At 37.4% G+C, this 72,089-nt stretch overlaps 5 protein-coding genes, 1 non-coding gene and 1 pseudogene across 6 annotated transcripts; 4 read left to right on the top strand and 3 right to left on the bottom strand.

Moving 5' to 3' along the window:
• Positions 1-4,021: 4,021 nt before the first annotated feature.
• LOC103937207 (oxysterol-binding protein-related protein 3A-like) lies at positions 4,022-8,829 on the bottom strand. The gene is made up of 10 exons (XM_009347128.3): positions 8,648-8,829; positions 8,073-8,166; positions 7,049-7,165; positions 6,879-6,951; positions 6,633-6,751; positions 6,319-6,440; positions 5,917-6,093; positions 5,205-5,349; positions 4,651-4,829; positions 4,022-4,438 (listed from the first exon to the last, which is right to left on the bottom strand). Exons 1-10 carry the CDS (start codon positions 8,749-8,751, stop codon positions 4,192-4,194), a joined length of 1,377 nt encoding a protein of 458 aa, XP_009345403.2. The 5' UTR covers positions 8,752-8,829; the 3' UTR covers positions 4,022-4,191.
• A 5,411-nt stretch (positions 8,830-14,240) lies between these two features.
• LOC103933787 (RHOMBOID-like protein 1) lies at positions 14,241-17,543 on the top strand. Its single transcript, XM_048573831.1, has 6 exons — positions 14,241-14,592; positions 15,192-15,355; positions 15,529-15,692; positions 15,790-16,055; positions 16,612-16,738; positions 17,257-17,543. The coding sequence occupies exons 1-6, from the start codon at positions 14,261-14,263 to the stop codon at positions 17,377-17,379; spliced, it is 1,176 nt and encodes a 391-aa protein (XP_048429788.1). The 5' UTR covers positions 14,241-14,260; the 3' UTR covers positions 17,380-17,543.
• Positions 17,544-18,230: 687 nt separating this feature from the next.
• Positions 18,231-25,246, top strand: LOC103937209 (annotated as a pseudogene).
• An 18,604-nt stretch (positions 25,247-43,850) lies between these two features.
• EXP6 (expansin-A4) lies at positions 43,851-45,976 on the top strand. Its single transcript, XM_009343476.3, has 3 exons — positions 43,851-44,099; positions 44,287-44,605; positions 45,240-45,976. Exons 1-3 carry the CDS (start codon positions 43,952-43,954, stop codon positions 45,547-45,549), a joined length of 777 nt encoding a protein of 258 aa, XP_009341751.2. The 5' UTR covers positions 43,851-43,951; the 3' UTR covers positions 45,550-45,976.
• Positions 45,977-50,875: 4,899 nt separating this feature from the next.
• TRNAK-UUU lies at positions 50,876-50,948 on the bottom strand. Its single transcript has one exon. It is a non-coding gene; the product is annotated as a tRNA-Lys (tRNA).
• A 1,732-nt stretch (positions 50,949-52,680) lies between these two features.
• Positions 52,681-55,960, bottom strand: LOC103933790 (probable serine/threonine-protein kinase PBL11). Its single transcript, XM_048573820.1, has 6 exons — positions 55,393-55,960; positions 54,789-55,093; positions 54,331-54,466; positions 54,058-54,200; positions 53,832-53,955; positions 52,681-53,554 (listed from the first exon to the last, which is right to left on the bottom strand). Exons 1-6 carry the CDS (start codon positions 55,442-55,444, stop codon positions 53,130-53,132), a joined length of 1,185 nt encoding a protein of 394 aa, XP_048429777.1. The 5' UTR covers positions 55,445-55,960; the 3' UTR covers positions 52,681-53,129.
• A 13,891-nt stretch (positions 55,961-69,851) lies between these two features.
• On the top strand, positions 69,852-70,211 carry LOC125473553. The gene has a single exon (XM_048576522.1). It carries the CDS (start codon positions 69,852-69,854, stop codon positions 70,209-70,211), a length of 360 nt encoding a protein of 119 aa, XP_048432479.1.
• Positions 70,212-72,089: the final 1,878 nt, after the last annotated feature.

Here is a 72,089-nt window from a genome sequence, read left to right as displayed (position 1 = left end):
GCGGAGTGAAGTGAGGCATAGTGAACCCGCAAGTGGATTTGTCCGCTCGATCTCATCTGTGAATGGTGACCTGCTAATGTTGGTCATGTCTTGTCAAACCGCATTGTCAGTACCCTCTTTGCGTTGGAAATTACACAATCGTTCAATCAGAAGCTTCTCAACTTCTTCTTGAATTTGCCTCTGCTGGCAATGGAACTTTCAACTGCCCCTGGTCGTGACCTGTTGGTATAGACCGCTCTTCGCTATGCTCGACTCTTCTATGTTGCGGTTGCGGTGCATGTGCCACATTCATAGTAAGCGAGCGGGCTACTCGCAGGGTACCGGTTGAACTTGAGTCGGATTGAATGACTGCTTCTTTTTGTCCGCCATGCTGCCTACTCTGATGTGAAGTGGCAAATGCTTCTTGCAAGCTTAGTTGTGAATGAACACTTCGCCTTGAGGGTTGTCCATGTTGATAATCGAAGTGTGACCTCAACTGTGAATGTATGCTCGTCAGTGGGTTTGATCGAGAGTGCATGCTCCTCCGTGCTCTAAGACGAAAGTATATGTTATCCCGAGGACCCAGACGAGAGCATAAACTGCCAGAACGCTCGGATCGTGGCTAGTTGAGGGGTTGCTTGCAAGGACGCTGCTGAAGAGGTTTATTGTCTGTCCTTATCCTGCTTCGAGACATCTCCTCTGGGGCACACTACATCTCGGTACGCTACAAAAGCTGATTCACCAAGGTTGTTTGATGTGTGAAGGCGCTTGTCACCTCTATGACTTGTCGAGACAAGTGTTGTTCACCATACGGGATGGAATGGCTTGGATGGTAAGTTTCTCCATATGTGGCAAAAATGTATTGGACTCCGGGTGCAAAATTTAAGTCAGGATAAGTTAAATCTGCAGAAACTCAGGGGGAAAATGTCCTCGGTTCAATAGTCGATCCAAAAATTTGAAGTTGGGACGGTTGAACTAGTCATGGACTAATCGAGATCGCCAAATGGGCCATGGAAGCGGGTTGGGCTGCAGAAGTAGGTCGTGCCACGTGCGGGGCGCGTGGGCGCAGTGCAGCCCGGTAGCATATTGGATCTGGGCCAAAGGGATGGTCGGCGCAGCTTGGGCATGCGATGCTTGAGTAGCGGTTTAGGCTTGTTCGTGCTGGCTTGACTTGTTTGTTTACGGCGTAGGCTACACTCCTCGTGGCTACCATAGTGGTGGTGCTTCGTGGTGGCAAAGTTGCTCCTCTTGCTGCCGCGTTGAGCCTTGTGGATTGTCGTGGTAGGGCTACATCGCAATCTTTGAATGTAGGAAGTTTCGTTCATTGTGGTTTCCAAATTTCTCGCCATTGTATTTTTCTCCTACGTCTATTCAAAGAATTAAAAAATTCTACAAATGAGAACGTATGAAAAATTTACTAACGAGCGAGAAATGAGAAACTTTTAATGCAAGAGTCTTCTTCGAGCATGTGAATCAAACTCTCAATGAAAGCACCAATTTGTGGATGCAAATTTTCGTCGTCTTTTTCTTTGATAGAAATGCACCTGCAAAATAATAGCACCTAAGATTAAGGCCAAAAGCCCGAAGAATCTACGATGCCAAAGTTAGAATTTGAGAAAGAAAGTGTTTAGGAATTTTTAGGGAGATAATGGTTTTGCATTTTAGTGGGAAAACATGGCTATTTATAAGGGAGTGATTGGCCCAATTTGGAGAATAGGGGCCGGCCACATATAGTCAAATTGTGAGTGTAATTGCAAGATATTATGTGAAATAATATCTTACAATTAACTTGGCAATTAATCCCAAATTGAATAGGAAAATTGGGAGTTACCTTTTGAGTGATGATTTGATGAAGAGTGATGAGAGGGTTTTGAATAAATACTATTTTCATCACCTTTGACTCTTCTTTGATTGTGTCATTATTGTCCGTTGTATGCACGTAGGAATCCCGGTGTGCCTTGAAGATAATTATGTCCTTCTAACCTAAAAGTCCACATGTCACCTTCATAATTTTCTTAATTATTTTTTTCTCCACATTAATTCTATTCAACTTGATTGGAACCAAACAAACCCATTTGTGAGTCAATTTGGCATTATTGTAGGTTTTTTATAAGCCCCCACATTAAAATTTAATATTAATGACTTATTTATCCTACTATGCAATGACAATTTTGACCTTATTAGGTTTAAAATAATAAAAAATTTCTAAATATACCTCAAATCACTTTTAACATATTACTTATCTTCTTCAACTATCAAAACTCCTCCCACCCTCCATTGTTGAATAAAACTCTAACCAATGAAACTACAAACATGTTGATTGAGAAAAATTATTTTTGGCGACTGGAATACGAAATCAGTGTTTCGAAAGCTTTACATGAGGTAAGACTTCATATTTTTCACTGTTTTAGTGATTTCGACGACATCGATAATTATTTAATCTTGGTTTTACTGCGTTATTTAAGTTTTGATGTTTGTATTCATCTTTTAGCAATCACAGGGATTACGTGAAGACTTAAACACCTAAAATTACCACCTAATATTAAAAATAGACGACATGGGTTTTAATGGTGGAATTGAAAACAAACCCACATATGCTTAAATCTTAGGTGGCATCTTTTGTCAAAATTCCAGTCAGGCATTTTTTGTCCAAATAAGAAGCTTTATTGATTATTTGCATAAGACTAACAAAGCATAAGACTACGCCCCCTTTACCAATTAAAGTATTAGACTAATATTGATATTGAGTTGTATGATGATTCTTAGCAAATAATTGAGGTGTATTGATTATTTTCAAATCATTCAGCAAACTAACGTTTAGATGGTTTGAAATCATTTGACAAAATTAAAAATGAGTGTTATAAGATTTAACAAATATGGGGTGTATAAAAAATGTGATGTGTAGGTAGAAAATGTAAAGTGTATATTGAGAATGTGGGGTGTGAGGGTATTATGGGGAAGGAAGTGGAGTGTATTAAGATAATTTTTAATTGAAAAAGTAAATGTGAGGTGTATTAAGTATGTAAGGTTTATTCAACTATTTATGGAGTGTTAATATAATAAGTTTTTTCATAAAATAAAAAAAAATGTTTCTGAATTACTTTGAGAATAATTAGTTTTAAAACAGTTAAGCATTGGTAAATCATTTTATAAAAGTGTCGTGGGTATGAAAATAATGTCACAAAGCTTGCTAAATTGTGAAATAAAATTGTTGTAGTTGTGTATAATAACTAAAGTGATCATGATTTTGAAATGTATATGAATTAAACAGTCTGACAAAAAAAAGGGGTATTGGCATGATAAAAAACGGGTAGCGGGGGCGGTGGGTTGGGTGGGAACTTGACGGTGGTGAAAATGGGCGAAGATGGTGTTGGTGATTGTGGCAATGGCGCTAGTGACATTGGTGGTCGGGTGGAAATGAAGGGGGAGCTGGTGGAGGAGAGAAAGTGGTGGCGTTATGGTGGTTGCGGCAATAGTGGTGGGTGGTGATAGTGGTGTTAGTGGCAGCCTGGTAGGGTTGAGGTGGGGAGGGGGCAGTGAGTTTGTTCTCCCGGAGAGAGTATGTGTGCAAAATACGATAGTCAGGTAGACAATATTATTTTCAAAAACTAATTAGCGTTACGGGAATAAAAACAAATTCATCAAAAGCTCAACTCCGCTCCTAAAGAAAGCAGGGTATGCCTTTAAAAGTTACTTTGGTCAAACACTCACTTTATGTATCTAAAATGTTCACTTGTAGTCAACGACCAATAAAATACAAGCAGGGTAATTTAAGTGGGATCCCTAGTGATTAGTCTTTCTCTACAATCCACTTCATACGGAGTTCAAATTCTCCCTCTTCCGCTCGTCTTAACATAATTTAGTATAAAATATCACTTGTATTTGAGAGAGAAAGAAAGAACAAAAAAATAAAAATAAAAACTTGTTATCTCAGGAGACGCAAGGCAGCAATTTAATTAAGCGGCTAGAATGCACCTATGGTTAAGGTGGTGAACAAAAATGCTTCCCCCGGACTGCTACTTAATTTGTAGAATTTCAGGCAAACAAAAATGAGTCAGGCTTCCAATTTCCAAGAGTTAGACCACAACGCAACAATATCATAGTCGGAAAAGCCTAACCGTCTTAATGTTCCATCATCATAAATACCAACTCCTTAAATAAGCAAAAATAAGCAAAAATATTATACAGGCGAAAACAATCACACGATACACCTTAAGCAGTAGCCAAATCCTCGTATTGCCAGGGGTTGAACTCTATTGATTTGACGTCAATCGCTTCGACGCTGTCTGAGTTGTCTATTGCAGCCCGGTGTTCTGTGTACTTTCCATTGTAACGGTACACTTCCATGTCATCCCATGTTGTCTTGAAGACTTCATCTGTTTTGTCAAACCACCTTGGAGTAAACTCGTGTCCTTTTTCCAGTCGATTTTTCTTCTCAGCTCTCTGCCTCTCCTCCAAGCTGGTCAATGAGTAGGTAGATGTATTTAAGATATCAGTTTCTTCACTCGGGTTAGTGCTATTAATGGATGTCAAATTATACAATCAAAACAAAGCATTGAGCTTGTTGGTTTAAAGGCAAACCCCAATCCCTTCAAAAATATATCGTGTGTGTGTGTGTGTGTGTGTGTGTGTGAGAGAGAGAGAGAGAGAGAGTTAAAGATAGATCCAGACCTGCTCTTTTCAAAACCGGCTTTGGATAGGTCCCCCTGCTCCAGCGCGTATCTATCAGGACGCAGGCGAGAATCTGATGCCAATAATTTCTTAGGAGCAGTGTTGAAGCTGTTTATTTTGTGTGCAAAATGTGTATACTGGAATTTGTCATTTTCTGGAACATCAGCAACTCTCCAAACCTGTAACGAAGGATTAAAGTAATTTCTTATGAGCTTACTAGGATAATTTCCTCTATTGAAACGATAGATTATATTTCGCAAGTGTTCCTTTTGTCGTATCAGGAACGGGCAGAAACTTTATGAATAGTCAACCAATGTTCTATAAAATGGTGATAACCATTAGAGCACCTACTAACTCTAAAGATTCATTGGTTTCTACAACTTCATACGTCAACTGGACACCAGATATATAAAGGAAAAATATAGCTTTCAATTCCTTTAGGAGTCGGAGTCGGGGCATGCAATTCCTCTTTACAAGCACCGTACAGAAGTTCACTCCAGGTTTTCCTAGATAAGATTCAACAAGCTGCAAGGTGTATCTGGTACGAAACTAACCTCTTTCAGTTCAGTGCCAGGAAGTGGCTCCCCTTCTGAGTCACAGGGTTGATAACTCATTGACTCGTTCCATTTTCCAGTCATCAATATTTTAGGATCCTCGGCAGAATTATAAACATATCCATCTACTTCATAGCGACCAGATCTGCAAGCAAAAATTTACATCAGATAAAAGCGTAAAACCGACATACAGCATACATTAGTTGATAAATTACAATCCTTGAACCAAAACCAAGTCTTTATCCCAGAAGACTGGGCTTAGCTACATGTCTTTTTATATCAGTTTGGTCCTCAATCATTGGAATATTCCCCTGCGACTCAGTTTTGTCTAAAATCTTAGCAGTTCGCAGATTTTTGTTTCTTATCATCGCATCATGTGAATAGTGTGCCCTACCAATCATGCTCCTTAAGTAACCGTATGGTGCATGAATTTGAATAATACAATCATGACCAAAGGAAGAACGCAGCTATACATGGTGTTTAAAAGATATTATAGATAACTGTTCACATTTGAAGTAGGTAACTAACAAGACAACATCAAGGTAGGCTCACAATTTTAGAATAACTTCTTTTAATAGATGGCTCGAAGGTTATTCTTAGACCTGGAACTTCGACAGTATGGCCAAAATACCCTCCCGCAAGATGTTACCAGGCAAGTGTGCATATGATGCAAACAATGTTACATGTGATGAGCACTAGAAAGATGTCATACCCAAACCAGCCGCATGGTTGGAAATACAGCACAACTTTGTCCCCTGTGGTCAAATTGGTCAAAACCATATCTCCTGGTGAATCGACCCATGTTCGTCCAAAAATTAAGTTGTTAACTTTTGTTGGAGGGGGCGCCAATTCAAATTCTACACCATCTCTTTTAAGGGTCAAACGTGTTCTGCATTGAAAACATTTAAAGGTTACCTATGTTATTACTAAAGAAAAAAGATTATGCTGACAACGCAATTTAGCTCTCACTTAAAGACGAGTCATTAGATAAGTGAGATGCTTTTATTTACAAATCTCATGATATAAGCTTATAAAGAATATCAAAGGAGTTGAGAAGATATTAAATCACTTAGCCACAAGATTATAGCTGCGGAGAAAGATCATATAGGGTTACCTTCCGACTGGATAGATATCAAGTGAGTTCCCCAAAAATTTGGTTTTCACCTTCGACGTTATGTCATAAATAAAATGCTCATTTTCAGCATGACCAGCACTCATAGGAGGGTGATGACTGACCTGGAAGGAATACAAGAAGAATATAATATAATTAAGTACAAATGCATCAACAACTATAAGAGTACAGTAAGCCTTCCAGTAAAAGCCAAACAATTTGAGATTCATTTACAAATACATTCTTTTATTTCCATGCCGAAGCATCATAAATCTCAAGTAAAAATAGAATTCATAGTTTTGGTGCTTAGAACACACCTGTTCTGATAAAAACGTGACGCCCCCATGATTAACCATTTCATAAGTCTCGCCAAGTATTGGATTGAATGGCTTCCAGGTTCGTTGAAAGGCAAAGTAGACAGATATGAAGAAGGATGCTGCAACCAGCAATCGTAAGTTAGTCTCCAAACAGTGGATACACAAATAAAAGAAGGGAGGGAGAAGAGTGGAAAACAACCATGTCTACACGGGAGAGAGAGAGAGAGAGAGAGAGAGAATACTTACCAACATATACTGATCTCATGTATGGATCCTCACATTCATCTGCAAGATCTAACAGATGGGAGTATTCCGTAATCTGTGACATAATTGGACAACTGTGAGATTTTCTGGGCAGAACAGGATCGGATTGAACAAAGATTTTCTAGTACCATTTGAATATAGATAACACAAACCTCTGCCATTTTCTGCAGCATGGTCATTGGCTCAAAAATAAGTACTGGAAGGGTCACCATTGATGTGATGTCAGAGCCAATATACTTCTGCATTATCTTCCAGTAACCATCCCGATCCTGACAAAGAAAAGGGGAAGAACTTCTGTAATGAGTATGCATGAAAGCATTAGAAAGAATTATTTGTAGGTTTTTCCAACACCAATACGATCTCATTAAAAAAGTAATGTATGGGACACATGGAAGCTGCTATACAAGTAAATGACATCTTACGTGCTTTGCTGTTGCTCAGATCGAATAACTACACTTGGTAAGACTAAGTGGGAAACTTCTCAAGGCAATCAAAGGTGATTTCAGAAAAAGAATAGAGCAAAATTGGCTTTGATGCTGAAGTAAAAAAAGAATCTGAAACAGGCTAAGTATATCTATTGGCAATAGGTCCAGATGAGGGCAGCCATACAAATCCATTGAGATACTTTCCAGGTTAGCTAAGGTTGTGTCCTTTAGTTTATCTTAGCCAAAACAAAAACAATCTAGAGGGTGACAGGCTAATTAATATCTGTGATCATGCTCAGTTCTTGTCATGAGATAAAATATACTAAGCCTCCTGTAGTATTAAATTCAGTATATTTCTGCTTAATGTAAACCATTCCGTCACAAAATACAGCACAGGTGTAATATTGCTAATTTTCGGTCATTCATTTCTTCCTAGGAGGTTTCCTTTGAGTCACCTGATAATGAAGATGCTCCATCTTCTCCAATTAAAAAACAGAAATGTCATAATGCATGATTTTAGAGGTGTACTAAATCACCGATGTGGTTATTACTGTTTACAGTAAGGTCTTCTATGATAACGCTGCATTCAAAGGCCATGAAAAACAAGCTATGGAGGCAGACCTTCGTGCTCAAAATGCAAATATAATATTTCTGCAGCCCTAACATATATATAAGAAAAAATCCAAGACAGTAGCATTTTATCTACTATCAAGTATGCCAATGGTATTGCCATGGCAGAAACGTAGTGTACCTCCTGCTTCCATCTTCCTTTCCTTGCTTCGTCTTCGAGATCTTCCTGCCCTCCATCTGGATTGATAACCTCCAGCCCCTCATAACCCATTATGCTGCACATCGGAATAACACGGATTGTCACAATCTGATTCGTCATAACATACAAAACTAGTTTATCAACACACATCCAAAACTAGTTTCTAATCATCCATTTTGAATTTAGTAAAATGGGTATGAATTACCAATCTATTGCATCTGGAGCAACCACATAACATAAAACCTCTATTCGGCAAACATTAGATTCAAACTAGGCATTACCACAAGTAATTAAGCACCAAGTAAACCCCAAATCCAGCTAACTAGACCTCCAATTATCACAAATCATTTAAACTAATCTAAAAATTAATAGAAATCCCAAATTAGTAACAAATTGAATCCGATTTGAAGCTCATAGTAACAGTTAACACTACCAGAGCTAAATTTGAACACCAAGAAAGCGTAATTCAACGAAAAAATCCAAATCCCAATGCCCAAAAGCTCCAAAAGAATCCAATCAGCTCGAAAGATGAAATGAAAGAGGGATTTGAGTTATACCCGTTGACGGATTTGGTCATGGCACTACCGAGATTGGTCAAAGTGGAAGCCATGGAGGCGAAGAAACCTCCGCTTTGCTTCGGATCCTTGGGATTGGGAGCCATCGCCGATGTAAAACCCTAGATTCTGGCTCGCTCTCGCAACAGCTTCTGGAGAAGAAGAATACAAAGCGACCGAGACAAAGGTTAATTTCGGGAGGAAGACAGAGACAGTGGGGGGCGTGAGGTGTAAATGTTGGATTTTTAGGTTTTTTTTTTTTTTTTTTTTTTTTTTTGGAACAAAAGATTTTTAAGATTTTAAATTAAGTGAGGAAACAGAGAGGATTAGCAACGATTCTTGTTGGCGCTACTTCTGTTTGAAGTCAACAAGACCGGGAGGATATTTTCTCCTTTTGAATGTAATCTCAAACTCTTCAAAGAGGGAAAGGAATCCTTTTAATCCATCAAATTAGGGAATCAGACTGTTGAAATTTGACCTAAGTTTAAAGTTATTATAACTTTTAAAGTAGATTCTTATTTGTAGCCGTTGGATCAAATTTCAATATTCCGGATTTGCTGATTTGGTGGATTAGGAAAAAAAGATTCGGAGAGGATCCTTTTCCTTCAAACAGAATGCACATTTCCTTCCACTTGCGAAAATTCAATAATGTATCGGTATATTTAATGTTAGTTAGATTTAATAGCCTCATACTAGTGGTTAAATACCAGTTCATCTTACGAACTTGTGTACTGTAAAAAAATGGCTCTACTAATTGATTTAGGCTTGTTTAGAAGTGTTTTTAAAATAACTAAATGTGTTTTTAGTGAAAATATTTTTTAATTCAATATTTAGTAAAAGCACAAGTAATTATGGTTTCAGGTGCTTTTTTTTAAACCTAAAAACATTCTCTAAAAGCGTATTCAACAATTTTAAATGTATTTCCAAACGAGATGTTAGTTACATTCGGCCCTTACTTATCAAGTTCAACCAACACCAGTGCGAGAAAGATATACATTTATTATAAGTTTAATACTAAGTTGTGGTTCATTGTGACTTGTTATGGAATGATCGACAGCTCGTTGCGAAAGTATTTTTGTGACAATCAACATGTATTTCTCCTTTTTAATTTAATTTTAACTCTCGAAAAGTATACATGTTAATAATTACTCTAACCTCATTCAGTATGTCTTTAGTTAATTAAAGAATATCTCATGTTCAACTCACGTGAATGCAAAATAGTACCCATTTATAATCAGTTCATTATGAAAATCTGATTTACTGTGGCTAGTTGTGAATGAATTATTAGCGGCAGTTACAAAAGTATCTTTATAAGTGAAAATGAAATTGTGGAGGCGATGCGTTTGGGCAAACGAGCGTGGGAAGTGGGAAGAATCCATAAATAAAGGGGGCGAAGGCGGAAGCATCGAATCCAACACCAAAACTGGAAATCCGGCAGCGCAAGCAAAAGCAAAGAGACAGATGCGTATTGGACACGTACGACGCGTGGGTGGCAATTAAAAATTTAGAAGAATCGGGTGGGCTGGCTCGGCCTCGTTGTCCATTATCATTGAACGTGTTACTAGGCCATGTGAGCGCCCACTACTACCACACTTTGTACACCCACTTATGTTTCCACATGTCGATTGTTGACAATATTCCAAATTCAAAATCTTTTTAATGTTGAAAAATGTTTCAAATTCAAATTACAATTGTCATTTAGTAATACGATTTAGTGCTATTTTTCTTTATTTGTAAGTATAAAGTCTTAAGTTTGATTCTCGTCTTGTGAAGCTTAGCTTAAATCCCTCTCCCCCTTAATATAGATAATTTTGTTTGTTCTAAACAAAAAAAGAAAGAAAAAAAAAATATTCCAATCACAATTGCTCGTTGATAAAAAATGCATTTAGATATGAAGAAAGTTGACTAGCTGACAATATGTAGAGCGGTTCAACTCCTTCTAAGACAAACAAGCTTAGAAAAACTTTTGATGTGGAATACTTCTTCATAACCTTGCATTTCCTTACGTGTGGCGAATTTTTAGACCTACAGTAAAAACATAAATTGGATGCAGAACACATGTGGCCAGTAAACTTTAGGCATGGGGTAACTTGACTCTGATGTCATGAAGAAAATGGAAGTTCAACTATACCGATTAGCAATATAAGGACTAAAACTCCTTAATATTTGATAAACTTTCGATATGAAATATTTCGATACGTCCTGAGAAGATAAACCTTACAACTCAAGTAAACATGAGTTTAAATTCACTTCCCTCAACTCTTGGTACAAAAGATGTAACTAAGTAAACTAGGTTTTGTATGGTTTGTCGAATTATTTTGGGATCACCATGCTTGTCAGTACTACTTTGCTATCACGCAATTGGATCGCCATGCTTTGTTCTCACCGGCTGGGAATCGAGGTAGTAAAATGGGTTGGGTTTTTGGACTAAAAGGCTGGGCTAAACTGGTTTTAGAAGACAAAAACGTTGGGCCGGACCATAGCCCGTTCAATCGACTACTAAGGCCCATTTCTCATCGGTATGCTTTTTTGTTGACTTTTTAATACAAGGCCGAACTCTTCGTCGAAAAGGGCAAAGATAGGTGTGAAAATTTATCTTAAAATGTTTCGATACAGTTAGAATGGCTTCTTGGTGGAGGAGAAGATTAAGTGCTCGTTTATGAGTGTTTTTGATATGATTGAAAATACTTCTAGGAAAAAAATGATTTTGGGTCATAAAGATAAAGTACTTAAAATGCTTTTCAGGATTTACTTGTATTTTTACTAAGAATTGATTTCAAAAATATTTTCTTCGAAAGCACTTTTAGTTATTTTAAAAGTACTTTCAAATGAGATCTAAACTTTTGAGTCAACACTTTCAGACTTTCTCATGTCGATAGGCAGGAGTCCAATGAGTTGTGCATGAACTGGCACTTTGTTATTTGAAACAGAGTGTTCAAACTTTGATGAAAGAGGAGTTCGGTTATTTCAAAAGTACTTCCAAACAAACTCTAAAATTTTAAGTAGACACTTTTGTCTTTCTCATGTCGATGGCCGGGAGTCCTATGAGTTGTGCGTGAACTAGCACAAATTTTGTTATTCGAAACAGATTGTTCAAACTTGGATAGAGAAGGAGCAAATTTCTTTTCTCTATGATACGATTAATGTGATATATTTCAACATTTGATTGAAAGAACAACCGTTCATGTACAATTCATATGAATCCGTATAAAATCATTGAAATTGAATAGAGTTGAATGCTAAAGAAGAAAGATTTTTGTGAAATGAGTCCACCGCACTTGATGTTTCAAAGTAGTTCCAGCGTGGGAATCTTTTCCTCAGGCAATGCACTATGTCATCCACTATGTAAACAGTAACTGTCATCATTTGTCATCATCTGTCATTATATAAAGCGATATGTGAATTCATAATTTGAGAACATATACTGACTTCATCCGTCACCAATGAATGAGACAGTTGTCGGACTGGTTTGGTTTGGTGACCTATAAAACATGGTTACTTCATTTGTCCTATTCTTCCCTTTTATTTTTATCAAATATTATCTTCCAAATGGTTGGTGATAAGTAATTGTGGTTCGTCGGCGTATTTTATATGTTATACAAGTTTTGTCCAATATATATGCTTATAAAAGCAATGTTGTAAAAAACTCCCGTAGCGCTGTTTAGGTCCCATCTAATTGTTAAATGGTTGGTTAAGCCATAATAATTTCTAGGGACTTAAAAAATAAGAAAGAGCGTTTATACATGTTTAGCCGCATGTTCAGGTACCCGTCTAAATCGTGATGTTCAGGTACCCGTTTAAATCGTGATTCTCACTTAAAAAAATAAATTACTTCCGTTTTTGCATTTTATTTTTTCTATAAATTGTAACAAACTTGTTGGATGCACATTCATTATATGTTTGTTCTCCACATTTTAAATATGTTCTAGTATTTTAGATTTATATATCATTCTATTTTATAATTTATGTATCGTCAATACAATTATATATTTATTTTAAGTATAAGTAGACATTTATTATGTGTTATAAAATAAATTTAATTACAATAAAAAAGATCACCCAAGCCTCTCTGGGCGCTATGTTGCCACCTTACTAGTGCGTAGCGCCTTTTAAAATCTTGTTAGAAAGTGCCTTTTTTATTTGGTAAGTGTTAGTTTCATATTGCTGTACTTTTTAAAAAACTGTTTGTGTTTTGCTGTGAAAACAAACAAATGTAAAATAAAAATGTTTGAGTGTTCGGTAAACTTTTATATAAAAATATATTAAATAACTAAAAATGGTATGGGATTTAATGTGAATAATTGCCAAGTAGAATAATGGAGGAGCAAAGGTTATAGTTTTGTAAAATATGCAGGTATATTTGCCATTTGAAATTTTCATTAAATAGACCCTATTCACTATGCTTTGATAAATAAATAAAACACTTTTTGCTTCTGTTATTCTACTGTCATTAACAACAGTTAATTTTTTTTTTAATTTGTTTTATCTTCCAAATATTTTTAATAACCTTTAAAAAAAAAAAAACACACTACAACTTCAAACTAGCCCTAAAAATTGCTAAGTTATGAGATAAAGTTTAGCAAGTATTATAGAACATCTAAAAAAAAATTATAATGAGGAATATACCGTATCCGATGAAAAATTCGTTAACCAACAAATTCAGTTATGGAGAATCGAATATTTTACAATTTCGAGTTTTGGAGAAAATAAACAAGTTGAATTTGAAAATGAAACTTTCAAAGCCTATCCGCCCATTGTCATCCTATCCTAGCTTAACAATATAGAATTGTATTAAGATCATGCTTGATGCTTACAAAATCCATAAATTAGTACTCAATCGTTTACTTTTGCATGGAATTATTCAATCACTTGATTATTCACTATTATTTAATCCTCAGTGGGATACCGCGAGTCACACAATACATTTTTGACCTGAACAGCGGCAATCCTTCGACAACACTTTTCATATCATCTTTCTGCTCGCATGAAATATGTAATTACAAGAAACAATTTTGACATTCAAAATTTCATGGTGCAAACTTTTTTTTATTGGATTTTAGTTTTTTTGGTCTTTAAAATTTAAAATCGATAGAAGCGTTATTCGATATTTTCATTATTTTTTCTTTATTTAACGGATATTTTAACTGAAAGACAAAATAATTGACGATAGACAAACTTAAGGACCAATTTTATAGATTTTAAGTATCAGAGATGAAAGTAAAGAATTATATCATCTTATTATGTAACGATGAAAAATAAAGATGAGTCTAAGGAGTTAAAAGTTTCGACAAACAAGAGATTTTTCAATATGATCGAAACACAAAATGGTACATCACGTGTCACTATACAAATAATGAGATATTTATGTTAAAAAATTAATAACTAAACTCGTATTCTAGTCATAATAAAAAATTTCTTTCAACAAACAATGTCTTGAAGGTAAAGAATTGGTAGGCGAAGACACGTATGGATGGCACTGTCGGCAAAGAAGCAGTTCAGATTTAGGCCAGCAGCTTAACGTTGACTTTCTCTAAAACCTCCATTCTTTCTCTCTCATCATCTCCCTCTTCACATTCAACAACCTTCATCTCCCAAACCAATCATTCGATTCTTACAATGGCGGGGGAGCCACCGTCGTTGGGGGCCCAAATGAAAGTGAACTCACGGCGGCACCACAACGTAGTCCACCCAGTAGACATCGAGACGCCGCCTGTAGCCTCCCCAGCTCCGGCCGCGTCTCCGCCCGTGTACAGAGAGATCAAGCATTTTAAGAAATGGGTTGTCTGGCTGATTCCTGTATTTATTGCTGCCAATGTTGTTATGTTCATCATCACCATGTATGTCAACAACTGTCCCAAGAACTCCGTCTCTTGCATTGCCACGTTCTTGGGGAGGTTCTCCTTCCAGCCTTTTAAGGAGAACCCGCTTCTAGGACCCTCGTCATCGACGTGAGTTCTTAATTAATGTTCGCTTCGATTTTGCTTTTTAAGCTTTCATATTTTGTAGAAACATGTTTATCCAAGTTTAGAACTTTATGTGGAATCGTGGTGTTTGGAGCTTTGGAATTAGATTTCCAATTGGTGTTGTCTCAACTTTTAATCTCATTTGTGGCTGACCCTTTTTTAGCTGTTTATGTTAGGAAAATTGTTAACTGAATTTTTTGACAAACAATAGGATAATTACACTAAATACATCTAAACTACGGGAGAGGGATTCGAACTTGCAGAGAGTGGAGCACACTGCTCTAGCCAACTTGGCCAAACCATGTTCTCGAAAATTTTTTAATTTGATACATTTTGTTTGTTCTCGTTCCAATTTGCGTTTTAAGCTGACTGCTGGTTTTCATTGTTTCCGTTGCTCTATTTCCGTAAAAACATGTTTTACAAGTTTGGGGATTGATCTGAAATCATTTGGTGGGTGTTTGTAATCAGTGTTTTCGATCGGGGTGGACACTTTAGCATTTATTTTTTTTTTGTTGCTGTAAAGGTGGTTAATTGAAAGATATTGTAAGTTGAACTGGTTTTGTGTTGGATTTTGGTTGGTTTAGGTTGCAGAAGATGGGGGCTTTGGATGTAAAGAAGGTGGTTGACAGACACCAGGGGTGGCTTCTAATCACTTGCAATTGGTTACATGCGGGCGTCTTCCATTTATTGGCTAATATGCTGAGCCTTTTAGTCATTGGATATCGGCTAGAGCAAGAGTTCGGCTTCGGTATGTATTCCAAATCAGTTTTGTTTATTTAATTTTGTGATTATAAGCATTTTCATTGTTCAAGGACTGATGGTTCTTCTTTTACAATGCAACAAGTTAGGCTTTCGGTTTAGTTAACTTCTTGTCAGTATACAAAGCTGTAGTTCATGCCCTTTAAAATGTTTTCGTTGCAGTCCGAATTGGGTTGCTATATGTCATCTCTGGACTTGGTGGGAGTTTGTTGTCTTCGCTTTTCATCCAAACAAACATTTCAGTTGGTGCTTCTGGTGCACTTTTCGGGTTGCTGGGAGCCATGCTTTCTGAACTTATCACTAATTGGACATTATATGCTAGTAAGGTAATTGTTGAACTACTTTAAAGGAGCTTCATACTTCAGAAAACAAAAAATTTGGTGACATTCAGGATCCCGTATCTAAGTCATTATTCTTGTTCAGTTTGGAGCACTTTTCACCCTCCTGATCATCATAGCAATCAATTTGGCAGTGGGAATACTCCCACATGTTGACAACTTTGCTCATATTGGAGGATTCCTCTCGGGATTTTTTCTTGGGTTTGTGTTTCTTATCCGCCCCCAGTTCGGATGGGTTAACCAAAGATATGCTGCTCCTGGTCCAGGATATGCCTCATCTCAAACAAAATCGAAGTTCAAGACCTATCAGTGCATTCTGTGGGTCCTCTCTGTGATAGTTTTAATTGTTGGGTAAGCCAATTTGTTTCTGTGCTTCTATACACTTCTTGTTTCCATTTTAGGCTGCCGTAGTACTTGTAGTAAAAGTATATATCAAAGACTACAACAACAACAAAGCCTTATCCCACCAAGTGGGGTATATGAATCCTACAACACCATTGCGCTCGGTTTTGCGTCATGTCTTCCATTAGCTCCAAGTACTCCATGTCTTTTTATAGTCTCTTTCTAAGTCTTGCTACCCCTTTTGCTCTGACTCTATCTCATAATTGCATCTTCTAACTGGGAGCATCTGTAGGTCTTCGGTTTACATGTCCAAACCTACCGTAATTGATTTTCTCTCATCGTATCTTCAATTGCGGCCACTTATTTTTGTTCTTGCTTTTCTTCTTTGTTGTATGTTCTCCTTCTATTACGTCATGTCAAAATTGGTACGAAAGGGATATCATATATAGTAAACTTAGGTAGTTTGGATTTACGCCTGGCTAGGAAATTTTTGTAATTTGGAAATTTAGTAGTCAATTACGTAACACAAATTTATAATCTAAACAGATTTTTGCTGATATGACAGGTTTACAGTTGGCCTGGTTATGCTTCTTCGGGGAGTTGATGCCAATAAACATTGTTCTTGGTGTCATTATTTATCTTGTGTCCCTACTTCAAGATGGAGCTGCAACACGGAGTCTGCATACTGCACGGTACTTAACACTCTACGCCCGCTCCACCTTCTGCATATTATATAAACACGGCAATCAATTTTTACAATTCAAACCATTTTTCTAAAATTGGATCAACTTTTTGCCTGGGTAAAAAGGTCTTGACTATCAATGTACTGAAAATATTGTCATCTGAGTTTACTTAAACAAGGTTGTGTAAATTTTTAGAAAAAAAAAGAGTAAAGGAATTGAGGAAAGATGGTAGCAGTTGATAGTCTCGAATCTCGATACCCATGAAGACATGCCATGAAAACAGAAGATTACCTTCAATTGATAACGCATCTTTGTAAAGTTATTAATAGACGCTAATTGTCCAAGTCCGTGCATGTCAGACGAAATTGGTCATTAGAAAGAGTCAGTTTATATATAGTCTTGTCCTCTATGCAATAATGTTTTGAGGCAATGTACGTATGGCACTAGTGAGCAAAAAGGGTCTTTCCAGTACTGATCTGGTGATAACCGCATCGATCTGACTCCTGTGTGCTATGATCTCATTGCAGTCAAACCAGATGGGTGATCAAATCTATTTAACATGCTCGAGCAATGGTAAGAACGGCACGTATGCGATTCCAAATGCAAGCAGTTCTCAGATCCAGGGGCTATGTTCTCAGCTTTGCAGTTGATTTTTGCAGCCGAGAGGTTCCATGAGTTGCTCAGATGTATAAATTTACTGTCACGGATTTCTGTTTTTTCGTTCTGATACGTTTGTTTTTATATGTATTCATATCATTGTGTAACCTTGACTCTTGATCTTTAACATCAATACGATTGATTTGTTCTTTTTTTTTTATACAACATGGATCTAGCAGCAAGTGAATGCATGCGAAAATATGTATTCAGCCACTGTTTTTTAATTGCAAGTTTACCAACCGACCATGTTTACACAAAAATTTACTGAAGTGGTAAATTACATTTCATCCCTCTGAAGTTTTTGTGCAATTGCAAACTCCTACCTCATATTCTTAACATTTTAATGCTATTTACAAACTTACGATTTCAATCAGTCATTGTATTTGACTGTTAAATAATAACATGACAATGATTAACCCCGGATTTATGTTGACGTGGAAAAGAATGTTAATGATGAATAATATATAAAAACATAAAACTTGAAAGTGAAAACAACTCAAAGCATTTTTAACTTGTATTAGCACTTCAGTCTTGTCGTATCTTTTTACACTTGTGAGTAAAAATCTGTGGTTAGACTCTCATAAATTGCGAGTTCAATTTAAGTTTTTTTACTTTTCATTGTGCGTTTTATTTCAATAATTACAATTCATTGTATTACTTATCTAACTCCGCACCATAATACCGTTATATAAAATAAAAAATATATTCAACTTTCTTGCATGCATTTTCTCTAACTGTACCACAAAACTAAAAACCGAAATAGTTATTAAATGAGCATACTTTTATATAATATTGAGTGTGAGAACTTATATTATTTGGGTGTGACAAAACTCAAACAAAAGGGCGGGTGTAAGAACAAACATTTCGCTGTCGCAAAGTGGTATCCCATTTTATCAACAACAGAAGCAGAAACCAAAAACTCGCTCGCATTTCCCCAAACCTTTCATCCGCCATGGCGGTTCGAGCCGTCGGAAGCTCCACGGTCTTCCGCTCCGCCTCCTCTTCGGCTTCCTCCCCCACTCTCCTTTCCTTCCGCTGCTGCCCTTGCCATTTCACTACTCTCCAATTCCGCCGATTCTCCTAATTAGGCATTCGCTTCCCGATATTTCGGTCCGGTAAGCTAGCTCCAGGCCATGGCGGCGTTCAAAGCACCTCCGTTCACAGCCTCGTCAATAGCGTCATGGAAGAGCTGGGCGCCCTGCGCAGACGGAGACTAGTTCGCGCTGCCGCCAAGTAACTTCTCCCTCTCTTCCTCACAAAATTATCACATTTCTTTTAATTTTCTTTTCATTATCCTTGATTATGAACTTAGAGGACTTAGACCTCGTTTGGTATAGAGAACTGGATTGGATTGGATATGTGAAAGGAATAAATGTGGCGAAATTCGAGGTAGGAGATGGATTAATGGAGAAGAAAACTTATTCGTTGTAGGATAAGAAGGGAGAACATTCATGTCTAATCGCAGTCTAATCCCCTCGAAATGACCTCCGGTAAACCTTTTCCAGTTATCCATTCCAGTCCAATCCAATCCCATCCAATCCTAGAGCCAAACGAAACTTAATGTAATTATGTGGTGTTTGGTTAAATAGAAAGAAAAAGGCTGAACTTTAATGCAAATATGATATTTACTATTGTGTGGGGTGGAGCTGACAAGTAGTGGAGGGATTGTAGAAGATAAGCTTGTGAGCCGGACACTGCAGCAAGGTCTGCTACTGGAGTTCAAGAAGGATGCAGAGAGAGTGTTGCTGGCCGTTGCGCAGAAACCCGATGGCAAGAAGAACTGGATGGTGTCCGATCAGGTTCTACTAGAAACACAAAATAACTAATGCGGCATATTAATAGGTTGCTAGGTGTTGGAAAACTCTTTGTTCTTAGCCTTAATAAACGCAAAGATTGTAGCTTGTTTGTTTTGCTGGTATTCTGAAATTTGTGTTTTGATTGTTGTACTTATGTCAGAATGGTGTTGCATCGTCAATTAAACCATGACAAATTACGTATATTGTTCCCGGTGTTGAGAACTTTGATCACACAGAGATATCAGACTTTATTCAGAAAGCTCAAGATAACTCGGTTGGTGAATCGGTTCTTGCCCAAAAGTAGTTGTGGATAAGAATGTTTACGTTTTCTTGTCTGCTGGTTTGTGTTTTTGGTCAAGGATATTTGTTGGTCTGGTGCAGGATCCAGCACTGCTTGAATTCGCTTGGGTTGAGCTCCTTGAAAAGAATAAGCGGTTGACGGCAGAAGAATTAGCCGAGGTACTGTACATTCAAGTTAAAGTTTTATGTACTACTGCTCCTTCAATGACACTAGCTCATCCACACAGATGATATTTGGTAGCGTGGAACCTCTTGAATGCTACTGTGCTCATTTGTTGCTTTCAGAAGATGAAGTATACTTCACTGTGCTGGAGACAAAGGGTTCTCGCTCTATATATGGTCCTCGACCTGCTGTGCAGGTACAGTTATACTTTGGTTCAACATCTTTGTCCAAGAAAATGGTTCATGTGGGTCCAGATTCCTATTAGATATGTTTCCTTGGCTTGGATATGTCTAACTCTATGGTTCCTCATGTTAGATGTGTTTCAAGAAAGAGTGATTCTAGTAAGATGTATGCTTGAATGAGTGATATTGTCATTTGTATGTCACTCTATCTTCATAATTTTGTACTAGATGGTAAAGAAAATTTATTAGAACTTGATTGTTGTAGTCTGTTGGTGCATATTACCCAGGTGATTTATAATTTAATAATGTCATGCTGAAGTTGATCATCTTAGGATGGTTTCAGCATACTGGCAGATACTAATCTTGCCACTCAACTAAAAAGTATTCTTTTGTTTCATGTTTTGGCATCTTTACATATAGGGGGAGCTTCATAAGAGGGATCCTGCTTCATTGTTCATGGAGTGAGATAGGTTAGTGCCCTGGCATTGACCTTTTTATGGCCATGTATTGACCATGTAGTGATTTTTAGAGTTCAGTGCTTTTGTCTTGGTTTTGGCCTGACAATATAAGGGTGCTATGTATATATTTCAAAAAGAAAAAAACAGTTATTCTTGACATCTGTGAGAAGTGAATGCAAGATTATTGGATTGAGTAATCTGTGATAGCCTTCATCTTGATTGCTTGTTTGCTTTTCCATCTGTTAGAAGTGAATGCAAGATTATTGGGTTGAGTAATCTGTGATAGCCTTCATCTTGATTACTTGTTTGCTTTTCCAATGATCTTAACATGAAAGTCATTTTGTTTGAGGAACTAGGTTGAGGAACTTCTGTGTAGGAAGCTCGCAAAGGAGGCTGCTGAGAAAGAACTGCAGGAGTTTAAACAATTACTGAAATCTGCTAAGGCAATGCCTTTAGATGCTAAACCTCCCAAATCTTCTTGGTTGGTAGAAGAGAAAATCAGACACAAAATTGAGTCTCTTGAAGCTTATGCTATTGATGCTTGCACAATTGATGACCAAAGGAAAACAGCTGGAACAGTAAGTCTGACTTAAACGACAGTGTTTTAGTTTGCTGTTTTGATACGTACTTACTACTAAGCTCTGTAAATGTATGGGTTTCCAAGAGAAAGGTTACCCTCATATGATATTTCAGGAGCAAAAGATCTTGAATGATGTTCTACTGTAATTCCCTGTGTCATAATACATGATGCTTTGTTCCTGATCTATATCTTCTTGTATATACATTTTTGTCAGATCCTAAGAATAATGGGGATGGTAAAAACAGCCTCATCAGCTTTGAATCTCCTCATAGACATTGGCTATTTTCCTGTACATGTGAATCTTGACCTGTTGAAATTGAACATCCGTACTGATCATTCAGATGAAGTTATTTCATCTGCAGAACATCTTTTGTCAGATTCCTCTGATTCAGATGAGGTTAGCCTGTTTCATTTATCAGTGTAGTAATACTGCATGGGGAATCTTATTCAGTATATAATTTTCAGATCACGTACTTAATGCTGTGTGGAATCATTTTGTGTGTGTGAAAATAATTAGTTAAATAATTAGACAATAATTCTGTAAATGTTCTTTCTGTAGATTGAAAGGCAAGATCTCACTCACTTGAAGGTCTATGCTATTGATGTGGACGAGGCTGATAAGGTATGTTTTGCACATGCCTAATACTGATATCATCCTCTGATGTCAAAAAAGTAAATTTTGCCACGTCAAAGTTTGACCTCTCATGTGAAATTTTTTGTTGTAATATGTTAGCTCGATGATGCCCTGAGTGCAACGAGGCTACAAGATGGACGCATTAAAATATGGATTCATGTTGCAGATGCAACTAGGTTTCTTCAACCTGGGAGCATAGTAGACAGGTAGCTCTTGACTCTACAAAACAAAATGGATAAATGTTTGTGTTTCACTCATTTTTTATTAGTTATATGTATAGGGAGGCAATGAGAAGAGGAACTTCTGTATTCTTGCCCACTGCTACTTATCCTATGTTCCCAGAGAAACTTGCCATGGAGGGAATGAGTTTGCAACAAGGAGAGATTTGCAATGCGGTTACTGTATCTGTGGTGCTGCACTCCAATGGAAGGTAAAACATTTTTGTTTGCATTTGCCCCTCTCTTTGAGATCTCATCCCAATCGATGCTGTATTTTATTTTAATGGAGTTACACGGAGGGCTTGGGGACTGTTACTTCATACTTGGATATGTGTATGAAGGTGGTGGTTAGATATATTTTGAATTTGAATGAATCCTTATTCTACTGACAGTGGAATGAGTAAATCATTCTGTTGTCAGTAGGATAATTCCAAAATCCACATTACGTACCTCTCACCTGGATATGTGTGTTATGACCTTAGTTTTATGCCACTACCATATTGATGTCTCTTACGCCAAAATGAATGGCAACCTGTGTGTTGACTTATGTCTGGTACTTCATAGGAGTTTAAGACATCCAACTTAACCTAGGAGTCTTCGATTACCAACTATATATTTAGATTCTTAGAATGTTCCTACCTTTGTGAATATTTACACTGAAAGATTATATAATCATTCGGAACAAGTTGGGTGGATGTTTCTTTCAAGCATCATAGCTTTTGCTAATTTGAAGGGTAGTTTTCTTTTTGCCTACTAAATTTTACTAATGAACTAACTCTACCTTCTTTAGGGTTTGGCAGCATTGCAGAATATTCAGTGGACAACTCAATTATTAAACCAACATACATGTTGACATATGAGAGTGCATCTGAGCTTCTTCATTTGAACCTGCAAGAAGAGGCTGAACTGAAAATCCTGTCTGAGGCTGCAACTCTCCGGTCAATATGGCGGCGAGAACAGGTTGAACTTAAAGAACCAGAGCCAATTTAATTCTGAACCTTTGTAGTGTGACTTAAAGTTCCAATAGATATTTTTGGTGTCTCATGATCCTCATAATCATGGTTGTACTATTCATAATAACATGGACCCTATAGAGATTCTACTATAAATATTAAGCATATGCAAAATCGTTAAGATCATAATTATTGGGAACAAATGGGAAAAAAAGAAAAAAGAAAAAAAATCTAAAACTCATTTCGAACAGTTTCATTGATAAACAAACATGCATTTACATTTGTTAAAGGACAATATTGGTTTAAGATCTCCGCAAGGATGGTTTTGTAGCAATGATATATATCAGTAACCCTCCAATTCTTCTGACAATAACCATGTGCATTTCTCAGGGTGCAATTGACACAGCCACATTGGAAGCACGCATCAAAGTGGTTAATCCAGAGGATCCGCAGTCTGTGATTAATTTGTATGTAGAAAACCAGGGCAGACCCTGCAATGCGACTTGTCACTGAGATGATGGTACTCTGCGGAGAAGTTATAGCCACTTTTGGTTCTAGAAATAACATTCCTTTACCCTATAGAGGACAACCCCAATCCAACATTGACACCTCTGTGTTTGCACATCTTCCAGAAGGACCTGTTAGAAGCTCTGCTCTTGTTAAACTAATGCGTGCTGCTGAAATTGATTTCAGAAAACCTATACGTCATGGAATTTTAGGACTTCCAGGTTATGTTCAGTTTACATCTCCCATCCGTAGATATATGGATCTACTAGCTCACTATCAGGTGATTTTCTTTCATATAAGTATAGTTCTTAATAATCTACAACGTAAAATGTGCACCTTGCCCCTTTTGGGTCTGCTATCAACAAAATCATAGTGTTTTTGATCTCTTGTCTGCCTTTTGCAAGCAGACAAAAAATATGGTCATGAATGAATAGGCTTTCAGTTAAGTGTCACTGCTGTGTCGAGTCTACTGTTCAAAACAGATGAGGAAAGAGTGTTGCTTTAAAAAAGAAAATGAAAAACCAGATGTATGAAGGTAATGAAATCATATTGCTGTCTGTGTTTCCTCTGTAGGACAGTATTTGCTTGCAGAATAAAAATGCAGGTATTTTATGTATTTACCCATTTTAAACCCTGTCTTTAGCCATATTCTTCTCACGGGGAATTCTGGAAGAAAATTGGTGCTTCACCATATCTTTTGAACAGTTCTACGAGGGTCGTCCTGGTTGCACACATTTATTTGACCTTACTAGTTAAATCTTTTAAATTCGACAAAGCCAATGTCAGAGAGTTTAAGGTGGCCGGGCCAAGTGTTATGACTTCTTCATGTTTTGTAAATTTTTGTTTTTACACTGCATTCAGCCAAATTGTTGAGATAATATCGTTAAGCATTGATGAATGGATTTGTTATGTAGGTGAAAGCATTTCTTGCAGGGGAATCTCTTCCTTTCTCAGCTGGTCAGTTGGAAGGGATGGCATCTATTGTGAACATGAATGTAAGAGTAGCAAGGAGGCTCTTCAGCAGCAGTCTTCGGTACTGGATATTAGAATATCTGAGAAGGCAGCCAAAAGAAAAAGAGTATCGTGCGCTGATTCTTAGATTCATCAAGGATCGGATTGCGGCTATATTGTTAGTTGAGGTATCATCCCCTTGCATCTTTTAATTGTAAATGCAGATATTCATGTCATGCGTTCTTTGTAGTTTGAAACTTCTTGTATTGTATTACATCTGAGTAATTAGTTATACAGTTTTATGATGAGTAAAGCTACACTTACTACCTAGTTGTACCATCATTTGTACCATCTCTCTAATAGAGATAGGGCCTGCCAACGTATGTGGGTCCCATCTCTATTAGAAAGATGGTATAAATGATGGTACACTAGGTGGTAAGAGTAGCATTTTTGTTTTATGATATTATTATAACGACTTTTGTGGAAATATAGTATACGCAGATCGAGTGTGTACACATAAGTCAATTGTATCCAACTTGAAATTTTGCAGGTGGGACTTCAATCTTCCGTGTGGGTGTCCGTGGGAGCTCAAATTGGAGATGAAGTTCTTGTTCGGGTAGAAGAAGCTCATCCACGCGATGATGTGCTTTTACTTAAAGAGGTTGTCATTTGAGGGATAAAGATAGATTCGTTTCATCGGATTTTGTTATCAGAGACAGTCGCTGATATGACAATGATCTCTATGGGTAAGCGATGTTCTCTTGTTACACCAGCTGTGAGGAATTATTGTAAGCATCGTCACCTGCAGCAGTTGATGCCCGAGCATTATTCTTGTCAAACCCTCCAGGAAAACCGTCAAATATGATGAACAGGAATTCGCTTCAAGACCTTAGCTCCGCATGTGGCCCGTACTCCACTTGTTTTTTCTGTGGGCTATTGGCATCCAATTTCTTGGGCTATATTGCTCAATACATGGCCGAAATGGCAGGTCAGCATTAGACGCAGGGGATACCATTTCCTGGTGAGTTTTGTGTATTTCTGTTGACTCTAAAATTTACAGAACCTACGTGGCGCGCAGGCCGAGTAACTAATGAGCTAACTAATGTCCTTCGGTTGAATGCGGGGCGTGCCAACTCGTCGGCCGAGCTCGGCCGAGGAGTAAAATCTGATGTGGTCGCGTTGAGCGCGCTGTTGACTTCTGTATCTTGCGATTGCGACCGAGGAAGGAACGCTCTCGGTCTCTAGATTCTATAGCCTGAAGGCAAGGCTACTAATTCTACGGAGTTCACAACTCGTCGAAGCCTGATTCGGCCACTGTGATTATATTCGTAAGAGTATAAGCACGCCGAATTGAGACCAAACTATACGGGCACAGGTACTCGAATGTGATATATGTCTTGATGGTAAACGTAGTTCGCCCGTCGGAATGCCGAACCCTGAAACTTACTTGCGAGTATCCAATCATAAACTCACTCGGCCTCCAATGCGCCGAGCAAGGCAATTCGTAACACCCAACTATGCCGAAACGGCTTAGTAAGATGACCTCTACCAACAAAGGTTCGAAAACCTTTCTCGGCCGAGACTTAGATAGATAATCGGTCGACCTTGACGCAGTGCTGTTTATCCAAACTGAAGATGTTTCTCGGTCGGCTGATTCTGCGGCAGCAGTGCTGTTTATCCAAACTGAAGGTGCTCACCGGTTGCTTCCACAGTGCTGTTTATCCAAACTGAAGGTGTGTCAGCGGGAAAAGAAAAGGAAAAAATCTCAAGGTGTTTGAGAGAATTTGCGCGGGGCAATTGTATGCTGATGTTGAAGGTCCTTTCTATTGCGTAATTTCTTGTATTTATAGCACCTCGCTCCTTGAATCCCACTCTGATTTGGATTGGGAGTCCTTGTCCCATCTCACCTTTAGCTCGAACAATCCTAGTCCTACTGGGATTCTGAATTCTCCTCTTTTTTAAGCTTTATCCCTTGCCGGTCGAGAATCCTGGTCGCACCAGGATTTCCTCGACCTTTCCTCATTCATCTGGACTACTTAAGATAGGATCTGGCCGACCCTGCCAGCTGGTCCGGGTTTCATTATTTGGCCCATAGCATGTGTCATTACCTTGGGCCGAGCACATCTTGCTGCTCGGCCTAATCATAATATTTTGGGCCCAAACAATTTCCCACATCGAATTTTGATTGATTTTAGAAGCAAGCATTTGTATATCATCTGTTCAATTCGAAACTAGCAGAAGTTTGAGAAATAGTATATGAATCAGAAAATTTGAAGATGTCAAGACAGACGATGGTGTAAATTTGCATAGCTGAAGTTTTGAGAAAACTCGAGATACTATGGGATCCTTGAAATAACGAGTGTTGAAAAAGTGGTGCATTTGTAAATCTTATCAGTAAAATATGTTAATTTTCCGTTCGCAGTTGACCTTCAATGTTTGTGGAATGGTGGTGGTTAGTCAATTTGCACAAGATGGTAATAAAATGGATCCGATTGTTTCAGTTTGATACTTGCTATTACCTGTTTTTTCAATAGAGAGATTGCGTTTAGTGGGTTAATAGGTAGTTGTTCGGGGAAAGGTAATCAGTGGGAATCGAACTAGAGCTAGAATGCATAGACATGAATGTTTTTCGCTACTGGGGTAAAGTACCATTTGGCATAATTGATATTACTTGTTTCTTGTTTATGGTTATTTCCTGTTTTTTTTTTCTATGCCTCTGCAATGCCAATTATTTTTTGCCACCCATCTAAACATATGCTTCTAAAATTCGCAGAATTAGAGACGTTAGTATGGCTATGGGTTTACGTGAGGATAACAAACTTAGGTACGGGTGTCTCGCCATGTTATCCACATGCATCTCTTACTAAAGCATGACTTCTTTTATATTCATATTTTGGTCTCATCTAATTTTGTCCAATTCCACTTGATGCTATTCTAATCAAGCAGTCCTACTAGACATTACCTGAATTAGACAACCCTACCGATATTTTACGTGAGGATAACAAACTTAGGTACGGGTGTCTCGTCATGTTATCCGCACGCATCTCTTACTAAAGCGTGACTTCTTTTATATTCATATTTTAGTCTCATCGAATTTCGTCCAATTTCACTTGATGCTGTTCTAATCAAGCAGTCCTACTAGACATTACTTAAATTAGACAACCCTACCGATATTTTATTTTGAGAAGATGTCAATAGCTACATCGTAAAATATATGAAGTACTTGGAGCAAACGGAAGATTTGGTGCAAAACCGTACCCAATGTTGTTATAGAATTCTTATAGCCGATCCCATTTAATAATATAAGATTTGGTGTGGTAGTTGTTGTCGTCTATAGCTGCATCGTGCATGTTAGCTTTTACAGTCAGTCACGTGAGAGGATAAAATGTAAGTAGTAATTGCCTTCAAGCCGCGTACGGCAAGGGAGACATGCTTTTAAACTTCTGTGCTGCAGCTGCTGCTTGCAAAAACTGCATTGAAATTTTCCAGGATTTTCACAAGATTCACCTCACAGGGATCCTTCATCATCAAATAGCAAAGCTGCGTACATGATAATACTTGTCTAGGGTTTCACATGTTTCAGAGGCTAAATTAAAGTGCTAAAAGGTGCAAGATATATGGTGAAAAATTGAATTAGGGTTCATGTGTAGTAGTAGTGCACTAACATGGACACATGATCTCCAATGGCCTTTACTAGTTTTGTGTCCCCCATTTGTGAGGCTGTACCTAATTGCTTCGACACCTTTAGGGCATAATATGAACGGTTGTTAGCTTAGCTAGGGTTGGCTTCTGTTTTGGTCCTCAAATGGGCATGCATGATGAGGTAGCTAGCTAACTACCAAATGAGAGGGTGTGTGCACTTAACAGGTGGAGGAACCTCTCAATTTGCTCACTTACTATCGGATGTCCTATTTTTTTCACTAGTAAATGAAAATAGATGATGAAATGTATAGTAGCTTAAAATTGACGTTGTTTTGCTTAAAATGCAAGATTAGAGCAAAATCATCGAAATGATTATGAACTATGGTCAAATGATCGAGATCAAACGCAAAACTTAGGTTACATACTATTATAGAGGCATGAGCAATGTGGTCTAATAGATCTTTAGTAGTTCTCTTCTCAATGTTAAACAAGGTTTGGAATTTGATTCCTCATTTTCCGATACCAAAAGGAAGGGATTCATTTGTGCAGCCAACTCCAACACATGGCTTGGGTTGTGATTATCGGCTGATGGTTTCATGGATCGATCCAAAAGAAAACAAAGGGCCTTACAACATGTTTGAGGGATTGATATATGTGGGACTTGATGATGGTAGTAGGGGCCGGGCAGAAACACCGAGATCGAGCCAGTTATACCGGTGTAAATGTGATTTACATGTCAATTTAGTTACAGACTTCATGCCAATTCATTATACATAATACCTAAATTGATACAATTTCAAAACTTTAAAGGGCAATGTGAGAAACTCATTTTGAAAATCTCTCCAAACCAACATTATTGTTCAGAAAATTAGGAGTTTATTTTTGGTCCGATCGAAGTTAGTAGTTTGATGGGTACTACTCATTGACATGTCCTTTTATTGAGTCAGCCCCTCTGCAGGTGTTCCCCAACTCTGCCAACATTACATGCTAATCTGAGATATCAATCACATGTTTTGATTTGTTTGTAAATCACATCAGAGTATGATATACACATATTAATGTAGCAAATCCTTGTAAAGGTCCCAGTCTGCCCAACAAAAGCTCGTACACTTAATAGGTGCATGTATTAAACGACCATGCAAGAAATATAACTGTTGTCTTTGGGAGTAAAGAGAATATTTACCTCATTTTGGTGTTTCTGTCGGTAACTCATTTCAATAATTGTCTGCCCTGGCTATAACACTGTTTTCAAGGAAGCAACAGCCACGGAGCAAGTATAGCTGTTGTTGGCGTAACTATGTTAGAATATGAGCATAAGTGTACGTGTATTTTGGGATGTTTGAGTTCAAATTGGTTTAGAAAAGCTTATGAAAAAAGGATTACTTGTGCTAATTTACATGGAATTGGACTTAGTATGTAAACTGGTTTTTATCACTTATATTTTGATCATATATGGATTTTAATAAGGGAATCATTTGGATTAATCGTCTATATAAATTGGGGACACTTGCTCTAACAGAATGACGGCTCATAATTGGACTAAGAGACCTATTGTAAGTCGAGTATATTGATTCTGCAAGAGAGGAGAAGCTCACTATTGAAGTCTACTATACATTATCTTCTTTGTTGTTTTTAAAGGTCAGGTTAATTCTTACAAGTTATTGTTAAATGCGTGACAAACAGTCCAATGTATGACAACTTTATTACTTCTTGTATGTCACACTTTAAAAATAACTACCTCAGCAATAAGTGCACTTGCTTCGTCACAATTATCCCATTTTCTTGTAGTGTGTAATAAGTCACATTGAATTTTAATGCAAGAGTAATATTAGATTCGCAAGATCACACTTCTTTAAATTCAAACACATCATTGACATCATAAAATTGATAAAATTCGCTCCTCTCTATTAGGGTACAGATTAATCGCACTAACCAAATTGTGTTAACATTCACTACAAACTCACATTGTACATTGTTGGTCCCAGATGCATCGTAGGAACCCTAATTTGAATTAAACATGATGAGACGAAACTACATATGCATGCATGTTCAAAAGAAACACCAAATATAAAATGGTTCGTGATGTACGTGTCCGATTGAGAGAGGTCGCAACCGTTCTGGTGAGGTCGAAACCCTAATTGTGTTTGGACGAATTAAGGGACGCAGAGAAGTGAGAGATCACATGGAAAGAGTAGAAAATCTGCCAGAGTTGTGTTGATGGATGATAGGTCAGGGGAAAAGTAGTCCGTAGAGGACCCCTCTGATCGCTTGCTTTTTCACCGACACCAGATGGCATGCTGCTGTCGATCTTTCTTGTCACACCGTCCACGCCACTCTTTGTTCTTTGTTGAATTTTCATGGCATATTCACACAGCTCTCTCATGTGGGAGAATTTACATAGGTTCTTATTCCTTTACTATTTTCGTATTTTTTGAAACTTAAAAGTAGTTAATATTAGCAAATATTAATTGTGACAACTCTTGAATGGTATTGATTTTTAGTTGACGTTAATTCGGATTTGACTCTAGACAATATATAAGATTTTATTTCTTTTCAATGTATTTGTTAAAAGTAGGTTTATATATCTAGGTTTTATTTTCATGGAAGCACTAGAATTCATCGCGGCACAACTTAGATGAATTCGAATCAATCTCCGCGATTGGAATAATTTTTTTTATATTTTCAATGTATTTGCTTAATTGAGCTAATGATATTAGATTAGGAAGCTTACAAGTGCGACAATTCTACACTGTTTATGACTTTTATTTTTATGTCATCTATACAAATGAAAAAGGGAAAAATAATCTACCATGTATGCTGCGTGATGGTCTATCAAGAGATTGCCCATGTCAAGGAGATATATAAATAAGTGAGAAGTGTTAAGGGATTCTCTTAAATGTGAGGCTCTCTATAAACTATCTATCATCTCACAGTTTAACATCAATTCATGTGCTAACGTTATAAAATATTGTGCAAAAAACATAAAGTGATAGATAGTTCACGAAGAGCCTTTTGAGAGAATCCCCTTATCATTTTCCAGTAATCAGTCAACAAAGACTTTTTCAACTAGTAATTTGTACAATAAGAAAGACATAATTTCCATTAAAAATGACAAATGCTTTCAACAACATGCAACTGAGGAGTGATCAATAAGAAATCCCGGTTCTCTTTTATAGATGTATAAAATAAATATAACTCACAACATAGAATTAGCCGTACACAGTTTCTGCAAACCGTGTCATTCTTTTTCTTGTTAATTAAAAGTCCAAGTTGGTATCAAACAACAATTATATACACACAAATCAAAAAGTCAAAAATTCGACAATGCATTTAGAAATATTAAGTCAATAGATGAAGCCAAATAATGTATAATTTAGAACACTATAAGCATGTTACTATGTTCTACAGACAGGAAAATACTAATGTTAATGTTGTTTAATTAATGTGAGTTTGTAATTTATATGAACAAATATATATTAGAGTCATCGATAAGTATAATACCATAATTTAATGATAGGCAGGTGACAGCTAACATGAAAATCCCTTTGCTTATCAGAGGGTACGGAATAATTTGGAGCATTGTCCTTTGATTAGAAAACAGCAGAACTAATTTGAACATGGTCACTCTCTGCTCCGGATCATAGCTAAAATATTAAACAATGGTCAAACCTCAATAATATACATTGATACTTTAGCTATACGTATGTATGGCCCTTGGCCAACTCATCTCTCATCCTACACATAAATAGAATAATTTTTTTCTTTTGTATATAAAAATTTGAGATTTTTTATTTTTTTTGTCAAACGATAGATTATGTTAGATTAAATATTAGATTAGCCACCGATAGAGTTTGAACCCCTGCCGTCATGCAAGGGCTCAACTCTAAAAATTTGAGATTTGGCAATGATACTTATATGTATTTAATATAATCACATTTTGTTACGGTTAAATGATGATTGTATGAAATACATAAATTCACAATAATATATCTGACCGTCAGATTAAACACATGTAACTATTATAGTCAACCCCATAAATTTTATATAACTAGTAATTAAGCTTCAACATTTTACTTTGAGAAATTAAGCTAACATTGCTTGGCATGCATGGCTGTGTTTTAAAAATATTTTTTAATTTTTATTTAGAATATAGAAAGTTTATCATTTTTATAGAATAAATCATGTTGGTTTGCATGCATTTAGAATTCCCATTACTCATTTAATTAATTCTTGTTGATCGGCTGGTCTATTTCGAAATGGACAGCAAGTTTGTTCTTTTATCAAATGGCTAGGCCTAAAGATTCCAAATATAAAGTAAATAAAAGCTTAGTGTTATTATTGGGTGTCTACTTATCGCTAAACAAGCTTAGAGTTATTATTGTGAATAGTTAAGATACTTCTTTAACATAGGTCTTATAGACTGAACCGTCTTGTCACAATAAAGTCCGTTAAAACCCAAAACAAAGCTCCAAGAAAGAAAATAAAGAAAATAGATAATCAACCCATTTAAGCATTACAATGCATACGTTAATTAGGGCAATTAGCTAGAGCAAAGTATCTGCCCTTTTACCTTCACATTCAAATACATATTTCATAAATTAGAGTAATTTAAGCTTGTTTAATAGTGTGACATCCCACATCGCCCTAAGGGAGTGATAGTTATATGTATATTCTCATCCTTACCTAGCACGAGGCTTTTTGGAGCTCACTGGCTTCAGGTTCCTGTAGGAACTCCGAAGTTAATCGAGAGGGGGCTAAAGCAATCCCATGATGGGTGACCCACTGGGAAGTTGCTCGTGAGTTCCCAAAAACAAAACCGTGAGGGAATGGTAAGCCCAAAGTGGACAATATCGTGCTACGGTGGTGGAGTGGACCCGAGAAGTGGTCCCCCTCCCGAACCGGGATGTGAAAAATAGACATTTCACTTTTTAATTCTCATTGTACAAGAAATCTGAAAACAAATAACTTGTTTGATAATTGTTATCAGCATTCATTTAAAAAGTTGATAACCAAAACCCGCAAGCTACTTGGGTGAATGATTAAGTTTTGGCTTGATTTTGAAAACTGAAACGAAAAATAAAAATAATTATTTAACGACTTCTCTAAATATTGTTTTGTTATAAAAACACAAACTAACCCAACACATTAGCATTGGTTTATTGTTTTGTTTGACTTTGACGTAGTGGGATTTAACTCATATAAGCAATTTATGAAACCAACTTTTGAAGCGAAGTTGACAGAAGCTCCCATTAATCGATATTCCATAATCCATAGACATGATTGGAGTCGGAGGCAAACAAATAATATAATAACTTAATTATATATGTAAGTGGGCGGCATAGCAAGAATGCAAACTTTTAATGCACTATCTCGTTTCGTTGGAATGGAGTGCTATACGAAGAGAAAGCTCATGATGAAAGAGTATTTTCTAATGCTCCTCTGAAATATATAATCCTAAAATTGCATGCTATCGTGCTTGGATCCCAAAAAGCTTGTGTATTCACCCGTAGACATGCAATGTAGTCAAAGTCAACCCTTTTAGAAAGCAATCAGCCACCATCCATATGATGATCGATGAATGAGACAAAGAAATGTCTGGAAACCCTAAATCAAATGTTGCATTGGTTTATCAATTTATTTTTGAATTATCAACAAGAATTGATATTTAAACTTTTCAAATATTAAAAATGTTTCATTTGTCTACATATTTCGGCCTCTTTGAATCTCACTTATTTTTTTATGAAGTCAGATTCTATTGGTTAGATGTCAAAACAGTTTGCTAATTAGTAGAGTTTAGTTAGATATTAGAGATTTATTAGTCTTAATCGGTGCCACTTAAGCACTGAAATGTCTGTAGGATAATGCTTGTGTCCCTCTTATGAGGACTTACTATTGTTCCCCCTACTTACAATTAACGAATATTTACAGTCGAACACATAATTGGAACTGTTTATTCTCTTTATTATTCAATTTGGAAATCGTTTAGTTATCCATATATGTTAAACCAATCAGCAGTTTTGGTAACGAGTAGCATTCGCATGATGAACTGTCCATTTTTTAAGCATAATTTTGCAGATGTGATCGTTAAATGATGATATATAAAAAGAATAAATGGTTCCGATTATAATGTTTAGACGGTAAAAGTTCGTTAAACGTAAGTAAATGACAAGTAAGACCCCCATTGGGGGACAAAAGCATTATCCATGTATGTAAATACTGATTGTTTATAGGCATGCTCATTTGCTAAAGAAATGGAAGTTATTTTTCGATTTCTATTTACTTAAATCTCACTTACTTACAACAAATAATCAATTGTCATGTTATGCGTTACATCAATTAAAATTAGCACTCATCGATAGTCTTTTATGTCAACGTAGATGGTTGTGAAATTTGTTTTGCATTTCGCTCATTCTTTCTTTCTCTTGAATCGGGTACCCACTTGCTATAAACACACTAACAAAATAAAATGTATAGAATCAATAAAAAGACGACTGATGATGGGAAACATTACAAATGGGGATCAAATTACAAACTAAGCAAAGCCCATGCTTGCATATTGACTTGATACATTTGAATTAATTAACAAAGTTTGAGTTCCGTACACACAAAAGTGGAAGGTCGTATTGGGAGGGGGGCCAAGTGGGGCAAGTGTTGCAGTATGCAGCAGCTGAGTACGTACGTAATAAGCAAAAGCAACACCATCGATACACATTTCATCACATGCCTCACTAATCTCCTTCACAAATTCACATTACACAACGTGGAAAATTTGGATCGGGGAGGAGAAGGAGAGATCGAAGAGGTAGGGCTCAAAGGCGATCTGGGTGGCACGTTCACATGTCTTGCCATGCATGGGGTTGGTGCTGTTTAGTTGAGGCAAAAGCCAACCTTCTTAACTCCATTGCCGATCGATATTGGTGATGATGATGACCTGGCAGATTTGCTAGATCTGGTTGCTCGGTGCATGAGTGGGACACCTTTTAAGTTTAAAACACATTAGGTGTCAAAAAGGGAAAGGGATCCTCTCCGGATCCCTTCGACCTAATTAATCCAAGTCCGACCAAGTCCGGAGACTCGGGCCATTGAAATTTGATTAAACGGCTAAAGTTATTATAACTTTTAAAGTGGATCCCTGTTTGTAGCCGTTGGATCAAATTTCAATGACCCAAATCCCTAAACTTAGTAGATTAGAAGGAATGGATCCGGAGAGAATCATTTCCATAAAAAAGTACTAGCTAGCTGGCTACACCTACCAGCCCACACATGTACTCGATCTCTAGTCTCTAACCATAAGATCACCAATATGCCATCTTTTGAGTTGAGGGTTTCGTCGTAACTGTTTTCAGAATGCTAAAAGCATTTTTAGATAACTAAATTATAGTTTTTAGTGTAACAGAAACTCAAAAGTGTTTTATGTTACTAAAACAATTTCAATATTTTCTGAAAATGTACTTAATCATAAAGCACTTGAAATTTTAACAAAATTTTCGACGTATAAAAGCGTTTTATGAACACAAGTATTTCCTATACACAATTCAACCCAACAGTCCATTAACAAATGAACGCGCAATTAAAGGTGGTGGTCAAAGCAACATATGTGCACCTTTTTTGACACATTGTCACGTGAGAATAATATGTAAGAACCAAAATAAAACAAAGAAGAAGAAGAAGAAGAAGGAAACACATAACATGTAGGTTAAAACTGCGCAGAGACTATAATATTGACTCTTTGTGGGATATTCTGCAGAATAAATACTAGCTAAAGTGATTAATCCATGCATTATTATGATATTGTCAAATTTAGTGTGCGGGTATTATCATTTGATCATGTTTCATGTTTCTCCATTTATCTCACGATGGTAACATGATTATATTTGTCCAATTTATTTAGCCATATATAGCTAGCTCCCTTGGTTCGAGGTTTTTATAGTAAAATATTAGGATGACGAAATTTTTAGACAATTTTTCATAAACCACATGATGTGGCGATTGATGGATGGACTTCTTTTTTAATAATGTAAAAAAGAAGTCCGACCATCAATTGCCATATCATATGATTTACAAAATATATTAAAATTTTGATCTATGAGGAAATCAAGAACCTTTTCAATACGCCTATTTCTTAGAGGTATTAGAAAATGGGGCCTCCATTGGCTGATGAAGAAGAGATAGCAGGGCTTTCAAGCAATGAGTAGAATGAGTTCCCCCTTTCCTGTTCAGGTGAATTTAGGCGCACCTTTTCCTTGAATCACCTATTTGGTATTCTTTCATTTTCTATCTCTTTCCTTCATTCATGCAATTCTTCGTTTTGATTGGTCTAATGGGGCACTCTTCTGGCGCAGATTAGTCTTGTATCTAGGGCGGATTGGTATCACTCAAGACAGAAAAGGCGCTTCGACGTACTAACATGGCATTCCCACTATTCTGACAGAAACCCGCATCACCAAAAAATATTACAGTGATGGATGGCAAAACCCCATAATTGGCTTGATTAGGTATATCACAATGCCACATATATGCAAAGCGAGCATCACGTTACATATTATATGCTGTTTCCTAATGCCTTCGAATGTCTCTACCCACCTATTTTATTCTATAATTAAAAGATATATGAAAAATTATGGTAAAATGTGTGCTAAAATAAGATAAGCGAATTGCCCCAATAGACAACTTATGATTTTTGATATTATAATTTCTAGAGCGTAGGTCAAAAAAAAAATATATGAATTTTCTGCTTTAATTTTATGCAAGCATGTAGCAACGACGCCTTGAATTTGTTGCTTCATTTGTCATCAATGTTGTAAATATTATTTCTTTTTTGGATTGTTTAGTTTGAAATTTAATTTTTTTTTATTTTCAAACACAATCGTTCGATAAGTTTTTCATGATCTGGTCATAGAGAAGCTCACGCTCAAAAGTAAATGAAAAATGATATCGGTTTGAGAGGTGAATTATTGCAATGAACTTGATTTTATAATAGAGGTAGAATACCTTAGTTACAGGTTGATTACTCGATCTTCTGTATATATCTTTGTTCATGAAAGTCTGTTGGCGGGTTTGATACCCATTTTATAGGTATTTTGTGATTTGATATAGGTACCGTAGGTGGATTTAATACCGAATGTATAGATACCATTGGTTGAATTTTGATACTGAATGTATAGGTAAGAAATAAATGCAAAATTAGATTTTTAATCGAAACAACATGAATGCTGAGTTAAACGAAAAATTTGACTGGGCCTAATTCAAAAGACTCTGCGCCATAATAACCAATTTTTTTTTTTATTATTAAAAGCACTCATGTAGGACAAGTTTATGATACTTCAAGTACAAAATTCCAGTTAGATGGAGATATTGAACCTTTTTGGATGATGATCTTAGCAATTAGGGTTTCAACTTTCAGCTAGCTAGCCAGGTATGAACTTTGAATCATCATTCTTTGGTCTTTCCCTCCCTCCACCCTTTGACTCACGGCGCCTTATGGTCTTTGATGGGCATTACTTAGATACTTAGCAACTTGCAACTACTACTTCTAATCCTTTGGTTAGGGTTAAGGTACACATCAATTCTCCAATTGTGAGTAGTCTTTTAATACAATGTAAATTCATCTTAGCATGTTATATTATTGAATTGTTAATGCAACTCACGACTCACGAAAGTTTAGGTTGAGACAATATATATAACAGTACAATTTGATTGGTTTTCAATTGCTAGAACCACGCAGATATCTCTTCGACTTGTATAACTCAAGTCGTTAAAAGGATCACCCTAGAAAAAGATTTGTCATCCAAACAAGTGTTCAATCATTTTTATACATCTTTCGTCACGAGATTAGCTAATGAGTATCGAGAAGTTTTCATGAGCGCATATACAAGCTAAATAGATAATAAGCTTACACTAGCCCCCAACAAATTCAAGATACAATTGAAGCAATTTAACATATTTGTAAAGTAGCCTTCAAGTTGGGTTTCTGCTTCTTGATACATGTAGATTATATATTTACATTTTTTTTTGTTGGAAGATATTTCTATTTTTTGAATATTTCAAATAAGAAGTAGATCATTGAATTCCCTTTCTCCGAACTAGATGCATGATGTTTATAAATGGAAAAAGAAATGGAGGCTATTAAAATGGATTTTCACAAAAGAGGAGGGCAGGCAGTTGATATTGGTGGACGTGCCATGTGCTCAACCCAATCATAGGCAACTAGATTGTAAAGGAGGGAGTCAGGCACTTTTTTTTATTTTTTTCTTAACAAACAATATCATCTACACTAAGGGATGGAAGAACGGACTAAACCTCATAATGAGTTAGCAATAATGTGGTTCAAATTCATTTTTGGCGAGAATTGAACCTATGACCTCTCACTTACCAGTGAAGAAGAATACCACTAGACCGTAGTACTATGTGACATCTATTTAAACATATTTTATAAATCATATGACGTAGTTGTTTATAATTGAATTATTACTTAATGTTGATTAACAGTGCTTAATTTTTATTAATAACACATCATATAATTTATAAATTTGATCCAAAATGTTGGTTTACCTAGTTTACTCGGAAGGGGACTCGAGAACTCGGAATAAAAGCCGAGCTCGTCCCAGTAAGCAGGAGTTGTGCATCACAGTGAACCCTCCAAGGTGCGTCCTACTTATGGTTAAGGCTCATGGCCAATGAGCCGCACGATGAAAGAGAACTTCTACAAAACGGATTCACTACCAATGTCGTGTCAATGATTTAATAATGTAATGCTTTGTGTATGTCTCTTTTCCACTGAACAGTGTTAGACTAGGACACTATAATGGTAAGCAAATCCGTTTCACATAAATTGTTCTACGCACAAAGAATATGGCTTACAAACAATAATTAGTCATTATTATATATGTGAGTATTCATTTATCTATCAAAGATGACATAGCAACATTTCATCAACAAACGTTAAAATCAGAATCGTTCATTCTTTTTATTATCATCTAAAACATTATTTCTCAAAAAAAATCATTAGATTTGAAGATTGTTTATCTTTCACATGTGTTAAACAAATCAACAATTATGTTAGTTATATTTTTATTATGAAATTTCAATTTGTAGTGATTTATATGGATGACAAAACGTCCTCCTTATCAAATGAATTCTTCTTACGTATCATCTCTAGTCGACGATACAAAAAATAAATGTTTGAAATTAAAAAACATTTGTATGAAATAATGTCATGTCAACTATAAAGAAAAATTACTCATTGCATACAAAGAAGCAACCATTCCAAAAAGAACCAACCGTCCTCAACCCCTTTTTAAGCCTCATACCCGGATGAGGATGTACGGAGAGATTGGGTCCCAAAGTTTTACGGTCGTTACACTTTGAGTTTATTTTTTAATTTTTTTTTTAAAATGATAATTGGTGACAAATCACGATTATTTACTTTTTTCAGGTCCGAAAAGGCTATGAAGAATTTCACTATACTTGTAACCGTAAGTCGAGTCACAAGCTTGGAACTTATCTCAAGTCTCAAGGTTGCTATTTTGTCCATTGTGCCCTTGTAGTTAAGGTTAGGAGGAGAGTCGGAGGTGGTGGTCTCGGGGCTTTGGAGTCCCACGTTCATCTTTCTTATCGTTTTTTCAATTTTACAAAACAAACTTAATTTCACGAAAAAAAAGGGGAAGATGCCAAGTTTCTCAACAAATTGCAGCCATTGCTGATGGCTCAGCTTGTGATCCAAGCCAAATGTGGCTTCCACTTACTCCTTTTTTTCTGTTGTTCTTCATGAATTTGAACAAATTCTACGGAATTTTTTTTTTTTTTTTTGTAATTTATGCTGCCCAAATTTTGTATTGTTTTCCTTGATCTTTTAAACATGTCTGCTTTGGTTGGACTTAATTTTTTCCCCAAATTACAAGTTGGGGAAAAGTTCATATAATAAAAGGATAAGGTAGAGAGAGAGAGAGAGAGAGAGAGAGAGAGAGTGAGAGTACATATTCTCAAGCATTCTTTGAGCAAAAAGAATCAATTAGTTTCATTACTGTTTCGTTTTCCTTAATGGGTTTGGTATTTAAACAAATCTCACAACTTACATCGGACAAATTGTGGATCGATGCAAGATTTTCATGCTTTTGGTGGGATGGAGAGCGTGCCGCTACATGTCTTGTAATAAACAACGTTGAAAATATATATATATATATATATTATTATTATTTTTTTAACAGATAAGTTGGCGGCTCCACCCTTCTGGGAGTTCAGTAAATTTATTTCAACCTCATCCTGACTACCATCGTGCGATTCATCAGCGTTAGGAATCAAACTCAATATGTACTGTGTGAAATATGAACCTAATTTCATCCCAAACCACTGGCCACCCCTTGGTGGTTAACATTGAAAAATAATTGACTAAACATATTATTGAGATCACACATCGCTGAAGTTATTATCATGATTACTAAACATCAAAAAATTGTTAATTTATAACTTTTAAATTAAATAAATTATAGGAGAATCAAGAGACGAAAATATACATAAATGTTTAGAAAGAAAAAGTAACTGAGTGAAAGTAATATCCCAAATAATTATAGTATTTTTTTCTTTAACACGACACGTAAACTATACAAAGATAATGAGTTTCAGGTTAACATGATAACTAATTCGATCATTATTTGATCACATAATAAGAACCCATTCATAACGCGTCCTTAACAGGTTTACATGAGAGTGACAAACGGAAAAACACTAGCTAGGCTAGGCTAGCTAGCAATGGCTTTCGCTGAAATGGGCTTGATTCTTCAAGGCATATTTCTCTCCTAACAAGTTTTTCTTCCTTCATTTTTTAAGCTTCTCATTATCTGTAGATATCCCGAGTAGTAGCTGTAACATCCCACATCGCCTAGAGGAGTGGATAATGTAAGTCTTATATGTATATTCTCATCTTTACCTAACATGAGGCCTTTTGGGAGCTCATTGACTTCGGATTCCATCAGAACTCCAAAGTTAAGTGAGTAGCGCGCGAGAGCACTCCCATGATGGGTGACCCACTAGGAAGTTCTCATGTGAGCTCCCAGAAACAAAACCATGAAGGCGTGGTCGGGGCCCAAAGCAGACAATATCGTGTTACGGTGGAGTCGAGCCCTGGCGGGATGTGGTGAGGGCTCGGGCCGGGATGTGACAATTTGGTATTAGAGCCAATCCCTGGCCGAAAGTGTGCTGACGAGGACGTCGGGCCCCTAAGGGGGTGGATTGTAACATCCCACATTGCCCAGGAGAGTGGATCCTGTAAGCTTTATATGTATATTCTCATCTCTACCCAACACGAGGCCTTTTGTGAGCTCATTGGCTTCGGGTTCCAACGGAACTCCGAAGTTAAGCAAGTAGCGTGCAAGAGCACTCCTATGATGGGTGATCCAGTGGGAAGTTCTCGTGTGAGCTCCCAGAAACAAAACCATGAGGGAGTGGTCGAGGCCTAAAGCGGACAATATCGTGCTACGATGGAGTCGAGCCCAGGATGTGGTGGAGGCCCGGGTCGAGATGTGACAGCAGCTGTTAAAACAAAATTCATAGGCTGTAGCGCCAGATAAGTAACCTATTTCGACACAATAAGAAAAAAAATTATTGTGATGATTTTAATTTTTTAAACTACTAAAAAAACTTACTATAAAATACAATAGTTATAATGGATTTGTATATATTGTTTATTAAATATGTATTATTGTATTATTATTCTATATAAACTCTTTCCATGAGATTCTCTATTAAGTCTAATCCCTTAATTTGAGGAAGATTGACATCTAGATGTTGCCAGATTTTACGTTTCCTCTTTTTTTGCAGTTTTGTTGCATTGTTGTTGCTATTTTTGACTTTGCTACATATTCATTAATTAATATATGAGGAAAATAAGACCGTCTTATGCATATATTTTAAATTGTACTTTAAAATTTTAAGTTTTATTTGTTTATGTTTTTTTAGTATACTATAGGCAAACAGTGGGATTAAAAATTATAGAACACATTAAAAAAAATATATCAAACACATTAAAAATTATAATAATTAATTTGCAAGTGCAAAAAATGTGAAAAAAATATGCAAACCCTTGTGATCGCATCATCTATGCTTTGAGGATAACTACAACATCATTTGAATTTTTAAAACCATACAGACCCTCATGGATAGTATTTTTTAAGGAAGTTCAACATAAATAAAAATTCATAATCAATAATTTATAAGTTTGAAAAATGTGAAAGCATATATAAATACTCGTGATTGCATCCTCTACGCTTAGACGATTGTTACATGGTAGTTTAGATTTTTAAAACTCTCCAAATCTCATGAATAGTGTTTTTTTATTTGAGTGCAAAATAAATAATAATTATTGTAGAAGTGTGAAAAATGTGAAAAAAATATACAATCACTCGTAATGGCAAGTTTTACAACTTTCGTGAAGGGGTCAACTCCTAAATTCGACACCATAATCCATAAACTTTAGATTTAAATTTAACCGTCGATTGTTGTTTACGCTTTATTCTACTCACCGAATTTCATTTTTTAGATTTTCTTTTTTGAAAAGCGATCTTTTAGCGATGTAGAAAAACTAACGGTTCAGATCGTTGATATAACATTTTGATATTTTACGGTTAACTAAAATATGAGTTGATGTTATATAGTTTCTAGGGACCTTATAAACTTTGAGCTATGTTTTCACTAATGATAAAATTTTAAATGTAATATCAACAATCCAAATTGTTCATCTTCCTACATCCTCTAGGAGATCATGTTTCCAATATCTTCATGCAAAAGCCTGAATCATGAGGTTACTCATTGTATTACATGGAGGTCCAAATTAAGGCATATATAATTGTTAATTATTAAAAAATAGTCGTCAATTAGTACTAGGTTTAGTGGTATTCCTCTTCACTTATAAGTGAGAGGTCTTAGGTTCGATTCTCGCCAAATGCAAATTTGAATCAAATTATTGCTAGCCCATTGTAAGACTAATGCCCACCCCATTCCCCGTTTAGGGTAGATAATTCGCTTTTGCCTATAATCGAACCTAAGATCTCTCACTTGCAAGTGAAGAGGAACAGTACTATACCAGTAGTACTAAGTGGCTGGATTAATGATACTTAAGGTTCCCTCATCAATCTGAAAAATCAAATGGGGTTGGCCCTGCCTAGCTTCACAATTAATTTCGTGCTAAGTAGGATGAGAACTGATTTTTTTATATCATTTTTAACCTTTCTTACTATCGGATTGAATAAATCAATGAATAACCAATATAATTAAACATGAATGTGTAGCAAGAAAAAAAATAGAATGTGTAGAACATCTTCAAAGGAGATGTCAAAATTCTAGGTGAAACCCACTGTGCATATTTGACATCAAAAGTTTATCCAACATAATTGTTATTTGCTGACTGGATTTAAAAGCTTTGTAATTTGAAGTCATAGTTAACATCAATGTCAAATTTTGTAACCAATTTCAAACCAAATGTTGGATATTGATATTGATTATACCAATGTTGTAAACGTCTTAATATTGGTGGAATTATTATTGGCAAATTTGGTTTAAAGTTTTGTCTCCTAAATTACCATTTTTAATTCTATTATGAGAGGTCCCTTATCCTTTAACATTTCAACCAAAAAAATTTTGTTTCTTATTTTCTATATTAAGATAATAAAATGATATTTAATAATCGATTAGAGAAGGATAACTTTGACCTAAACAACTTTCATATTTATTATCGATTGTAATTGACTTTTGTAATTGAGATTTCAGAAATAATCAAGTTATCTCATTGAATCCCCCTATCTCCCATTGGTTCTTCACCTTGCCCCCACTGGACCGAACAAAATCAACATGAACAGAGCCCATGTGTGGTGCACATGCACGTCAATTCATGTTTCCCCAATGAATGGTGAGTCGTGTCCCAAGAAACATATCTGGAAATATGAAAACAGAATTGAAAAGAAAAAAAAAGAAAAAAAGAATTATAAATGTTTTAAAAAATAAATAAATAAATAGATATGAGAGTGGGCATTAATTAGAGGGGTAAATTATATCCAGACCCCTAATGCGTGCTCGCAACCTCCATAAGTACCCCCACCTTCTTCCCGCTTTCTATTCGCCCCAACACCAATCCTATTCATCACTCTCTCTCCTCTCTGTGCTTTCTCACTCCCCTTTCTCTCTCTCCGGCAATGGCCTCCCTTCGCGTGCTCTACATTGCTTTCATGCTTTCACTCTTCATGGCGGCCAACGCTAGAATTCCAGGAGTTTACACCGGTGGATCATGGGAGGGCGCCCACGCCACCTTCTACGGCGGCAACGACGCCTCTGGAACCATGGGTACGTACCCATTTTCTTCATCTCAAAACCCCATTTCACAGAAATTACAAAAACCCCCCATTTCATTTCTCAAATTTTCAAGTTTTTCTCTCTGATTTGCAAAATCCATGTTTTACTTTCTTGTTTTCTACTCAAAATCTCAGGCTCTTAGCCTCCTAAAACCCCCATTTGTCTCTGTATCTTACAGGTGGCGCTTGCGGGTACGGAAACCTCTACAGCCAAGGCTACGGCGTCAACACGGCGGCACTGAGCACTGCTCTGTTCAACAATGGCCTTAGCTGCGGCGCCTGCTTCGAGCTTAAGTGCGGCGACGACCCCAGGTGGTGCCACCCAGGCAACCCCTCCATCTTAGTCACCGCCACCAACTTCTGCCCTCCTAACTTCGCTCAGCCCAGCGACGATGGCGGGTGGTGCAACCCTCCCCGCACCCACTTCGACCTCGCCATGCCCATGTTCCTCAAGATTGCCGAGTACAAGGCCGGCATCGTCCCCGTCTCTTACCGCCGGTGAGTATACCAAACTTACTGTCACAGTCACTTGAGTCTCCTTTTCTTTCGCTTTTTCTGTGTTTATTTTTCGTTTGGACGGAAATACCCTCGCCGTTGCTTTCTTTATCGCTTTCTAAAATCATGTTTGGTCACCGAGAAACCAGCCAAGACTTTAGTGCTCCTCAGTTAAGAACATTCTTGTTTTCTTATTAACCAAACAGCAGAAATGTTTTTATTTTCTCGCGAACCAAACAGACCTTAACATCCGAACCCTTCTTCTGTTAGTTGAGCATCCGTCACGTTTTACGTCGTGTACCCCAAAATAACCAACGGGAATACGATTTCCCCTTTCCCACTTGCTTATAAAATGACCAAACCAGCCACACTTTAGGAAATCCTATTGACTTGGTTTTAGTTGAGTGTAATTTAGCCAAGGCATGAAGGGTAGATAGGTCTTTCAACTGGGTTAGGGCTCATATAATTTAGTCATTTCACGCCGTTCGACGCGTGTATTGAAAAGGTACTAACTTTATGGGGAATCGCACCATTTCCGCATCGAAATTTACCAGTCAAACCTACTCAAGCCGTTTTTTAACCGCAGTAATTAAACTTTGACTCCGTTTAATATTTTCTTATTATTTGTTTTTTACAGAGTTCCGTGCAGAAAGCAAGGCGGAGTGAGATTCACAATTAACGGTTTCCGTTACTTCAACCTGGTTCTGATCACCAACGTCGCGGGCGCAGGGGATATCGTGAGGGTGAGCGTAAAAGGCGCGAACACTGGGTGGATGCCGATGAGCCGCAACTGGGGACAAAACTGGCAATCCAACGCAGACCTGGTGGGCCAGACCCTGTCGTTTCGAGTCACGGGCAGTGACAGGCGCACATCCACCTCCCACAACGTGGCACCCGCTGATTGGCAGTTCGGACAAACTTTCACCGGCAAGAATTTCCGGGTCTAAAATTAAGAAGGGAAAAAAAAGTTTATCCACTATCTTTAATTTTCCTTTTGGGTTTTTAACTTTTTTTTTAATTATCAAAGTTTAATTTCCCGCCATCTGATTTTCCTTAATTTTCCCGGGAAAATTTGGAAGCGGTGGGAGTATAAAAGTAAAGTATTAAATGATGTGGGGTTAAAAGTTAAAATTGGGTGGTAAGATAGGTCGAAAAGCGACTTCTTTTGCAAGTGTGGTGTGCGGCAACTTTTTACTTTTGGTGCTTTTTTTTATTTTTTTAGGTTTGAGTGGGAGGCTGGTAAAAATTTAGGTGATCCGGCCAAATAGTGTGTGTAAAAGGAGTTGAAGCGGCTGCAAATAACCAACATTGCATCCCGCAGCTCTACCCATATCTTTTCTAGAATTTTATATGATATATATTTCAGTTAGTATATTTCATTTCTTTTTTCTTTTTTCTTTTTTCTTTTTTTTTTGCAAATTTAATTTCTGTTTATGGGTTACTTTTATATTTTCTTTTCGATGGATTAATTGTATTTTATTTATTAAAATATAAATTGTATTTGATAAACTTCAACGTTACATCATATGCGTCTAAGAAAAACAACATTGCGGGCAAAAGCTACACAAATTAAAAACATACATGCATCACCCAAATTAAGGTCGATTGCTGCCTTGCCTCCACAACGCAAAACCTACAATACACTACTAAATATATTGATAGTTTAGGTGAAATTTGCGCACATATTTTGAAGTTCAGGTGGTACTTGTGCAAAATTCCCTTCAATTTGATTACTTGCACTACCTGGAACGTCTGAGTTTTATTACAAATAGTCTAGATGCAATTAGGAATTCGACAATTCAATACAAGTAATTTATTTTAACATGATTTCGATGGGGGAATGCATTTTTCATCAGATGACCCATAAGCTTAAATCTCGAGAATTATCGCCACCAAATGAATTAACGGTCGCATCAAACCCATCTATAGAATATTTTTTTTTTCTTTTAAAAGGAGGACAACTGGTGGCAAGTCACGGTTATCCACCTTTTTCGAATGCATCTATAGAATGTTAAGGAACCCTGGAAAAGGCTATCGTCCGATGGGTACACGAAAGTGATGAAGTTGCTTCGACTACATAACCATGCCTATCTGTAAACAAATTGTCCATATAAATACATAATGAAAAATAGAAATAAAAAATGGTGATAATTTAGAGTTGAAAAGGATGGAGGTGCAATTAAGTTTTTGATATTTCATGACGTTTTGTTACATAGGATACTGATAGAGAAGAAGAAATGGCTCCATATGAGGAAATCTAGCCGATTGTGTGGAGGGCCATGCATGTCGAAACTTGAATTTTAAAAAGCCTAAACGAAGAAAGATGATATCAACTTACCACCACTTGGTCCACCCTATTTTATATTTATTTTTCCCCTTTCCCCGAATTTCCCAAGTTGGTTCTTACAAATTACAATGTCTTAATTTCTCTTCTCATACCTTCTTTGTGCCAAGACACAAGAGGCTACGATAGTAGTAAGTTGATGTCGTCTGTAGTATGTGCCACGTACGTTGCTCATTCTTTTAGATTTTGGTACAAGTTTTTGTATTGAGTATTTGGACTTGAGTTTAAGAGACTTGGCTTACCGAAAAGCTACTTTACTCAAATAAGCTTATGATAAATTTTGAGTAAAGTAGCCTTTCGGTAATTACAAATTATTTCTTTTATGGTCTTTTTACGCTAATTACAAATTAAATGTTGCGTGAACTAGGATGAGTGCAAATTTTTATTGTTGAATCTCTTGTAGAAAAACTCTAGCGTCTTAACTCTCTCAAATTAATTAGGTCCCATGGTATCATAAATTCATTTGGGAGGAATGAACCGTAATTAGCACTTCAAATAAGCTATCTACACTTCAAATAATTAGAAATATAGACTTAAAAGATCTCATAATTTTTTAGAGCGTCGACAATATCTTCTTTTAAAAATGGAGATAAAATTAAAAAAAAAAAAAAGATGTTTGAATGCATTATTCATATGTGATTGGCAGATTTAGCACCAACCAGTCTGAGGTAGACAATGCGAGCAGCAAACGCTTATTGGTGATACCACCTGCCACTGCCACTCATTCAGGAGAATTTTTTTTATTGTGACGGGAATATGGTTGGTACACCACGTGTTTTTATATAAGTGGTGAAAACTTTTATTTTTTAAGTTATTAACTTTTTAACATACATATCTCACCATTTATATAATGTCAGTCACACTAAAAAATCTCTCCTCATTCAGACTTGTCCATAATTACTCTTCTTTAACCATCTTGTACCACGACAGTTTAAATTTGATGCTCCAAGATTTTCTATGGTATTTTGAAATTTTAACCGTTATTTTTTCTATTTAAAAAATAAAAACTTAAATTTAACGGTTAAAAGTTTCAGAGTATTGGATACTCCGAAGCACCATAGAAGTTTCGATGTCAAACTTTAATGTTTGAAATTTCTTCCTTCTAGCCACCATTTTCTATTGGTTTAAACTTGATTCAAGTCTAGCTTGTAAATAACTGAAATATTTTAATAACGTTTATGAGTCGAAATGTTTTCTATAAAGATATATTCTCAAAAGAACAATTAAAACAGGTCCCAATTACGATATAGGCTACCACATTGTGGATTGCGCGAACACATGTTGCCAAATGGTTCCTATCCGATGGTCACAACACAACACAAGTTGCTAATATCTTGGATGCCCTTCAATTTCATACCCCCTTTGTGGCAATTAACATTGTTTGTCTACTTGCTTTCTTGCATGTCTTTGCAATCAATTTTTGTGGCCCTTTTTGTGCACATTTATATACAAGCAAATATCACACAAAATATTGAATGGACGGTGCAGATTTCATTGAAATTAAATCAAAGATGCATGTGTCAAGATGCTAAAATTGGAGCATTGTTATTTGCTTCCATAACTAAAAGCCCAATGCTTCAAGACAACCCCTAGAGGGCGGTGCTAGGTGCTATGTAGATCGGTAGAAAACGTTGGTGCCCAAAAAACAGAGGACAATAGTACTCCATTGACTAAAAATGGTAAAATTGTGTAGGTGCAATTCTTAACTAAGCTCTTTCGGGCCTGAAATAAGAAGATAATTGTGGTTCGCCATCCATTTTTTTATATTTTATTATTATTATTATTATTTTAAAAGTAGTAAAATTGGTAAAGAGGAAAAGTTGCTTGGCATTTATACCTTATCCACCACATTATCTCACAACTTTCGGTGACAAATAAAATAAAAATCCTATTGAGGCAAACTGCAAAGGTCTTTGTAGTTCATGACACAATTGTCAACGGCTTATATTCTTCTAAAAGCATTTTTGATGAGGGCTTTATATGAGGCTAAAAAAGTGATGGATATAGTGCATTTTGGAGCTACGAGGAATATTTGAGGCTTTAAAAAAGAATCTCTCCCAATGAGGAATAATATACCTTTCAGGCTCTATATGGAGGTTATATATTTATCTATGTAATAATTTGATTACACGATAAAGTTATTTTTGTCTTAACTTTTCTGAAGTTGATTTTTGGACGAGTTATCTTTAATTTTTTTTTTATTATAAATTTATCAATTTAAAAAAAACTCAAATTCTGACAAAATTATATTTCATCGCTTATGCACCGTTGGATTTCATATGTGACAAAAAAAAAATCTAGCTGTAGAGAAAACAAAAAACAAACAGTAAAAAAAAAGTCATTGAAATATGTATTTGAAATCAAACTGTGCCCTTAATTTCATGCGGGTCTTACTACTTTTTGTGACTGGATGTAGCATAATCTTGTGCTACCCAAGGTAGAAAGATGCTAGCCAATGCGGTGGATGTAGCCCAATTTTTCGGCCAATTGAGTGAAATTTCTTATTACGGTTTTAAATGTAGTAGCCTGAAGAAGAATAAAACACCCATTAGAGATGCTCTAACGCATCATATGTTGGTTAGGACATGTATTCGTCCCCGCATCTAAGTTTAAGTTGATGTTTCCATAAAGTAAAATAGTTTAGAATCTAATATTGTCTTATAAAAAACAAAATTATTCAATCTGCTGGCATATTATCCCTTCCATATGCTTTTGATCAAGTAGTCACGTATTTGGAATCGGAAATGGATTTTGAGGTCAAGAGGACCACTTGTATCATGTCCATGAAATATAGGTAGAATTTGAATTTATACTAGGGAATCATATCAAAATCTTGTTTCTTCAATTTACACTGCATCCTACGCCAAATGTCAAGAGGCCACGAATTCTTTGTAAGGTTACCTATTTTCGACTATTTATATTATTACTTTCTTAAAAAGGGGGACTAAATTGTGGTTTGTCAAGGTAGTCTACCTTTTTAGGAGCCGGAAAGATTTTCATAGGCATTTCAGCCTCCCCTTAGAGGCCATCGTGTGATTCAAAAGCGCTAGGAATCGAATCCAAGACGTGGCGTGTGAATATGGGCCAAGAATTCATCTGCAACCACTGAGGCACTCTCATTGTGGTTCTATTTATAGTATTTTAAATTATCTATATTATTTTAAGGGCTAAACAGTCAATGTGCTCCTAGAATTATCACTTAACTTTCAATTTCCCTCTAAACTTTTTGATTGGAAAATTAAGGACTTAAACTAATTTTTTTTGCCGATTTCCCCCCTACCATTAGTTTTTCATAGATTTCATCCAAATTAACGTTTACTCTTGCCATGTGCACACTACATAACTCTCCTTTGTGGACAAAAGCGTCACTTCGATAGACCTTCAGACACAAAAACTATAAAATCACACATATTTGCATAGGTTAATATTTTAGAAATATAAGATTTTCAATTATTTTAAAGAATGAAGCGACCGAACTACCTTCACATGTTGTGCATATGCTTCCATTTAAAAGAAATTTGGATGGAATGAATGAAAAATCGGCCAAAAAAAATAGTTTAAGTCCTTAATTTTCTATTTTCCCCTGAAATTTTTAATTGAAAAATTAAGTGATAGTTCAAGGGAAAATCGGTAGTTTACTCTTAGTTTAAGCGCTGGAAATCAAGAGAGCGCATAAATTATTTTCTCTTTTTGCAATAAGTTGTAAATTAGGCCCAACATAATCTATGTTTTGTAGCCCAAAGGTTTAAAGTGCTGGAAATCGAAAGAGTGCGAAAATTATTTTTTCTTTTTGCAATAAATTGTAAGGGAGGGTCTAACGTAATCTATGTTTTGCAGCCCAAAGGTGCCTTCTAGCGGCCTCAAATGGATCGGGCCTTATTTTTATTTCTAATTGTATCCATAAAAAAAAAAATAAAAATAAAACAAAACGCCGTCTGTGGGAATCGAACCCACGACCACGTGGTTAAAAGCCACGCGCTCTACCAGCTGAGCTAAGACGGCTTGACGCTAGCTATAACATATATAATATATTTAAAGTAAAAGATATTTGGATTTTATGAAACGTGTTTTTAGGAGTGCTATCCATACACTCATTTTTGCTTCTTACACACCCTTCTGTTAATTTCTGTGATTTGATCCTTTTCAATCCATTTTATCCGGTAGTCAAAAATTGAGAAGAGTGTGAAAGATAAAAAGAAGCGTGTGGATAGCACCGTCATTTATTTTATATAATTATAAATCTACGGGGTAGGATTTAGCTTATGAATTTAAGGTGAAAGTTAAAGCAATAGAGATCTCTCCAGCATAAGTGTTGTCTTCAAGGACGACTCTGCTTTGCAAGTTGGAAGTTCAGCCATTCCACTCTCTGCCCAACGCTATCACATCCTTCGCGTACATCCTACAAATAATTGGTACAATTACCAATTATAACAAAGTGTTATGTTGCATATACCATATCATCGATCGTTTCATCTATTGACGCTCAATCTTCATTTCATTTGAGAAAATCTTGAATTCCAATCTTAAAATATGCACAGGATCTCCAACAACTACATCATGCTCCAAAAGCTTTTGGGTGTCCATGATACGAAACCAAATCATATATTTGTGATCTTTGTCTCTAGGATATTCTATGTTGAATGTAAACTTTTCATTCCAAGTTGGTTTTGTTCTTGATCCTCCTGCATTGGATATATATATGGAAATCAAAAGTATACAAGCAGCGTCATCAAATATAAAAAACGTGACTAATATGTAATTCATGACATACATACATACATACATACATACATATATATATATGTGTGTGTTTGTGTGTGTGTGTGTGTGTGACATTTGCTGGGAGATAGATTTCATATGGACAGGACCATTTAAGGATAAGGACCGTAAATAATTGACCTGTTCGCATGTTTATGGTTGATGATCGCGAATTAAATTAATTGGGTTAGTAGAATGAAATATGATAGCAGGTATGGTTGTTCATATTACCCGGTTGTAGAGATGATATACGATTTGGATTACTAGTTAATGAAATCGAAAAGTGCTTTAGAGTATAAAATATCTCGGATTTATGTGGTTTTGGTTAGTTGGTTCACCAATAAATTGAATTGATGAATGTTAAAGTTAGTCGTCTAAAGAAGAAGACCAAGACTTGTATAATTGACTACAAACCCTAACGTGTGAGAGCAATTGTTGTTGGGTGATTTGTGGAGAAATAGAAGGGAAAATAAAAACACTATTTCCGCTGTCAGGAGTGGAGCCTGTTTAAACATCAAATTCCACTTTACCTCAAAAAAGAAAAGGGTTTTGGAGCAATACATGGCCATTAAGCAAATAGTAGTTCTATGTACCCCAAAAATGGTCTCTGGACACTCTTATTTACTTGAACACCCAAATTATTTTTTCTTTTTCTCTGGACACCCACAATTTTGTACAAAATGCCAAGCTTAACAATGTTTTAAACTCTGAAAACTATGTTACAAAGAATGCAGATAGTTCACTTGAGTTGTTGAAGATCATTCACTTCACTAGACCAATATTTAAGTTTGAGATCCGTTGCTAGCAATCCCTCTTGATGAGGGGTCAGTAAAAACCAAAAAATCGGCCAAGATCCCCTCTGTAAGTTCTTAAAGAGGTTTGTGATATGACGGGATTCAAATAAAAGAGCAATTCCAGTGCCGGGATTCGAACCCGGATGATAACATCAATCCAGTTTAAGTTGTGCTACAGTGGATTCTTGTGCTTGAAGTTTGAATAAAAAATTACATAAACTGTATACAGAGTTATAATATCTCCAATGCATCGGAAACTTCCGATTTACATCTTATATTTGAATATGAGACACATCTATGAGGCAACAGACCATCTATACACTAATGGAGGACGTTATCAAGGTCCCATAATTCCGAGAGGAACGAAAATCACTCAATGAGCCGAATCACACTTCTCATACACATGTTGCACTTCTGCATTTTTTTTCTTTCAGTAACCAGAAAACAACTCCACAAGTTCAGTGATTCTGTGCGTAAATAACCGGAAAATACTCGAAGGCAGTAGGCTCGAAGACATCATACACAATCACTACACACTACTTTGAACAATTCTAGGCTATGTACAAATTTTATCTATCAAGACTTCACTTCACACCTTCACTATATCTCGGGCAGCACGAAAACTCTCTCTTCAAGCAAAAAGTGGGTCTCTAGAAGGCCGGGGATAAGCAGTCACGTTGGCAGCATCGTCAACACTCCTTTTGCTGGACTTGGGACTAGTTGCATTATGCTCTTTCTGAGTACCTTCGGGGACGTCCTGAAGCTCATCCAGTATTGTTACCACTTCATTCATGTCAGGTCTGTCCTTGGGATCTACAGCAAGACATTGAAGTGCAAGGGCAGCGGCCTTTTGGGCACAACTGACTGAGTACTGGCCTTTAAGGCGAGAATCAATGACACGAAAAACTCGGCGTTGGTTTCTCAAGTATGGTTTTGCCCATTCCACCAGATTGTGTTCTCCAGTTGGCCTGTTCTTATCTACAGTTCGTTGTCCAGATAACATTTCTAGAAGAACAACTCCGAAACTGTATATGTCACTCTTGGTAGTAAGATGACCTGACGAAGAAAACAGCAATTAGATAAGCACTAACTGAACTTTGGTTCTATTAAATTATTAAACCTAAACTTTGGCAATTGCAGCTGCATTCCATCAGTGGCCAACAATTGAACGACTGGTAAATTGACAGATTAGTTTTAAGAGAAGGCCGGGAATTGGTACTTAATGGAAGAAACTACAAGAAATTTTGACATTCGGAGAGGAGCTTGGTTTCTAAAGGCCAAAGAGGTTCATACAGGTCAAGGATTTTAGACAAAAATGAAGTAGGTGTAGCACCTGTGGCTAAATACTCCGGAGCAGCATATCCCTGGGTTCCAATAACCCTAGTAGAGACGTGGCTCTTGCCACCAGTTGGCCCATCCCTGGCTAACCCGAAATCAGACAGCTTTGCATTGTAGTTCTGAAATTAAAACAAGGAGTCAGTGGGGGACCCTGAAATAGTGAAATTTGGCATATCCAACCATACTTGAATCTGATGAAAATAGGCTATCGAATTACAAACCGAATCGAGCAAAATATTAGCTGACTTGAAGTCACGGTGTATAATTTGTGTTTCAGCATTGTGGAGAAAGGCAAGTCCCTTTGCAGCACCAAGGGCGATTTTCATTCGGAGGCTCCAAGAAAGTGGCTGAAAGTGAGAACCTCCTGTTGCAACAGTATATGCTTCAGTAACAAGGTATCATATGCAACTTGCAACATGCTTTCTCTAAGAAGAAAAAGGGGGGAGGAGAAAGGTTCAAAACAAATCCCGCTATTGGGGATGTAATGAACTCACTCCTGAATAGATGGTTTTCCATGCTGCCCTTAGGCATGAACTCATAAACTAAGAGCCGGTGATCATCCTCTAAGCAATATCCAATAAGTTTCACAAGATTAGGATGATGCAGCTCTCCTAGATAGTTGATTTCTGCCTGTATATCCAAAATGTAGGATTCATCATTCTGGTATCGAGATATGATTCGAAAACAAATCCAAATTGACATTACATAATCTAACAAAAGTTGCAAGTCATAGACAAGTCACAGTTAGGTGATATGGAGAATTTCGAATGGAAAGTTTCTCGAAACTAAAGAGCAGTAAACTTTAGGTGATATGGAGAATTTCGAATGGCAAGTTTCTCGAAACTAAAGAGCAGTAAACTACTGGCATGAAGCTATAAACATGCAATGCAGATAACAAGTTATTTCAGATCACCATCAAAACTCATAAAAATGTTGAGGTAATTGCACTCACCAGCCATTCCTTGTGACCCTGGAACCCATCTTGGTTGAGTTTCTTCACGGCGATCACCATGCCAGTCCCGGCCTTGGATGCTATAAGCGAACTTTCGTCAATCCAACCTTTGAAAACGGAACCAAAACCCCCATCTCCCAGCACACTGTCAGGACGGAAGTTTCTGGTGGCGGTTTTGAGCTCACTGAAGCTGATACTCTTCAGAGTAGTGGACTGTAAGATCTCACCCTCGCTCCGAGGAGTCACGGGCATGAAAGAAGACGAGTTCCTGCCACTTGAACCACTCCCATGTTTCGAATTGAATCCTGTCAGAGATAGCAACCCAATTGAAAAACATCACCAAAAGATTCACTCCACAATGTAGTGGTGAACTCATACTATAAACTTCTATCATCCATCATCAAAACAATTCTTCCACAACAAAACCTTTAAATACCCATGATTTCTATATAAAACATATAGAATTACCTCAAAAATAAAAACCCATCTGGTCAAACAAAAAGAAAACATCCAGGAAAAATAAAGTTCAATATTTTCTGAGGAAAAATCAACAACTGACTAGTTTTTTCCTTCCAGAAAAAAAGAAAAAGAAAAAAAAAGTTACCTGTATTCAAAGAACTTTCGGCCTTGATTTTGTTGCTCCAGCAAACCCCCATCAAAACAAAAGTTTCCCAAAATCTCTGTCTCTCACCAAGGTCTTCAAATTCAACAGACAAGAACCCAACTGCAGACTGAGATTTTGTTTTCTGGGTTCAATCTGCCAGCACGATTTTTCACTCTTTCCGCAGAGGAGCATAAAGACTAAGAACCCAACTGCAAAGTCCGCAATTCAGACGAGAAAAAGATTGCAACTTTTTACTTTTCAGAGATCCTAGCTAGCAGTAGCTGATGGCAAAGACGACGATTAGTGCTTTCGGGTTGGTTTCCTTTTACTTTTTTGGGTTTTGTTTTTTTGGATGAGAAGCTAACAAAAAGCAAGGAGGAAGAAAAGAATGGAAAAGTTGCTGTGAAGGTTTCTTGCCATTGGAGCTTCTTGGTTGCCTTTTTAGACTTCCGTGAAGCACAGAGCTATACGCGGTTGACTTGCTTTTGAGTCTCTTTATCATTTTACTCCGACAAACACACTCATTGGTGCCTACAAATTGGATAATTTTCTCTGGTTTTGTTTTGGTCTCTGCTGAATTTTCCATTTCGTTTTTTTGTAAGCAGAAGGGTTTTATTGAAAGCGATATCTTAAGAGGAGAATCAGTCAAGTTTACATAATTGTACAAGGATTTTCACCGGATCTTCCTTATGGAAATCCAGATATCAATCAATCCTCTTTATTCATCGTACATTATACGATCAGTTTTCATTAGGTACTATTTCTATTCAATTTTAAATTAAAAATTAAAAATGATTTTTAACTGCACAATGTACGATGAACGGATACGATTGATTGATCATTCGGATCCCCATAAAGAGGATCCAGAGAGGATTCTATTCCTACATAATTAGACATTGGAATCAATGGTCATGAAATTTGATCCACTCTAGATCTTAATGTCAAGAATCTAACAGGATTGCTTTTGGCTTTTTTTTTATTAACACCCCACATATGATTGGTTTTGTACATACAATGAAATTCTTCAATCCAATGATTCATGAATGCGTTCTATCAACCCCACATTCTTCTTCAATCCGGTTTCATTGAGTAAAAAATTAAAAAAAAATTGTGAAGTGGAGAGTAGGTAAAAAAATGTGAGGTGTATGTGTTGACCTATCATCCCTCAACAAAGTCGAAAGTGCCCATAATAGGTAACAATTCAAAACCTATTTCATTCCATATACTTTTTACCTCACTTTCACTCTTTTAGCTAATCAATTAGCTATCATTCTATAACCTACAAAATATCCCATGTAAATTAAGTTAATTGGCTAATTAATGAGATTACTAATTAATGAGATTATTACTTAATTAATCCATTAATTGTCAATTAAACTATCCATTATGCCCAAAAAATACACTAAAGGCCGGTTACCCTCTCTCCCAAGGGAACCGGCCATTTCCTTCATTTTTCCGCCATATTTGTATTTTTTTGTGACATTATTAGTTGATCAATTAAGCCATTATTTTAATTGATTAGCTAATTATACCATAAACTCCCAAAAAACCTAGTTTTCAACACTCTTACTAAAATTCTCCAAAACTCTCAAACACTTTTCTCTCTAAATTCTAACTTTGGCATCAGAGGTTCTTCGGCCAAAGCCCCCCCATTCATTGTGGGCGCGTGAGGCTCTTGGCCTTGACCTAAAGTGTTATTTGTTTTGTAGGTGCAATTTTGTCCAAGATCAAGGAGGAAGAAATTTGCATCCACAAATTGGTGCTTTCATTGAGAGTTGAAATTCACACTCGTAGAAGACTCTCGCATAAAAAGGTTTTTTTTCTCTATTTTCTAGTCCACTTGTATTTTTCATACGTTCTTATTATTAAAATTTTTTATTTGCAAAGATTCTTTGATAAAACGAAAAAGAGAAATACAAGGGCTAGAAATTTAGAAAACTCCATGAGTGAAAATTCAAATATTCAAGAAATGGGACCGTGGCGATCCACGAGACTAAATGTGATCCTAGGGGGAGCGGCACCACCACCACAAGGTTCCACCATGGCAACCACCACGGTGGCCACCCGTGGCGAGGTCTATGACACCACTACCACGACCCGAGCCATGCCATCTAAGGCTCATGGCACCAAGGCCATGACCCAAGCCATGTTACTCCAAACCCAACGCGAGCCCAACGCATTGCCAAGTCGAGCCCTAGCCTCGCACCCACGTGTACCACACGCTGAGCAGCCCACTCCCGTGGCCCAACTTGCTCCCGTTGAGCAGCCTGCTCTCGTGGCCCAGCCTGCTTCTGTGGCCCAGCCTGCTCTAGTGGCCCAGCATGCTCCTGCGGCCCAGTCTGCTCTCGTGGAATTCCAAGCAGCCCAAATTTGTCCAAGACCAGTTCAACTGTCCGGGCTTCAAATTTCTGGACCAATGATCAAACCAGGAGCATTTTCACCACATTTTTCTGCGGATTTGACATTTCCCAACTCAAATCTTGTGCCCGAAGTCTACCACACTTCCACTGCTCAAGGAGATACATTCCTTCCAAACTCTTCCAACCCAAATGGAAAACAACACTTATCTCGACAAGTCATAGAGTTGACGAGCGCCCTCACACAGCAGACGACCTTGGTGAACCAGCTCTTGTAGCGCACCGAGATACAACGTGCCTCAGACAAGGTGTCCCAAAGTAGGACAAGGGCAGACGAAGAACCTCTCCAGCAGCGTCCTGGCAAACAGCCACTTGACCAGCCACGAACCAAGCGTTCGGGCAATGTACACTCCTGATTGGGCCCCCGAGATAGCGTATATTCCTGTCTTAGCGTGCGGAGAAGCGTGCACTCTCGACTAGGCCCACGGACGAGTATACATTCATGGTTAGGGTCACACTCCGATAGTCAACATGAGTAGCCTTCCAGGCAAAGTGTTCATTTCCGACTAAGCTCGCAAGGAGCATCCTCCACCTTACATCGGAGTAAGTAGAATGACAGACGGAGAGAAATAGTCACTCAATCCGGCTCAAGTTCAACCGGTAGCCTACGAAGAACTCGCTCGCCTGCTAGGAACGTACCACACTCACTGCATCCGCGGCATAAACGAGCCAAACACATAAAAGAGGAGCCTAGACTAGCAAGTTACGGCTAGGGGCAGCCGAGAGCTCCACTACCCCAGCAAAGATAAATCCAGGAAGAAGTAAAGATACTCTTGACTAAGCGATTGTGTGATTTCCAATGCAAAGAGGTCACTGACGAGGCATTACGACGGAACATGACCAACATAAGCAGGTCAACCTTCACGGATGAGATCGAGCAGGCAGAGCCTTCACGCGAGTTTAGCATGCCATATTTCACATCTTTCAAAGGGGACGAAAACCTGGAGAGACATTTAAAGAACTACCGAAGCGCAATGATCCTCTATCGAAACAACGACAATCTCATGCGCAAGATATTTACCACCACTCTACAAGGCGAGGCGCAAGATTGGTTATACACCCTATTGCCACAATCCATCCGGAGTTTCTACGAACTTTTTTTGGTTTTCACCAAAGAATATTCATCAAATCGCTAAATAAAAAAGAAGTCTGACCATTTGTTTAACGTCAAGAAGAACCCAAAAGAGTCGCTTCGTGACTATGTGAAAAGGTTCAAAGCAGAGAAGGCAATGATAGTCGGATGTAACGACTTGATAGCTAGAGTAGCCTTCCAAAAAAGACTTCTAGCAGACCATCCGCTATTCAAAAAATTAATCATGAAAGAAGATCTAACTCTGGCAGACTACTTCGCTCTAGCAGAGAAGCATGCACTTTGGGACGAGGTTCGCCAATGCACATTCAAGGACTTGAAGAAGTACTCGATATCACATCCCTATTATCTAAACCGGAAGCAGAGAAGGACTGATTCACATGTTTGATGGTATCTGAAGTAGCAATAAACTCTACCATTATACGAGAAGAGTTGGGGGCTTGACTACCTGTATTCCATAGTTCAAAAGCTCTCATCGATGCTATCAGAAATTCAAATCTATTTTGGTGATAGTTGTTGCAACCCGAAAGCTTAAGTCTCACCTTTAAACGCACGCAGTCATCCTCATGACGCATTATTCTGCCCAATCCAAACATGGGATGATAAAGGCGTAGACCTTGGTGGATGCAAAGTTTTTTGACGAACACAACAACTCGGCCTAAAAGACATGCCAAGGGTAGACGAACATTGGAAGGACAGACTCGGAATCAAGTTTTGTCCTCGTCGCCCCAAAATATTCTACATAGAAGCAACATGTACCGGCAGTTGAGCATTACCTCCTGCTGTGCGTCACATGGCCCTAGCCGACCCTTGCTCCATAATTTAGCTCTAGAATGGTCTGATAGGAGCATATTTAGGCGACTTACTTAGCTTGTTTTCGTGCATCTATGTTGTTAATTCATAGTTATTTTAGTCATTTATGCTTCTTTTGTGTGTTTTCAGGTTCTAAGGGCTTAGGGAGCAAGAAAGTGCATTTTGAGGCTATTTGGGGCACTTTTGGGCATGGATTGGATAGCTTAATCATGGAGCAAAGAGGATGGACGAAATTGAAGCCTTGTATACTCTTTGGGGACATCAAACAAAGGGCCTAGCCCAATCAAACAAATCCTTTGAGCCATGGAAAACCTCTAGCCTAATCAAACATATTATGCCATGCAAACCAACCTATTTTAGGCCCACTCTATGTACTTAAACCCTAGCCCTTTAAACTAGCCTTATTATCACTTACATTCACTTATCACTCACCACATATCATTCATTTATCACTTAACATATCATTCATTCATCTCCTTATCATAACCATACACTCATCTACTTATCATAACCATACATCTATCACTTATCACTTATCACAACAACAACCTAGCACATGCACTCCCATTCTTTAACCCAATTCCTTTCCAACATCTCACATGCATTTCCACCTTCCTACTTCATCATTTCATCACATTCTCCCTCTTTAATTCCACATGCATTCACTTCATCATTACACCACCATTCATTCTTTATTCCACATACACTCATCATCACACAACCTAGCTAACCCTACATGCATTATTTATTAACTCTTCATCATGCATAAACATTTTAAATCATAAAAAAAACCAACCAAAACCGTGCATTACTACCATCACTTTCCAACATTTCTCATTTCATTATTCATTCACTTTGCATTCATTCAAGTCTTCCACATGCACTTATTCTTTCATCATTGCACCACCAATTCAACACATGCATTCACATATCAACAACATCACCCTTGTGCCATGTTTCCCCCTTTGTTCCCACCCATCACATGCATTTCCACCTTGGTCATGCTTTCCCATTTCATTATTCATTCACTTTGCATTCATTCAATTCCACCCCACATGCACCCTTTATTCTTTCATCATTCACAACACAACACAACACAACACCACAAACACCTTAAACAAATAGCCATATACATCTCCACTCCTCCTATAAATACCCTTGCATTCATTCATTCACATCTCATCTCATTCACAACACAACACACCACAAACACTTCCTTAGCCTTGAGTTTCTCTCCCTTAGAATCCAAAAACCATCTTCCATTTCCACCACTCCTCATCCATTTCCATAATTTCCCAACACTTCCATCCCCCCAACCAACTATCCCTAGACCTTATGCTACAATAAAGAGGAAGATAAGAGGGCCTAAACGTTCATACAATTCAAGATTGAGTTGTTGGAATGTTTAGGCGTTTCTTTGATTTCAATGTTTAATTTCAATTCTCTTTGTTTTGTACGTATGAGGAAATAAACCCCCTTTAGCTAGGGGGTGATTCGAAATATATGTTTATGCTTGCATTATGATTTGAGTACTTCTAATTACGTTTCATAAGTTGTGAATTCAATTTGTTTAACTATTTGATTGATAACCTATTTATGTATGTTTATTGAGAGTCGACGCTTAATTTTCATGCATGAATTTGACGCTAGAATATAAGTGAGTTTCACGTAATAGTTATGAACTTATATTCACAAGTAGTGGAGGTTGCTTATAAACAATCGCGTTAAACAAATTCTTGGCATAAGTTTCATGCAATCATAGTAACGAATGCCTCGTCAACACTTATAGTTTTCATGATGCTTAATGATTCTTGCTTGTATCTCTATTATGCAATTCATGTAGGGAACTTGTGAGGAATGCTTTGGGTTGTCGTATGCAATCATCCAATTCATTAACTTAAGGAAAACTTGACGGTTAATTTAAGCGGACCTAATTAACCCGGGGCGTTGAGAATTCATGGTTTATTGAAAAGCAATTAGAAATCTTTTTATTATGCAAGTGTAACATGTGTGGAGATGAACCCCTTAGCTAGCCATCCCATCCATTCATTTCCGTCAAATCCGTATTTACAATTTGTTTTCTTGCAATCTATCCATTTTAGTTTACTTTTGTCCAAAGCTCAATCCCCTTTTACTTTATTGTTCATTTTAGTTAGAAATCAATTTAGTTTGTGTTTTTAAAGCATTTTGAATCTTTGGTTTGTCTTAGTGTTTTAAAGTTTAGTTTTGCATTCTTTGAGTCTAGTATAGTGTTTTATATTGTATTTTTACGTTTTTGAGTCAAATCCAAGTGATTTTGCAATCCCTCCTAATCCCCGGTCCAGAACGATCCCTACTTATACTTATACTACAATTGACAAAAAGAGGGTTTAATTTGTGTGCGTATAATTCTCGCATCAAATTTTGGCGCCGTTGCCGGGGATTAGCAACTTTGCTAATCTCTTGGATTGTTTTATTTTCGTTTGTGTGTATATATTTTTAGTTTTATTTTGTTGATTTTAGAAGCACAACATGGCACTTGATAATGCTTATCTTTTGTCACAGCTCATGGAAAGGTCCCAAATGCAAAACGTTGATATAGTTGATCTTCAATCAAGGAATAACGTGTTTTCCAATACTTACAATTCGGATTGGAGTGATCATTCAACTTCTATGTGGTGGGAACCTCAAAATGTTCAACAAGAAAGATATTGGGAGCCACCTCATATTCAATATGCCCAACCAAACTCAAATTCGTCAATAGATTATAATCAAATTCTTAATGAATTAAACTCTTTGGTGCAGGGTTCACAAAATCAAGCTAAGGAGACTCACCAAGAAACATATTGGCAACCATATGAGGATTCATATGCACCACCACAGCCTTCCCCTCAATCTTCACATCCAAATTCAGGTATATCAAATTATTATAAGGAAGTTATTCAACAACTGAATTCTGTGGAGCAGGGCAGGGAAGCTCAACCATTTCAACAAGACGCATTTTGGCGACCAATTGAGGATTTCTATCAAGCAAAAAAGTTGGCTGAGTGGAACAGTCAATTTAGGCAGAATGCAGAATGCATGGAACAAATTCAAGAACAAATGGTTGAAGATGAGCCCATGGATGAATTGCTACTGCTCGAAGAGGAGGAGGATGCACAAGGCACGGCAAGGGAAGAACAACCCTTGCCGCAACCTCCCAATATTCCTACACCACCCCATTCAAGTAAGGTTGTTCCAAATTTAATTATTTCTAACTTTGTTCCCCCAAATGCACCCTTCCCTGGCAGGTTCATGCAATCCATGAAAGATGAGAGGAAGAAAGACATCTTGGACACCTTTCCAACAATTCACGAGGAAAAAGTGGTTGAGGAGCATCTTGAATTCATCAAGGAGGAAATTGGAGTGGATCACACAGCCACAACCTTCAGAATGTCCAATCTGAATGAAAACATCCCTTGTGCATTTGTTGAATGTGCTGCGACTTTAGAGCCAATATTGCAGCCCATAGGTAAGCCACCAACTCAAATTCCAATTCCCACTTCAATTAATCGTGTGTTACATTCTTCATTGCAGGCACCTACTCAAATCCAATTTGGTGAAAGAGTTTACATGGATCTTAGGACAGATCTCTATTCCACTCCATACAAAGATCCAATTCTTGAATGTTTTGAGAAGCATTTCGTGGAGGATGTACTTAAGTTCTTATTGGAGCATGTAGGTAAGCCACCAACTCAAAATCCAAAGTCGTTTTTGACTAATATGTTGTTGATGTCAATGATTAGGGCACCCACTCTTGAAATTCAACCATTGCCGGAACATTTCAAGTATCATCATCCATTCAATGATCAACTCCATGCCGTGGGTTCCATTAAGGCATGATTGTGTTCTTCGTCCGGCTGCAAGACGTTAAAGAAAGCGCTACTTGGGAGGCAACCCAATACAGTGAATAAAACAAAGCTTTTTCATTAATTTTCGAGAAATTACAAATGTATCTAACAAATGGAGCTTCACAAAGGTTGTTTTTGTTTTTGTTTGCGTGAAGACCCACCACGAGGCAAAACTCTAGAAGCGGAAGTCATCGAAGCAGGAGGCATCGAAGTAGGAGGCATCGGAGCAAGAGGCATCGGAGTAAGAGGCATCGGAGCGAGAGGCATAGGAGCGGGAGGCATCGGATATAGAGCATTCCAGGCCTCAATACTTGGCGGAACGCTGGATGACCCAGGAAAAAGGTGCCCCTGGAAGAAAGACGCAAGCCGTTGACGGTCACTTTGCATCCGACCTTGAGATTCTTGCATCTCATCAAGCTTCCTCTTCATGCCCGACGAATAGTTATTGGCAAGCACATGCAAAGTTCTATTCTCGTACTTAAGTTGTTTGATCTCTTGTTTCAGGTTCTCCACCTCCGCCATCAAAGATTCAACCTGACGGGAGCGAGCAAGGAGGCGTTGGCCCATGTTGGACACAGAGCCTGCGCACTGAACGCTGAGAGCCAGGGACTCTTGAACGGCCAACTCATCGGACCGTCCTGAAAGCAGCTGACTATCTCTGGGAGTGAGGAGGTTCCGAGCTACTATCGTAGCTGTTGTGGCGTCCTGCATCACGGAGTCTTCACCTGTAAGAGGACCGTTAGAAGATAAGAAAGAAGGGTGCCATACGTTACCTTGACGCGGCACGCCCGTATCACAGCGGAGACTCAATTCTAAGCTAAGGTTCGATGAGTTTGCCATTTTTCAAAAGTGTTCAAAGAGAAGGGGTGGACGGAGTAAATTTTCAAAAGGGCCGGAGACGAGTATCAAGAATGGGAAATCTTCAGAGTGTGTAAGTTGGCAGTGATCGATAGCTCTATAAAAAGCCAAGGCAACGCGTCCACCGATTCAAAAAGCCGGAATTTGAGGCGTAAAGTTCAGCGACGCTCCCTCGGCTTTTTCAGAAAACGCGTTCGACACGTGGAGGCCACCATCACAACTACACGTCTTTAGCCGACAAGCGCAAAGTTCGGCGACGCTTTCTCTGCTTTTCAGAAAGCGCCTGCTCAGAAATCGAAGAGGCGTCTTCAAAGATCGAAGAGTCGTCACTATTTCAAAAAGCTGGATTTGCGGGATCAAAACGTTTGTCGACAAGGGTAAAAGAACAGTACCACCACTTGCTATTGGGAAATCCCTATATTTGTCGACTTTCATCTTTTATGGCAAGGCAAACCTGAAGAAAATGCCCGACTCTTCCTCACCTCTGAGGGCGCACTCCCAGCAAAGCCTTTCGAAACACTCAATTCTTTCTTTTTCCCCAAAGATGATACCAGATGCCTGGAGTACAGATGACCCAGGAGGAAGCAGCACAACAAATACATGTGCTGATTCATTCACCGCTTCTTCAAAAGCAAAGGTATCTCATATCATCAAGGTCAAAAGCAAAGGTATCTCATATCATGCTCTTTCCCTGTCTTTTCCTTTGTCTTTGTTATTACTTGCATGGCAAAGTGAAAGAAGCAATCAGCCGGCACTTGGAGTCTATCTAGACTCTATTCCCTGGTTGCTTACCTAGCTTTGCTGAGCTATCCTCTAACCCTCTTCAATACGAATTGGAGAGATTAAACAAAGAAACAGATAAGAGAATGAAGCTCAGACCTTCGGGGGAGACCAAAAGAAGCCTGCTGCCCAGTTCAAGAGTAGCACAAAGGAAAATCAACGATGGAGCAGCGCAGTTCAAGAGTAAGCCTGTGGAATCACAAAGATCCAAGCCTCAATGCAATTACCAAGGAGAAGATGGAATTTACACTCTATAACCAGATTTGCGTCTCTAAACTCTTCTCTTTGTTAGATACATTCTGCCATGTTTAGTATGTTTAATTGCTGTTTATATGTTTGTTTGTGTTTAGTGTGGTTTTTAACATTGAGGACAATGTTTGATTTAAGTGTGGGGGAGATACTAAAGTGTTTTGATGCAAATTCGTAGGGTTTTATCCACCATAACTTCAAATGTTGTTTCTTGTTGTTTTTAAGTGTGTTTAGTGTGTTTTGACTTAAAAATTCGAAAATCACATAAAAATTTGAAAAACATGTTTTGAAAAGCCTAAAAAGAGTGTTTTGAGTCGTTTTTGTGTCGTAGGTACCTTCCAACACAATGATAAGGATTTGGTTTGTAAGTGCATGACTGTTAAAAAGAGTTATAAACATAGAGAAAAGTTTGATTTACTCTTGGTATATGCTTGGTTATGGTTATAATGTATGACTTCACATGCAATCATAAAAGAAAAATTCGTTTTTGTAACATGCTTGAAGGAAGGAACTCAAACAAACGCTACAACCCTGAGAGACTTGAGCCTATAACGTTCTTTGGAGAGTATAATCTGTGATTTCTTGTTTTCTAAAGTCGTTGCATGATCTCATTATTCTTTGCTTGGTTACTACTTAGAAGGCGTTTCATCATATAGTTCCAAATGCTAGAACTCATGCCCATTTCATTCAAAGCATATTATTGATTTGCATAACACATATTCAAGATGAAGTTGTGTAGTGACCACCATCAAAGCCAAAAAGCCATGTGCCCTTAACTCATTTTGTGTTTAAGTTTAACCCCATTGAGCCGTGTTAGCCCATGTTCTTTGTTAACCCACTTTATCCTCACCTAACCTAGAATATGACCGTCCTTACCCTTGTTCTTGAAGCATAGTAAGCAATGAATTCCTTTTGATTAAGGTATTGCAAGAAAATGAGTGTGGGGGAAGGAATGCTTGTTCTTACGTTTATATGTAAGTTTTGAGATTCAAAAAAAAAAAAAAAAAAAAAAAAAAAAAAAAAGGGAAAATAAGTAAGAATGAACTCACGAGCGTTGATGGTTGAAGAAAGGGTCCAAAAAGTGAATATGGCCCTAAAGTTTTGTGTGACTTTCCCTTGGGTGTTCAAAGTTGACTTCTGCGTTCTTAAGGGAATTCTAAGTGCCTGATTCAATACTTTGCTCACTATTGCTTTAAGAATGTTTGTTTACCCTTCACCTTTCATTGTTAGCCAATACCCTAGCCCCGTTACAACCCTTTGACTTCTATCTTGAGTGTTATGTATTTCAATTGTGGAGTTTGAATTTGGTATGAGCATATGGTGTCACTGGTTCTCGCGTCTAAGTAGTAGCATTCCATTCATGAGATCATATCTAAACATGCTTATTAACTCCAGAAATTGCGATACATATATGTGAGTGTTCGTTTTCATGTTTACATCAATCTTCTCACATATGACTAGATTAGGGTGTGTAGTTAGAAATTCTGAGTGAAAATCGAGTGCATATCTTGTAAGGAATTGAGCAAATTCTCTAAGGCATGTTACTACATTCAAAACATGGTTTTAAATGTTTAATTGTGAACTAGTATATGGTGACTATGATTAAGAATGTACTTAAGTGTGAAGATGACTAAAATCTGTGAGAATGATGATTTTTAACATGTCATGTGCATTGGAAATCCCTAAGACGGTTGTTGGAAGGTTTAGGTTGTGTTTTACGTGTTTAGTGTTGTTTTGTTTATTTGTTTTTATTTCTGTTTTGCTCGAGGACTAGCAAAAGTTAAGTGTGGGGGAGTTTGATAGGAGCATATTTAGGCGACTTACTTAGCTTGTTTTCGTGCATCTATGTTGTTAATTCATAGTTATTTTAGTCATTTATGCTTCTTTTGTGTGTTTTCAGGTTCTAAGGGCTTAGGGAGCAAGAAAGTGCATTTTGAGGCTATTTGGGGCACTTTTGGGCATGGATTGGATAGCTTAATCATGGAGCAAAGAGGATGGACGAAATTGAAGCCTTGTATACTCTTTGGGGACATCAAACAAAGGGCCTAGCCCAATCAAACAAATCCTTTGAGCCATGGAAAACCTCTAGCCTAATCAAACATATTATGCCATGCAAACCAACCTATTTTAGGCCCACTCTATGTACTTAAACCCTAGCCCTTTAAACTAGCCTTATTATCACTTACATTCACTTATCACTCACCACATATCATTCATTTATCACTTAACATATCATTCATTCATCTCCTTATCATAACCATACACTCATCTACTTATCATAACCATACATCTATCACTTATCACTTATCACAACAACAACCTAGCACATGCACTCCCATTCTTTAACCCAATTCCTTTCCAACATCTCACATGCATTTCCACCTTCCTACTTCATCATTTCATCACATTCTCCCTCTTTAATTCCACATGCATTCACTTCATCATTACACCACCATTCATTCTTTATTCCACATACACTCATCATCACACAACCTAGCTAACCCTACATGCATTATTTATTAACTCTTCATCATGCATAAACATTTTAAATCATAAAAAAAACCAACCAAAACCGTGCATTACTACCATCACTTTCCAACATTTCTCATTTCATTATTCATTCACTTTGCATTCATTCAAGTCTTCCACATGCACTTATTCTTTCATCATTGCACCACCAATTCAACACATGCATTCACATATCAACAACATCACCCTTGTGCCATGTTTCCCCCTTTGTTCCCACCCATCACATGCATTTCCACCTTGGTCATGCTTTCCCATTTCATTATTCATTCACTTTGCATTCATTCAATTCCACCCCACATGCACCCTTTATTCTTTCATCATTCACAACACAACACAACACAACACCACAAACACCTTAAACAAATAGCCATATACATCTCCACTCCTCCTATAAATACCCTTGCATTCATTCATTCACATCTCATCTCATTCACAACACAACACACCACAAACACTTCCTTAGCCTTGAGTTTCTCTCCCTTAGAATCCAAAAACCATCTTCCATTTCCACCACTCCTCATCCATTTCCATAATTTCCCAACACTTCCATCCCCCCAACCAACTATCCCTAGACCTTATGCTACAATAAAGAGGAAGATAAGAGGGCCTAAACGTTCATACAATTCAAGATTGAGTTGTTGGAATGTTTAGGCGTTTCTTTGATTTCAATGTTTAATTTCAATTCTCTTTGTTTTGTACGTATGAGGAAATAAACCCCCTTTAGCTAGGGGGTGATTCGAAATATATGTTTATGCTTGCATTATGATTTGAGTACTTCTAATTACGTTTCATAAGTTGTGAATTCAATTTGTTTAACTATTTGATTGATAACCTATTTATGTATGTTTATTGAGAGTCGACGCTTAATTTTCATGCATGAATTTGACGCTAGAATATAAGTGAGTTTCACGTAATAGTTATGAACTTATATTCACAAGTAGTGGAGGTTGCTTATAAACAATCGCGTTAAACAAATTCTTGGCATAAGTTTCATGCAATCATAGTAACGAATGCCTCGTCAACACTTATAGTTTTCATGATGCTTAATGATTCTTGCTTGTATCTCTATTATGCAATTCATGTAGGGAACTTGTGAGGAATGCTTTGGGTTGTCGTATGCAATCATCCAATTCATTAACTTAAGGAAAACTTGACGGTTAATTTAAGCGGACCTAATTAACCCGGGGCGTTGAGAATTCATGGTTTATTGAAAAGCAATTAGAAATCTTTTTATTATGCAAGTGTAACATGTGTGGAGATGAACCCCTTAGCTAGCCATCCCATCCATTCATTTCCGTCAAATCCGTATTTACAATTTGTTTTCTTGCAATCTATCCATTTTAGTTTACTTTTGTCCAAAGCTCAATCCCCTTTTACTTTATTGTTCATTTTAGTTAGAAATCAATTTAGTTTGTGTTTTTAAAGCATTTTGAATCTTTGGTTTGTCTTAGTGTTTTAAAGTTTAGTTTTGCATTCTTTGAGTCTAGTATAGTGTTTTATATTGTATTTTTACGTTTTTGAGTCAAATCCAAGTGATTTTGCAATCCCTCCTAATCCCCGGTCCAGAACGATCCCTACTTATACTTATACTACAATTGACAAAAAGAGGGTTTAATTTGTGTGCGTATAATTCTCGCATCATGGTCCAACACCGGCATTTGAGCATCTCTTGCTACGTGTAACATGGCCCCAGCTCCACGACTCCTTACCATGCATCAAGATGCTAAGAAGTTAATACAAAAGTGCGACCGCTGCCAGCACTACAAGTCGATACCAGCACTGCCTGCTAGCGAGTTACACCCGCATACGAGTCCTTGGCCGTTCATACAGTGGGTAATTGACCTGGTATGACTTATGCTGCCTGCTACTGGGGACAGAGGCATGATGATTGTGGCAACCGACTACTTCACTAAATGGGTAGAAGCAGAGCCCAAGACGACCACGACTCAAACGGACATAGAGCACTTCATATGGAGGAACATCATTTGCCGATTTGGCATCCTACAGTCCATGATCACTGACAATAGCTCGCAATTCGTGGGCAAAGTTATGGCGAAGTTCTTCCAAAAGTATGGCATTAAGCAGCACATGTCCACGTCGAGATATCCTAAAGGTAATAGGCGGGCCAAAGCATCTAACCAGATGATCCTCGAAAATGGCCAGACGAACTCCTCGAATGTCTACAGGCATAACGCACCACCAAACGACGAGTAACCGGTGAGACGCCTCTCTTTGGCATTTAGCATAGAAGCAATCATTCATCCCAATGTCATCACGTCAAGTATCACCGTTCTACTATCAAGCATTGAGTAGAATAGTAAGGAGATGGCCACAAGCTTAGATCTGGCAGAGAAAAAGCATGAGCAGACTATCACCCGCACGCAGCTTACCAGCAACAGCTCCTCTCTAGCTATAATAAAAGGGCCAAGATCCGGCAGTTCCAGCACGAAGATCTAGTCCTAAGAAAAGCCTTCATCATTGCCCACAAAGAAAGCTCCAAAAAGACGGATCCCATATGGGAAGGTTTGTACAAGATCAGCAAAGTAGACGACAAAAGTAATTACACCTTTGCCACCATGAAACGACAAAAAGATCGAAAAACAGTGGGGCGCCTATAATCTGAGGAAGTACGATGTGTGACCTCCACTACATCAAATCCTGAAGACTCAAGCAGCTTAACGAGGACCACCTCACAAGCCGAGGACTATCCAATTGTTATGCAGTTCCTCCTTTACAGCTAAGTTCTCGTTCGTTTCGCACGTTTTCAATGAGAAATTCAGAACTAATCACCATTTGGCTCGGCTGCATGCTTACAACAACTGATCACTCCTGCACTTCAAAAAAAGACCGCACCCTTCTTAGGGACTCCTCATAGGAATTGCGCCCCCCGAGGGACCAACCATGTTCTCCAGTGCGAGAGGGTAAACCAATTCCCCGACACCCATATAGGTCAGCTCTCCAAGACTAGAGGATAAACTCTACAATGCCGAATATCCAAACATGGATGAGCCTGGCTGCCCTAGTATAACTAGATGGACAATAGCTTGAGCTGGGATTCCTAGAAGTAGCGACAATGGTCTTTTTCAAGGCCTAGCTAACTGAAGGATTTTGGGTCTCTTAGCCTAATCCGTGGGGAACTAGGCCTTAGAGACGGATGGGCACATTATGTAGTATATCTGATAGGACGGCTGCCCTGGAACCCTAAAGCTGCTACAGAGTGCACTAAGGTAGCTTACAGTTTCCAGAAGACTGCTTACGGCTTGTTCTTCGAGCAGTAAAGCCATGTTAGACTTATACAACAGCACATTCTTGTGAAAGGTTAAACAAGATAACATGCATATACGAAGCTTTATCCACTGTCGACATGCTACGTAGTTGATAAGCTTTACCTCTGCCAAGTGCGGAAAAACTTACACCAAGTCCTAAAGTATTGTAATACTTGCTACGCAACCTATGAAATTGGAGAAAGCCAAGGTTAACAGCCTAATGGTTACGCAGATTTGTTTGCTTCTGTAAGTAAGGCATCCGGCTGCCAACCCTATGGCTAACAACTTTGCAAAGTTCCATACCAACATCTACGACTACATAGACTACGCGGGCATATCTGCTAATAGAAAAGTAACACGCCTGCCATTGATCTATAAAGTCTAAAGGTTATGGCATGAACAAAAGAAGCGAATGAATGATGTTTATAAACAACTTGAAAGGGCCAAAGGAGTTCAAGAAAAACAAGAACTACAAGGAAAAACAAAGAAAATCCTAAAGGTTACCTAGAAAACTACATTCCTTCAGCTTGGACATCCCACGACTACTCGGTCACCACACCTTCAGCTTGGACATCCCACGACTAATAGAGAACGTCTCGAAACCTCGAACTCATCATTCTCACCCTTTAGCTACTCATTATCCTCGAGCAGACCAACACGGACGCACTGCAGCTCATCCACTTCCTTCTTCAAACTTTCGTTGATCTTCAGTATACCTCGAAGTTCCAATACTTGGGGTTCAAGCCTATCGATGATTCTCTTGAAGTGGATCACTTGATTATAAGTAGCAATCAACTCTTCATCCTTTGTATAAGCAGCCAAATAA

The sequence above is a fragment of a genome, unplaced genomic scaffold, assembly GCF_019419815.1.
Source record: "Pyrus x bretschneideri cultivar Hongxiangsu unplaced genomic scaffold, Pyrus_bretschneideri_v1 Contig11, whole genome shotgun sequence".
Classification (NCBI taxonomy): Eukaryota; Viridiplantae; Streptophyta; class Magnoliopsida; order Rosales; family Rosaceae; genus Pyrus; species Pyrus x bretschneideri.
Note: the sequence above shows the minus strand (reverse complement) of the source record. Positions and strands in the feature narration are given on the sequence as shown.

Coding starts and splice junctions, on each gene's coding strand:
- LOC103937207 (XM_009347128.3), bottom strand. CDS start 8,751: ATGGCTCCCAATCCCAAGGATCCGAAGCAAAGCGGAGGTTTCTTCGCC. Junction 6,441..6,632: donor TCACGTTTTTATCAGAACAG/GTGTGTTCTAAG, acceptor TATTCCTTCCAG/GTCAGTCATCACCCTCCTAT. Junction 4,439..4,650: donor GCCGGTTTTGAAAAGAGCAG/GTCTGGATCTAT, acceptor CTCATTGACCAG/CTTGGAGGAGAGGCAGAGAG.
- LOC103933787 (XM_048573831.1), top strand. CDS start 14,261: ATGGCGGGGGAGCCACCGTCGTTGGGGGCCCAAATGAAAGTGAACTCA. Junction 15,356..15,528: donor AGAGCAAGAGTTCGGCTTCG/GTATGTATTCCA, acceptor TTTTCGTTGCAG/TCCGAATTGGGTTGCTATAT. Junction 16,739..17,256: donor CGGAGTCTGCATACTGCACG/GTACTTAACACT, acceptor ATCTCATTGCAG/TCAAACCAGATGGGTGATCA.
- EXP6 (XM_009343476.3), top strand. CDS start 43,952: ATGGCCTCCCTTCGCGTGCTCTACATTGCTTTCATGCTTTCACTCTTC. Junction 44,100..44,286: donor CGACGCCTCTGGAACCATGG/GTACGTACCCAT, acceptor TGTATCTTACAG/GTGGCGCTTGCGGGTACGGA. Junction 44,606..45,239: donor GTCCCCGTCTCTTACCGCCG/GTGAGTATACCA, acceptor TGTTTTTTACAG/AGTTCCGTGCAGAAAGCAAG.
- LOC103933790 (XM_048573820.1), bottom strand. CDS start 55,444: ATGGGGGTTTGCTGGAGCAACAAAATCAAGGCCGAAAGTTCTTTGAAT. Junction 54,201..54,330: donor GGAAAACCATCTATTCAGGA/GTGAGTTCATTA, acceptor CTGTTGCAACAG/GAGGTTCTCACTTTCAGCCA. Junction 53,956..54,057: donor CTAATATTTTGCTCGATTCG/GTTTGTAATTCG, acceptor TTTTAATTTCAG/AACTACAATGCAAAGCTGTC.
- LOC125473553 (XM_048576522.1), top strand. CDS start 69,852: ATGCTGCCTGCTACTGGGGACAGAGGCATGATGATTGTGGCAACCGAC.